Source organism: Astyanax mexicanus, chromosome 5, assembly GCF_023375975.1.
Source record: "Astyanax mexicanus isolate ESR-SI-001 chromosome 5, AstMex3_surface, whole genome shotgun sequence".
In the NCBI taxonomy this organism is placed as follows: Eukaryota; Metazoa; Chordata; class Actinopteri; order Characiformes; family Acestrorhamphidae; genus Astyanax; species Astyanax mexicanus.
The window spans coordinates 58,185,695-58,256,680 of record NC_064412.1 but is presented as its reverse complement, the minus strand read 5'-3'; the positions used below and the strand labels follow the sequence as shown (position 1 = coordinate 58,256,680).

Below are 70,986 nucleotides of genomic sequence, written 5' to 3'. Positions count from 1 at the left end.
AAATCAGGCTGATTAATCAGAGCTTCATATGTATAGCTGTGGACCAAGCAAATGAGCCTGAAGGCAGCATCAGAGAAATGCTTCTATTCAGATCAGCATGCTGAAAAAAACTGCAGTTTTAAAAAAAATATAATCCTGAGCAGAGCTGAGAAGCTGTGGAATGGATGTGACAGACACAAGTCATTTTATAAAATTACTCTAAGAGGGTCCTAGTCTGTTCGTACTACAGCTTATTTCTCGCTGAGGAGTACTCGTGTGGAGGAGAGAAATTAAAGAGAGTGGAAAATAGCCAAAGCAGAAAGAAAAACAAAAAAAAATATGACTGTGGATTGTCTGCCCTGTTTACAGAGCACAGATGGCACAAAATGGTCGGAGTTGAAGTGAAGTTTTCACTACCTTAAAAAAGTATCATGTTTTTATGTACAAAATGAACTCATTGTGAAAGGCCCTTTAAGGTGTTTGGATGTCTCACTGACATTATTGAGTTTATCTTTCCTGCACTGAATTAGAAAAGTACATCATTATGCACTCAAACTTGTTGGGTCTTGTCACCACAGTATTCAGTCCTCAGCTCTCATTCTACTTCCACACAATATCATACATGTATTCATAATAAATACAGTATCTCTATAAAAGACTACCTAATGCAGTTGCTCACATTAACCACCACTTTAAAACCAGCAGACGTGTGCTCTCAGCAGCGGGGGTATCCCATGCGGCAGTAGCAGATGGTACGCAGGAGGCGGCAGGAGCAGAAGGCACAGGGTTCACAGCAAACTGAGTTTGGGTCCTTACAGCTCCCCCACAGTGGGGTGCAGTTTGGTGGGGGCAGGGGTCGCTTCACCTGCCCATTCAGCTTCATCTGCATCTAAAAAACAATAGTATTTACAGTTATAGCTGCGTATCAGAGACAATCATTGTCTTAATAAGAGTTGGTGTTCTTCTACAAACACCCCACACAAACACTCTAATTATGTTTGACTAACAACCTTACTAACACCTGCACTAATGTCCCTACTAAAACCACACCAACATGGTATTAAGAGCGCACTAAGGATCAACTAACCACATCCAAGTAACACTAATAAACCACTAACTTCCCAATAGTGACCCAAAAGAGCTCCCATTAACACTCCAACAATAGTCCAAAAACAACCTTCTTACACCCACACACCACAATCTCTAATAATTCCTTTACTAGCAACCCAACACCAGCACTAACCCTTACCCTCAATGAGACCTTTGCTAATGTCATATTAATGCTTATAGCAACTGTGTTAACCCCTGCCATGCTGGATGAGTTTAACTGTACTTCCACTCTCTTGCTGTATTAGTGTTTGGCTTTTTTCAGTGGAACTCAAAGCTGTGCTGCATAATTCACAATAAGATAGACTGATGAGCACGATGAAGATAGTGGAACCCGGAAAATTACTTGAAGGTACTTTGTGTGTGTAACAGATATATAAAGTATTTGCCCCGAACAGATTTTTTTTGTTTTTGAACTTGTCACACTGATATTTTCCACTTATCAAACAAAGGTTAATATCAGACAAAGCTAACCTGAGTAAATATAAAAAGCAATAATTGATCATTTCATTTACAAAAAGAAAAAAAAAATCCTAACCAAACTAGTCCTGTGTAAGAAAGTGTTTGCCTCTAAACTTAATAACTATGTTGTGCCACCCTTAGTATCAACAAATCATCATTTAAAAAGTGCTTTATATATTTACTCAGTTTGTTGTGCATGGACTAAATATTTGACATTATTATGATGGAGAGCAGCAGTTTCTTCAGTGTCTCAGGCTGGTTCTGATTTCTAGGAATGTTTGAACATGTTTATGAGGTTTAACAGGTAAACTAATGAGAAACTCACTTTTTTCTGCTTCTTCTCTGATGTCTTGCTCTTCTTTGATGAGTTTGACAGCTCTTCAAAAACAAACAACACAACATTTATCTGATTATCTGTAAACATTTATTTATATACATATATTTCTCTTCCATTTTAGTTTCAGTTAAGATACTTTCACACTTATTCATAGGAGTTCTTGCAATGATATAAAGTAACCATATTTAATTCTATAAAGAAAATTTCGGTTGGTGGTTCTTTTAAGACATTAAATTAAATCAGATTTAGTTACATGGTGCTTTTTGATGTTTTCACAAAGCAGCGTTACAGAAATCTGGATGTGGGACAAAAAACAGCACAAAAAACACATAAAATCAGTTTTTATCTTCATATTCTACAGCTAATCTTTATTTAAGACAAAGAGAGTCGTACCCACGATGAGGATGGAGGGGGAGCTGGTGTGGTTCTGTGTGAGGCTGCTGGTGGATGACTGGTTGAAGCTGTTTGGGTCCTCCATCAGCAGGTGTGTGTTTACTGTTTCCCAGCAGGCTGAGCAACAAAACACCACACAGAACAGCAGCAACCAGGGGTTCATGTTCAGCTCCTTCCTCAATCTACACAAACACACCACACACACACACACACAAAACACAGATACACAAACACACAGAGCATCACACAGTTGTTGGCTGTAAATACACCGCATTCTCTTAACCTGTTTCACACATTCTGATATCATTCATTCACCACCTGGACCCGTTACTAAGGAACCCTTTTTAAAGAGTGTAGTGTATTTTATAAGGCATTCTATAGACAAAATCTCAATGGAATCTAAACGCAGCTGATTTTATTTAATAAAACTAAATATTGTAGATATAAACTCTCAGAATGCTCAAAAAACTGGAAAAGCACCACCAGAATGATTTGTTCAAATTTATCCATTAATAATAAACTAAGAGGGACTTAAAAATCCCTTCGCAGTTCAACCCTAGCAGTGATTAGTGGGTGGAGATAGAAAGGCTAAACTGACCAAAAGTAAACAACAGCAGTAAAGTTGCTACAGAACCTACAGCTGCTCTTCTCTGCAGTAAAGAAACTCTCGAGAGGTGGGTCTCGGTTGGAACGACTACACACTAATGGTGAGAGAGGGTGAGGCAGACATGTCCATATGCAAATAAATAACAAGTAATGAACTGTTTTAAACAAAAGTAACATAATACACTGGACACATTGATCACACTGATCACACTGATCACACTGATCACACTAATCACCCTAATCACACTGATCACACTAATCACACTAATCACACTGATCACACTAATCACACTAATCACACTGATCACATTGATCACAGTGGACACACTGATCACACTGATTACACTGATCACACTAATCACACTAATCACCCTAATCACATTGATCACACTAATCACACTAATCACACTAATCACACTGATCACACTAATCACACTAATCACACTGATCACACTAATCACACTAATCGCACTGATCACACTAATCACACTAATCACACTGATCACACTAATCACACTGGACACACTGATCACACTGATCACACTGTTCCATCAGATCTTCCCGAACTCATCCAGAAGAATCTTTAGTCAGCGCAGTAAAACTTCACCGTTTACATATTTAAAAATCATATTATTACAAAACAATTACAGAACCATTAAAAACAATTACAGAACCATTAAAAACATTACAGAACCATTACAGAACCATTACAGAACCATTACAAAACAATTACAGAACCATTAAAAACATTACAGAACCATTACAGAACCATTAAAAACATTACAGAACCATTAAAAACATTACAGAACCATTAAAAACATTACAGAACCATTACAGAACCATTACAGAACCATTACAAAACAATTACAGAACCATTAAAAACATTACAGAACCATTACAGAACCATTAAAAACATTACAGAACCATTACAGAACCATTACAGAACCATTAAAACAGTGATACAGTCCGCAGCTCCTCACTCGACCCACTTCAGTTTAGTTTTCAGTACAAATCCTTACTTTTCTCTCGCCAGCTCTGAACATCAGTTTCTATAACATAAGCATTTATGTTATAACATATAAGCATTTATGAAAACATTGTATATAAATATTATTCAGTAATAATCTTCCTTATGTACATTTAACTATAGTATTTCACTATTTTTTATAGTTCTATATCAACACTGATAAACTGTGAAAAAGTTTACCAGCTATAAAAAAATCAAAGAAAACTACAGTTACATTATTGAGTTTATTCCTCACAATAATTTCTCACATTTTTTTCTGAGCAAAGAAACAATTTTTTCAATGATCTGCTGAAAATGATAATTTAGAATCTCATTGTTCCACCAAAACCACCAAAACCAGTTTACTTAACGATTTAACTAGATATCAGTTATTCCAAACTGCCAAACACCCGCATAAAAAAAATATATTTACATATATTTAAAATATGGGATTTTATAAAGCAGTGAAATAAATAAATAAATATATATTAAATATAAAAATTATAAACCAATATGACTAATGTGTAATCAATGTTTGTACTAATTTAGTACTAAACAACGATAAGGTCTTACACACACACACACACACACACACACACACACACACACACACACAGACACAGACACAGACAGTGGAGTCTCAATCTTACCGCTGTGTTTTCCTCCTCTGGGCCCGGAGTCCGAGGAGCTTCTGCAGGATCTCAGACTGAAGCTCAGATTCTACTGACTGAACCCAGAATACAGCGGGGGCGGACACACACACACACACACACACACACACACTATACACACATTATACACACTATACACACACACACACACACACACACACACACTATACACACATTATACACACTATACACACACACACACACACACACACACACTATACACACTATACACACACACACACACACACACACACTACATACACACACACACACTATACACACACTATACATACACTATACACACTATACACACACACACACACACACTATACACACATTATACACACTATACACACACACACACACTACATACACACACACTATACACACACACTATACATACACTATACAAACTATACACACACACACACACACTATACACACATTATACACACTATACACACACACTATACATATACTATACACACTATACACACACACACACTATACACACTGTACACACACACTATACACACACACACTATACACACATTATACACACACAAACACACATTATACACACATTATACACACTATACACACACACACACACTATACACACTGTACACACACACTATACACACACACACTATACACACATTATACACACACACACACACTACATACACACACACTATACACACACACTATACATACACTATACACACTATACACACACACACACACACTATACACACATTATACACACTATACACACACACACACACACACTACATACACACACACTATACATACACTATACACACACTCTATATACACACACACTGTACACACATTATACACACTATACACACACACACTACATACACACACACTATACACACACACTATACATACACTATACACACTATACACACACACACACACTATACACACATTATACACACTATACACACACACACACACACACTACACACACACACACTATACATACACTATACACACACTCTATATACACACACACTGTACACACATTATACACACTATACACACACACACTACATACACACCCACACACACACTATACACACACTATACATACACTATACACACACACACACACACACACACAATACACACATTATACACACTATACACACACACACACACTATACACACACACACACACACACACACACACACACACACACACACACAATACACACATTATACACACTATACACACACACACACACTATACACACACACACACACACACACACACACACACACACACACACACACACACACACTCCACAGACTGAAACTCTCAGAGCTGCTTTAATCCTGTGTTTCTTCAGCAGGACAGACGGTGCAGGTTGGAGCTGCTGAAGGTTTGGAGGTCAGAAGGTCATCAGATATAAAAGCTGTTTGCAGGATTTGAGTTCGGCTCCTCCTGAAGTAAAGTGTAGATATGAAGCTCTTAGCCGTCGTTCATCACAGAGAAGTTCTGCTGTTCTTCACCAGCCGGCTGAAAGACTTCTGCTCTACAGAACCGAACGGAGCTTCAGTATCGATCTGCTCACAGAAGAAGCTGGGATGGGGAAATTTAGGACTAGCAATGAGGTAAAAAAGCTCATTAATAATATGATTTCAAACAGATAATTATTATCATGAACTCATACAAAAACAGAGTTTTTGAGACACAAAGATGGAAAGAGGTTCTCCAGTTTGTGACAAATGCAAAATTATTAATTAACCAAGAAGGATTATTAGGTATTTGCATATTTCTCCATCAACAGCCCCTGATATCAATTAAGCATTCAGGAAATGTGTAAAGCGCACAAGACTTAAATAATAAGCATTAAATAAAACACTGTAAAATCTTCAACCTTAATAAAGTTTGGATGGATGTTTTTTCAAACTGATAAACAAAAATTAAAAAATGCAGTTTATGTTTGTGGACCTTAATAAAAATTTTCTTTCATTAAATGAATAATATACTTTTGATGAAGAAGGGAATTAATTATACATATAGTAGCACTTTATGTTTAACAGGGTATGTGTTCAGCACTCTTCTGTTTGTAGATACCCGTATTTCATGTTTTATATTGCTGGCTGTGTTTTTTTTGTGTATGTCGGCTGTGTTTCTAAAATAGCTGGTGAAATCGGTGATAACTTGTGAGCTCAGAAGAACGCACGAGTGTTCAGCTTCTGGAGGCAGATTTTCGCCTGTTTAAGTATTTTAACAATAGAACTCATTTATCATGGTTGGTATGTTGTTTTTTCTTAGATGTTACTTGTTTGTAACTGTGTTGCTTTATTTGTGTAAGACGTGGTGAATTTCAGCACTGTTGTGTTTCTGAATAATCCTGAAGTTAGTTGTTAATGTTTGATGTTTTTATAAATTCTTGTTGCACTACTGAGTCTGTGAGCTCAATAAATCATCTTATCTCTTTTAAAGTATAATGTGTATTTTATTTCTATACACAAGATTATTAATAATACGTTTCTTATTATTGTTATTTCTCACCTCAGAAAACTTTGTTTAGTAAGGGTTAATATTTTGGTTACTTGGACTACATTTGTGATATTTGTTTAAAAAAGGTCAGTGAAACTTGATGCCTTTTCCAAGACTAGTTGTATTTATTACTTAATATTTAACTCAAATAAATAGTTTTTAGGACTGACAAAAATATAAGTTAGTATAACTATATACTAATTATTTTTTGATGCACAAGCATTTTTTACAGTGTGAGATGCACCATGCTGCAGTAGAAATGGGTTTTGTGGTCAGACGAATCTATATTCTAGAACTGTTTCATGTGGATGACAGGATCTTTGGACCAAAAATAAAAAATTCCAACAGGTACAAAAACTGTCACATTAAGGGGGGCTATCTGAACACCTGTGTGATGCAAAAAAAAAATTGAGATGTTAAAGAAACATATACTGCCTTCAAGACCATGTCTTTTATGTCCAGGATTTTTTTCAAAAAGACAATGTAAAACCACATTTGAACACATTACTAATGCATGGTTACAGAAAAATAGTTGTGACAACCCCATACCCTAACAGTAAGATGTGATGGTAGGAAATATGAGCCACAATTCATAGATTGGTTCCTCTGTGCCAAATGGTATTTTTTGTGCTGTGAGGGGAAATGGCAACATTAAAAAAAGGAACGAGGATCTCTACTTAATGAAGTGGGTTTATCAGAATCCTCACGTTGAATTGTTTAGGTAATAAAATAATCTTTTTACACTTAGATTTAGAATACTACACTTATTTCCAGTAAATTATAAAGATGATTTCTTGTAATGGTCTCTTCAGCTACTCGGACACGCTGTTCTTTCAGGAATTTTCAGCCATGTTTTTTTCCTGCCAGTCAAAAGTTCTGAACAGAATAAAATGTAAGTGTTTCCACACAGCGGAACAGAACCGCTGGAACATGAAGTGAACATAAAGCTGGACATGTGTCTTCACTTTTACCTAATAGCTGAACCATTAAGCGAATGGAATGGTCAGGGTTTGTTTCTGAAGCTGTGTTTCATCGTGTTTCAGTAGTTGTGCCTCACAGATAATCACCCGAATCACTACAGCAGCTCCGCTCTTCCAAATCCCCAAACCTGGCTTCAATTTCATCAACAATCCCAATATTCTCAGAAGTTCCTGAGGAACTCTGAAGCTGCTTAATATCAACAATAATTACTTCTGAAAATCCAGCACTGAAATCAAATGTGTGTGAATTTGGGTTAAAGTTCATGCAGATCACAGATGTCTGTTCGTCCGTCTTTTTATCCATTCACCCCATCCTATATTTAAACATATTTCAACCCATCTATTCCCACCATATACACCTGTCCATAAGTCAATTTATCTATACATCTAACCACATATTTATTCACAGTAATGTGACATAAACACGTATGTACAAATCCTCCCGGATCCCCCGGTACTGTGCAGAACACTCAGCGCTGACTGAACTAAAGAAATGCTACCAGTAATTTAACTAACACATCATCCTCAGACCCAAACACATCACATCACAACACATCACCCCCAGACCCTAACACATCACAACACATCACCACCAGACCCTAACACATTACATCACAATACATCACCCCCAGACCCTAACACATTACATCACAATACATCACCACCAGACCCTAAAACATTACATCACAATACATCACCACCAGACCCTAACACAACACATCACCACCAGACCCTAACACAACACATCACCACCAGACCCTAACACAACACATCACCACCAGACCCTAACACATCACAATACATCACCATCACTGTGCGGCTGAGAATGACCCACCTGTGCTGATCGGTCCTGACCTGATTGAAGAATGAGGGGAAGAGAATTATAAATATACAGGGTGTCCTATATGATCAGTAAAGCTGAGTAATGGTGGATAATGGGTGTAGAAACAAGGAGGTTATATCAGTGTATTTACACACATCAGGTGCACTTACACAGCAAAAAAGAAAGAAATGCCAGTTTAATAAACATAAAGAAATCAAAACAGTATGTTAAGCCAAGTCAAGAAGCTTTTATTGTCATTAAATCTGGTACACAGTGTAACCAAATTACATTACTCCGGAACCATGATGCAACATAAAACAAACAATACAACAGACAAATATGTATAAAGTAAGTGCAACATGAAACTATAACACTACAATAAATACAATAAATACAGCAGACGAGACCGTTTATCAGACAGGGCAGTGCAGTACCGATACTATATAATGAAATGTTCTAGTGAGGATAAGGTAGAGGAAGAGAGTTCAGTTCAGTTCTGAAAAAGTGTGCAGGATAAGTAGTGGTGGGGGGTTCAGTTCTGTCTCTGTGTGTTGAGGAGTCTGACTGCCTGGTGGATGAAGCTGTTGCAGAGTCTAGTAGTTGAGGCTCGGATGCTCCTGCATCTTCTGCTCGACGGCATCAGAGCGAAGAGTCTGTGTGAGGGATGGGTGGAGTCGTCCACAATGCTGTTGGTTTTGCAGATGCAGCGTTATGGAGCATAGCACAAAGATATAGCACTACGACACAATCAAGCACCTATATACAATCTGTAATGATTTTGGGAGAATCTGTCTGTTTTTCTCTATATGTAGTTGCTGCTCATATAACGTTCTGTATATGCTATGCATGCTGCCATGTCAAAATATTATTTACCTAAACAGGGCTGTCCTTGTTAAACTGGAAGCTATTCACATGTTAGTTCTTGTATAAAAAAAATATAATATAATAAAATATAATATAATATATTGCTGATTAAAAACATATATTTTTCCTTACCAGGAAATCCATTTACACAACAATTTATTCATCATATATTAAAAATAACAAAAAGAATAAAAAATAATGAGCTAAAAAGCAGCAACAATCACCAGCTACTGTCCTGCTATAGACACTGTCCTGCTCCAGGTACTGTCTTTCTTCAGCTACTGTCCTGCTATAGTCACTGTCCTGCTCCAGCTACTGTCTTTCTACAGCTACTGTCCTTCTTCAGCTACTGCCCCGCTATAGTCACTGTCCTGCTACAGCTTCTGTCCTGCTATTGTCACTGTCCTTCTACAGCTACTGTGCTCCTTCAGCTACTGTCCCGCTATAGTCACTGTCCTGCTACAGCTACTATCCTGCTATAGTCACTGTCCCACTACAGTTACTGTACTTCTTCAGCTACTGTCCTGCTATAGTGACTGTCCTTCTCCAGCTACTGTCCTTCTTCAGCTACTGTCCTGCTATAGTCACTGTCCTGCTACAGTTACTGTTCTGCTACAGTTACTGTTCTGCTACAGCAACTGTCATGCTATTGTCACTGTCCTGCTACAGCTACTGTCCTGCTACAGCTACTATTCTGCTTTAGTCGCTGTCCTGCTATAGTCACTGTCCTGCTACAGTTACTGTTCTGCTGCTGTTACTGTTCTGCTACAGTTACTGTTCTGCTACTGTTACTGTTCTGCTACTGTTACTGTTCTGCTACTGTTACTGTTCTGCTACAGTTACTGTTCTGTACCAGAGACTGTAAAAAAAGATGGACGTCGTGTCTCCGTTCCCATTCATTCAATGAAAATGAAGCCAAAATCTTCCGCCATGTTGGCGATCCTGCCACCTGATTCTGCGCAGTAGAGACCAGAGGAGGGAGAAAGACTGTGGATAGCAGCCTACTCATTTGAATAACCCCGCCCCTGAGGGCTGCCTCGCGGTCACAGACTGCAGAGCGGAGCGGAGCGGAGCTGACGTTCTGTTATTGGTCCCGCCCATAACCAGCCCTTTTACCATAACCACACCTTTTTTGAATAGAGCCGAATAAAGTTTTAAAAAACGAATTCTGTGGGGATATAAAAATTTGACAATATAAGCAGAGGTTACACTAGCTGCTGCATTTAAATAATGGAGGTAGCATTACAGTATATTAGAAAAAAACGTGATTGAATGTTGTTCTGTTTTGCCATTGAAACCTATGGGGATGGGTGGAGTTACACAGCTTTCTGCAGCCGAACAGCAGGGGGCGCCCGACCTGTGGTGGCTTCACTTTTAAGAGACGATGCTCTGTCCAGCTATATACAGTCTATGTTCTGTACGGTTGGAACATTGGCCTGCCTGCATTATGATTGGAGGGTTAAAAAACGTCGCTCCTGCAGATTACTGGCGTAGTTCTGGTTGTTGTAGTTCTCGCGTCCAAACCATGTAACTCCAAATCCCATGATGCAATGCTGTGAATGTAGAACGATAGAACGAGAGCTGACGTCAGCGCGAGAATTGCAGTCAGCGCGAGAGAGCAGGACAGGGCGGTTCGGTTCTGATCAGTTTTACAGATTAATTCTCCCGTTTCACCTCAAAACCGCCTGGAACCATGTCCGGAGACGAGGTATGTTTATAAACTCTCCATAACCTGGTTATAACCCGTTCCCACAGCCCGGAGCCCGCGGTACAGGGCCCTTTTGTTCGGCACAGCAGGGCCTGTTAGCCGGCGAGGCTAGCGCTGCTCCACATGCGCTGCTAAAGCTAATCAGCTAAAGCTAATATTCTCCTGTAACGAAGATGCTCTCAGTTTTATCGTTTTAACCCGCTTTAAATCCGGTTTCTCCCTGGATTTTGTGTGGTGGAGGTCATTACTGTGTGACCGGTTACTGCGTGGCTTTAGTGTACCGCGTGACTTTGCAGAAATTCAGTTTCTGTGTTGGATTAAATGCGTGTAATTTAAGGGTTAATTTAGTAATTTCTATATTTCAGATAAAACAGCTGGTGTTCTGTAAAACCGTGCTACCTTAGTGTAGGTTTATCTGTAAAAATACAAATCATTAGAACATGCTGGCAGTAGAAGTGTGGGTATGATATTTGAATAACCTAAATTGCTGTAACGTTATCAGGATAAAGTTAAGGCAATACACATGATTAAAAACATTTAAATATTATATACACGGTTGTAAATTTAGATTATTGTGAGTCCAGATTGTACAATGCGCCCGGGGAAAAAACTTGTCAGGAAAAAGTAGAGGTGGGTAACCCAGATCCAGAAAGAAAAAATCCATCCCAGTGTTTTATACCCGCTGGGTGAGCTGAGCTGCAGCAGAGCTGCACTGGCAGTGGGTACAAAACCCTGGGATGGATTTGTACTCTATGGACTTGGGTTCCTCACCTCTAGGGGAAAAATACATTAAAACAGTGAAAATGAGTTTTGCGCATAACAGAACACCGGGCGGTATCTCTCAGCCTGACCCGAGAACAGGAGTTTATAAAGCTGAAGAATCTTCGCTCTGTTCTCTCCGGCTAAAACTGCAGAAGCGCTTAATTAACTAGTTAATGTGCTGCTTTTTAAACCTGCTTTCTATGGGTAAATATTATCAATTTATTTAGATGGCTGTTTAAGATAGTTAACTACTTAAGTTTCTACTAAAGTTAAAACTCTGGTTACTGTTCTCTCTCAATTAGTGTTTGGCGACTATTAGAGTGATTTAATCCTTACTGTGTGAAGTATTGTACATATTTTTGTACTCTCTACAGTGTTTGGGTTAGTTAATGATAATGGTGTTCTCTGCTTTTTCCTCATTAAACAAATTCGCTTTACATATTCTAAATATATGATATTTAATCTGAAAAAGATAAACGAAGTAGACTTGAACATTTAAACCTCAGTATTCTTTAAGTGAGGCTAGGGCAGAGTCAGTATTAATTAAACACATTTTACATTTCTTACCGTTATTGTCTGTAACTTTTCATCTCATTTTTAAACATTGCACAGATGATTTTCGACCCCACGATGACCAAGAAGAAGAAAAAGAAGAAGAAGCCTTTCATGTTGGAGGAGGAAGGTGGAGAAGGTGAAGATGGAGTGCAGCCTGAAGCGAAGGAGCCTGAAGTGGATGCAGGAGAAGAGAAAGACTTTGATTTAGATGAAGATGAGGGGAGGAAGAAAGGTAAAAAGCAGAAAAGTATCCTGGGCTTGCATGGCATTAGCTAGAGCTTACACAATGAAGTGTAATTCCCATGTGTTCTGTGTGATATCGGAGTGTTGAAAATTAGTTCAAGAATAGTACTGCTGTTATTGAGATCATAATAAATATTGATACCAAAATATTGTCTATTTATCCTAAAAGAAAAAAAAATCTACATTTCTTCATGTTTCAGTGGTCAAAAAAGTCAATTTTAAGATTTAAATGTTGTGATCCTTGAGGAAATGGACGCTAAAGAAGGAAAGACAGTTTGAGCAGATAAATGGGATGAAAATGGTCTGTTTTGCCATAGAAACCTGTAAGGATGGGGAAGCTGTACTGAACACTGCAACCAACCATAGAGGCGCTACACCTGTGGTGGCTTTACTTTTCAGAGACCATGTGTTTATCTTTATACAGTAATTTTTTTTTACTGTTGTATTAAACAGTTGGTGCCAGTGTGAGGGATTTGATTGTATAGGAGCCTGATGTGAAATTTTGTGTTTGCAGATGAATTTTGTTCAGAAAATAATAAGAGTTCTTTGGAGTGAAAGTAGAAATTAGGTTTTATTATATTTTTATATGTATAATTATATTAAAAACATTGGAGAACTTAACTTTGCATTTTTTGTTTGCATGGTCCTGAAGAACCAACAGATGACCTGGATGATCTAAACTTCTTCAACCAGAAGAAAAAGAAAAAGAAGCCCAAAAAAGATAAGCTTTTTGACAATGAGCTGGATGAAGGAATGAAGGTCAGATATTTTTGTTTGCTTTATTGTTTTGTGTATGAAGTTGTAGTTTTTCAAAATTAAAAAAAATCTCATAATTGCTGTGTAGTTGTACATATAGTTACAATCAATTATTTGTCTCACACAGCAAATAAGAATCATGAGTAAAATGTACAAACTTTCAGCTATTTGGCAAACATTGCCAAAACTAATGTATTTTTCTGAACTGCCATAAAGTGCCTCTCCTAATGACTACTGCAGTCTCAGGGTTATTCCACCCCTTTTCCTGGTACCATTTTACTGGAATGTGTTTTAGCAAACGTCACTGTAGGTGGACACCACCTTTTGACAGCATTTCTGAGTTCCGATATGCAACTGCTGATCCTGATACGATTCTAAAACCTGGACTAATATAAGCTGTCCGTCCACCCCAGGGCACTTTGGCTTTACACACAGTACAAGAAACTGTTGCTTTTTAAGATTTACTTAAAGCAGCAGCTAATGCTGTTTTGTTATTCAGTAACTGAAGCTACAGGTTCATAGTAAGATGTGGAATGGAAGTTTGGATTGGTGATGTGTGTCAGTTATGGCCTACTTGTGAGTCGATAAGTGGATTGGCTTTGTCTGTCTAATATTCGATATTTGAAAGAGGTCACTGCTGGACCCGATGGGTTCAGTCCCGCCCCGAGTCTTAGCCCAATCGAGATGTGCAGTAGCCTCCAATTCTCTAATTATTATATTCTTATGTGCAGCCATATTTAAATTTAGAATTCAAGCTAGAGTTACACTGATACCGGTATCAGCGTTGGTATTCTGGACACTCTGCATCGGCCTCGGCCACGCAGAGCAGTTACTGATGCACACCAGCAACTTCAGGCGATGCCTGACTGAAGCAGCAGCAAATTCTCAGTGTGGAATCAGTTCTCACTGGAAACGCTGCAGTAAACCTGCCTGTGGAAAATTCTGTAACACCAGTATTTCGAGGGACGGTCAGACAGAAACGAGCCTTTTAAAACAAAACCGTGCCAAAGAACACGCCGTCTTTATCCAGGCTAACAATTCAGCATCAGTCCTTAGGATTTCATACGCTGAAGAGTACGCTCCTAAAACCAGGAGAAACTGGTTGAATTTGTTTCGCTGTATGACCAGCCCTGGTGAGTCCTTGGTAACATGCGTTTTTGATATTAAGATTCAACTGTTTTTTTTTTGTTTTTTTTTTCTCCTTTTCAGAGTGTGATTTTATTATTCCGTTTCTAGACAAATTGGCTGATCCATAGGCCTGAACAGTTCAGTTTTGTTTAATCACTCCACATTACAGCATCTCAACAATTATGAGGCTCTGCTTGTATGTTTTTAAGTGTATTTGATATTTTCTGGTGCTGTTGGGTCGTTATAGAGGCAGACAGCTTTAGTCTTGTTTCATGCTGTGAAATATCAGTCAGCAAACTGATGCTTTGATCAATTGAATAAGGAAGAAAATACCACCTTCTTTTTCAATATGACTTTTTTCCAACTTCATAAGGAGCTGAAGATTGAAGCGGAGCCGCCTGAGACACTAGAAGATGATGATTTAATGTTGCCAGCAAAAAAGAAGAAGTCCAAGAAGATTAAAGATTTCCAAGATGATACAGATATTCTGTGCAGAGACGACGGTAGGTACTGACGATTTGCCACCTTCAAATGAACAATAACAGTAAGTGTGCAGAGACACACAGATCAGCTTTAGGTAGGGTTCACTGATTATGTAATTGTGGCACACTGTTTATCTAGAGACTCGTGTAAGATTTGGCCATACGATTTTAATATCAGAAAATCAACATGTATCTGATATTTGTTCCTCCAGTGAGAACCATCAATTTCTGATTTGTGATTTAACATAGGAAATTGAAAAAACATTGCTGGACCCCTAATCTCCAACAGAACAGTAAAATGAAGATGTATGTAGTACTGTTTCCTAGAGGAAACATTATTAGAGTAAATTCTGAGCCTGAAGCACATACGCTTGCAGCAGCACACATTAGACTGGGGAAGAAATCATCTGTGTTCACAGGCATTAATCTCTCTGAGACTTAAGAAACAAACCAATCAAGTGCAGAATGTGTTTATTAGCATAGTGTTCCATTTGATAAGCAGATGACCCACTACACCAGAATTTATTTTAACTAAGATAAAATGAAAAATGGATTTAATACCTGAATCAGCAGAGATTAACAGGATGTTGGTCACTCTTGGCAGATTCTGAAGTGACTCGCCTGAACTCCTGAATATATTCGAGTAATTAGAGCTAAAAGGGGAAAGTTGAGAAGAATCTTTTCTGATACTTCAGCAGTTTCTGGCTGATTTAAAAATACTTTCTGTGACTGGGGTTAAAGTCCTGCAACACTGAATGTGTAAAACACTGGAAAACACCTGTCACTGCAGAAGAATTAAAAATTCCAGTTTGGACAGGTGTCTGCCACCACTAAAATGTCTCATACCTTTTATGAAATGAACATATAAAATTATAGCAACCCTGACAGTTTTGTAAATACAAGTAGTTTACTAATTATTACTGTTTTATCCAATCATCTCAACACAGGGTTTAAAACGATTAAAACAAATAATTCTAATGTATAGAATTTTGAACACGGCCTATCTATACAAGCAGAACTTTTAAAAGCCGTACATTTTCCAAATTTGAGATTGATTTACAGCATGAGACCGAGTTCAGAGCTCTCTGCTTTGTGATTCGACTTGCGGCCTCCTTACTGGCATTCAGCTCAAGTACGTTTGTAGGTTGGCTAGTTGCAAATTCTGGTTGATTTTGGTTGTTTTAAAAGTGCTGTAAAAACATTTTCAAAGTTCTGCTTTCTGTAAAAGAAAAACTTAAATATTAAAGAATAATTTTTTATTCAGATTTATACCCGCTTTAGTGTTCACACTGACGTGTATTTTGATCAGGGTGTTAAACTGAAGTGTGACGGTGTCTCTTCTCAGGTCTGGAGGATGACGACAGTAAAAACATGGATGAGATCACGTTCAGCTCACAGACGGGACCGGCCTGGGCCGGGACTGAGAGAGATTACACGTACGATGAGGTAAATGTGATCACATGATAACACACTTCTCCTTCTGCTGCCTTTTTTTGACATTTAACCACAACAAACAAAACAATCAAAATTCCCTTTTTTCTTCCTCTTTGTTCCTTAAGTATCTTTCTTCTCTCTCTTTTCTTTAGTCTCTGTGTGTTTAGAAAAATATTCTCTCTGTTTTTGTTGCAGCTTCTGAGCAGAGTCTTTAACATCATGCGAGAGAAGAATCCAGACATGGTTGCTGGTGAGAAGAGGAAGTTTGTGATGAAACCTCCTCAGGTGGTCAGAGTTGGAACAAAGAAGACCTCCTTCGTTAATTTTACAGACATCTGCAAATTGTAAGTATCGGTGAATATTATAATGCTCTCTTTATTTAAAAAAACTACAGTTAAATATTAGCTCTTTAAAAATGTTTTATTAGAACATCAATGTTTATTGTAAGATCTGAGAACTCAAAGTGCAGATAAATAAATAATTTAACCCTGAATAAAGCTCCATTCTCTCAATACCTACAGTGCCTAGAAAAACTCCACGTTACACCCACAAACCTGATACAGGGTTTTCAAAAATGTAAATAAATACAGTTCTGAAAAAAGGAGCATGCATTTGAGTTCAGCCCCCCTGACGTGACCGCTTCCCTTTCTCTAATTTCATCATTAAGTTCTTATAAAACATACTTTCTCTGCACTGTTTTATTTGTTAACTGGAACCATATTAGTCATTTTAAAATTTTCATGCCTCATATTGAATATTGATATGAAAAGATTATATTACGGTTGTCTTACTTAGCAATAGAATATTTGTAATTGATTTTGTAATCGATTTGTAATCAGCATGTGCTCTGTAACATTACCTTTATTTTTTTTTATGGATTGAGGCTGTGATGATGAGATGCTATTTTTAGGTTGTTTTAATCTCTTAATGTGATGATCACAGATTGCCTGATTTAATATGCGTCAAACCCATTCGCTCTGCAGCATCTTCAGTTCAGACTCCTGAATCCTGCTTACGACCGTTTCATTATTTTATTGTATTTTATTACTTCTGTTCAGTTTTAAGTGATTTGTGACCATTATGGGTTTCTAAATGTAAGTCTTGTTCTGATAGGTTGCATCGACAGCCGAAACATCTGTTGGCCTTTTTGTTGGCTGAATTGGGCACATGGTGAGCATTTAATTAAAGGGTTTCTAACATTTATATTAGAATATTTATCAGGGCTTGGGTTAGGATCAGTTAATGTTTACTGAATTCTGTGACACAGCTGATGAGAGCTGATCTTAGATCAGTACTTTTACTCTGAGACTGGGATAAATGAGTCCCAATGTTAGTTTTATTTTTTCCAAAAAAATAAACTGAGTCAAAAGTCTTAGTTAAGGTGTAAGAATGAAACTTATTATAATGTATGTAGTCATTAATATTCTACAGGTGTATGATAATAATAATAATAATAATAATCCTTTTTTCCTCAGTGGTTCCATAGATGGAAATAATCAGCTTGTTATTAAAGGAAGGTTCCAGCAAAAACAGATAGAGAACGTCTTACGAAGATACATCAGTGAGTATTGATTTAAATTAGATTTAATGATCTTTACTGTTGTTTTTTATCATTAAAATAAAGTAAAGAATTTAATCAAAAACGTAATTATTTTCCCGCCCCTTTTCCAGAGGAGTATGTGACGTGCCACACGTGTCGGTCCCCCGAGACCATCCTGCAGAAGGACACTCGGCTGTACTTCCTGCAGTGCGAGACGTGCCATTCCCGCTGCTCCGTGGCCAGCATCAAAACCGGCTTCCAGGCCGTCACCGGAAAACGAGCGCAGCTTCGTGCCAAAGCCAACTGATACCGACCCGCAACACGACGCCGTGTTTCATGGCCAAACTAACAGATCTGTTCACACACTGCAGTATTTTAACCACAGGTCAGATGTCTCTGTACCGTCCTGTGGACGCCATGTTCTGCATGTTATTGGGTTTTTCTTGCTTTTACACGGCAGACACATGAGGAGCTGGTTAATTGGGTAATGATCTGAACCAAGGGACTGGAATATTGAAAACATGGTGATGTGTGATGTGTTTCCAGACCTGGGATTGGGATTATTGGGAAGATTTGTGTGCATGGATTTGTGGAGTCTGGCCATGAAGCACTGGATTTACAGCTGTGCGAGATGGGATCCCAAGGCATGGACATTTTTATGAACTGTTGGATTTGTTACTGCTGCCTTGCCTACACAGAAAAAAAAAATAAAATCAGTAAAATGCATGCCAGATGTGTGATGTGTTGAATTTCAATAGAAAACTTTTTTTTTTTTTTTTAACAAAATGAACAAAAATTGAAAACATATTTTTGGCAGTTAATCTTTTTAAAAAACATAAAGAAAATATGCATATCCAGTCTGCAGTGATCTTACTGAGAAGATCTAGGTCAAATTGAATGAATATTTATTTTGTAGTATACATAATACATTATACAGTATACATACATAAATGGCATATATTTGTCATTAAGTTTTTTCTGATTCTTTTAGGCTTGCTGTTACAGTTGCATGCAAATATTTGGGAGTCGTTTGTTAACGTCTCTTATTGTAAATAAGCAAATTCTATACTTTTAGGGGAATTAAAACTGAGGGTTCGGACCGTTATTAGATTAGAAAAGACCTGGATGATTAAGATCAGAAAGCCGGAGTGTAGTTTTAGGGTAAACTAAAGCTCTGCTAGGCTAAAGTTAGTGGCACCATGTTGGTTTTGGATGAGTCGTTTCTGAAATGTTTTTTCAGAGACGATGTTCTGCTGTACCGTCCACCACACTGCTGCTCACAGTCTGATCACTGTAGAGAGATTATCTAATTTATGTTTTTTCCTCTAGTAACTTTGTTTTGCAAAATAACTAACTTACCGGAGTAATTTAGTGTTATATTATTATTGTTATATCCAGTGTTATATTGTCCTTATATCAACCACCAGCTGCTACCTGCGCCTAAAAGAACTCTAGACGTCTACGCAACATTAAATGTACGTTTTTAAATATTTTGTTCTGCATCTCGTACTCTTGGAGTCTTCAGGTAGAGCTGAAACTGGTCTGAATATTATTTGGGGTTTAAATGTTTGATCTCCACACAAACACTTCACGAGAAGAAGTGATCTAATATCCACCCTGTCTACACTGATCTTCCTGAGCTCTGACCTCTCAGCTCTCTAAAGAGCTCATTTATCAGGTGTGTGATTATCGTAATTACAACACGTTATCAGAACCTGGACTAAACTCGGGGAAACGTGAGGAATCTGTTCATAACAACACGTTCACCAATCCAGGCCCTTAAATTAGATAATCAATCATGTTAATATCCACTGTTACCATGTTTCTGTTTAAGATCAAACACTCGGCATAACTTTACACGTCCCAGTTCAAAACAGAACATAAAAAAAATGCTACTTTTTTATTTTACATTTATTTTATATATTTATATTCATTTATAAAAGCCCCTTAGCTTTAGAATTCCTACCTGTTTTTCCTTCTTCGTCTTCTAAAGGTTTGCCAACATTTATACTAAGTAATTATTTATCTATTATTTATTTATACTCTACGACTTTAAGTTGGTATTTTACATCAGTGTTATATTGGCATTTAACATTTGGAAGATGTTTTTTTTTTGGAAGATGTTAGATTTAGTTTACTTCTACATTTTAGTTGCTATTTTACTGTAGTATATAACCTGTATTCAGATCAGGAGTTCGGATTATTTTATAATTACAGACACAGTGAGAATAATATCACACTAAACTTCAAATCTATAAAGTTCAAATGATAAAGCCTGAAAATTCAGATGTGCCAGATTTCCACCACTAATCAAACACACCAGTTTATAACACTGAAATAATCCTGCAGTAAATATTCCAGGAACAGCTCCTCTAATGGATCAGGATATTTTTCTGCTTACGTCTCTCTTTCTAAAAACGGCGTTTTAATCCAATCCAGATCCTCTGAGGCCTGGAATATCTGCGTATAGTTCGGGTACTAGAGAATATCTGTGATTGGTTTGTGAGGAGATCCTACAGCCGTATTTCAAATATTTAATAAAGATTTATTTTTAGATTCAGCACAAAAACAAATAGGAAAATATGGGCTGAAAACTGCAGATATTTTCAGTTGTTGTTAATGGCCATAGTTAAATGGTTACATCATATTAGAAACAGAAAACAGAAGAAAATGAAGACTTTTCTCTCAACACCAGTTAATAAAAGAACAAATTGTTCACGTTCAGGTCATGAGACTTTATACACTAAACATCTGGAAATACTTATTCTTACGAGGGCCGTGTACTTTCTGTCAATAGTTTTTTCCATTTTGACATGAAAAAATTCAATACGCAAAACATTCTGATATCTGTTGAAGTTAAAAAAACAGCTGGATATTGGAGTGATTCAAGGTCCATGTATTTAACTGCCAAATGATTTCCGTTTATAATAAGTGACCATTTTTTTTTATTTTATTTTGCACTTTAAGCATTAGAATTAATTTTAAAGCCACCCTGCTAAGTAAAAGTTCTGTAATTAATGATTAAAAATAAAGCGAGGTGCTTCATATATCAGAACCGCACGATAAATCTACTGTTAAGGGTTGTACCTTTAATTAATATCAATATTTTATAATATCAAATGAAAATATAGAAATAGTGTTGCTTACTGTTTATTTATATAATTTATTATGGTGGTCTGTTGCTCATCAGTAAATTTCTGTCATCTTCCTCAGTCTTTCTCTTCAATTAAATGTTTATAAACACATTATAAGATACACATTTTACTGTATAAGTACAAAACATTAAGCTACAGGTTACTGTATTTCTATAGATCTACAGAAACCATATGATTCCTGTTTTTCTAAAGCCCTGAAAAACTGAGGCTCAGATTCGTCTGGATTCACTGCCAAGCTTCACTCATCGTTAGGCTGTGATTGATTGCTTGGTTTTTACGTATATGAATGAAAATATTGGCTCGTCTTTGCTTTCCTCTTCCTCGTGTCCTGCTTAGCCTCCTCTCACTCTTCCTCATCCTCTTCCTCTGAGCTGTTCTGAGCTGACAGATGACACTAAGATTAAACCACTGCTGCTCTACATCTGGCATAAAAAGGCCCTGAACATCACCATGAAAACATCATCCCAACTGTTAAGCATGGTGGAGGGAGCATCATGATTAAGGCCTGTTTACTGCATGAGGACCTGCTCAGCTTACGGTCATTAAATCACTGATCCTACAGGATAATGGTAGAGTCTCTGTACGTCAGCTGAAGTTGGGTGATGTATCAGGAAAATGACCCAAAACACCAGATCAAGTCCACAACAGAACAGCTTAAGAAAAAGATCTCGGATCTTATGGACGGAGTTAAAGAGAGACGTACACTTGAGACGTTTGAGGAATAAGGCGGAGCTTAAGCAGTTCTGCAGGAAGAGCTAAAAATTCCTCCTGAACGATGTGAAGATCTGATCCACAGCTACAGGAAGTGCCAGGTTGAGTTTAAAGCTGCTGTTGATTCCATGTGTGCAGATCCTGTAAAGTGTTCGGTTGCTGTCACTCTCCTGATTAATGCCCCCTCTAAAACACCTTTAATGTTTTAGTAAGTATTTCTCAGATTTTTGCTGATAATAACCTTGTTTTATTTTGGATATTTACAAAGCATTTGATTCCATAAAACATTACTGAAGCAGTCAGAAGAATGTGTGTATAGCAGTATATGAATAGCCCTAGATATAGTTTAAGCTTTTAAATGAAATCTAAAATCTAAAAGCAGAAAAAAATTATTCAGCTAGAAGATGACAGACCACCATTCCTATAATAACGCTTTATATATGCTCTAATCTTCATTTAAACATTTACAAATGAAATTCAACCTATAAACTAGTGTTAGGTACAAGAAATAGCTGACATTCCTATCAAATAAAAATAAACATATTTAAGAAAAGTTATTTCTAAGAACCAAGAATAACAAAGTTCAGTAGAATCTGAGCAGCTGGTTGTAAACATTTGTGCCCTAGTCTTTAAAATATGGACAAATTAATATACAGGAGAAAATCTTTACATGTAAAATACATATGAATCTACTTTCTTTAATCTAATTGGAAACTTCATACCTGCACATATTTATTAGATTTTTTTTAAAAGTATGGGGCTTAAAAAGTTGTTACTACTGATTAATAGATATCTGTTGATTTTATGGCCTATCTAATAAAAACATACCATTTTATAATGTGTTTAATTTCAGTCATTAAAAATTCAATTGATCATTTAAAAAACAAGCGAAAGTGCAGACTCTATTCTCCTTCTACATAAAAGGTCTAAAAGTGAGGAACTGATTAGAAGTTCTCATGGGTCTCAAAGAGACAGATGGATTTAAAACACATCTGATGTACATCAGTCGCTTCCTTATTTGACCAGATGGAAATCTTGCTGGATATCTATATTTCTTAGGAGTGAGACAGTCCTGCAGATTCTGAGAGTTTTGTTTCAGGGAAAATATCACCTGACACATAATCAAAAGTCATGTGGGTATGTCACTAAAACCTCAAAAGAGGCCAAACAGAACCCAATATAAATAGTTTGGAATCCCCACAAATTCTCTCACCTCATTTTTTAATGTTTTTACGTGATAAACGTTGAGACGTAGTATGCAGTGAATTAACTGAGAAAAATATACGGTTATGGCCGAAAGTGTTGGCACCCGTAATTTTTTTTCATAAAATGAAGCATTTTCCCAGAACACTATTGCAATTAGACGTGTTTATTCTCTTTGTGTGTTTTGGAACAACACAAAAAAAAAATTAATTTCACACAAAACTGGACAAAGTTCTTGGCACCTTTTTAAAATTGTGGGTAAATAACTTTTTTCAAGCATGTGATTCTAGTTTAATCTCACCTGTGTAAATTAACAGGTGTAGGCGATATAAAAATCACAGCTAAAATCAGAGAAAAAGAGGAGAAATTGACTCTTTGCATTGTGTCTCTGTGTTCCACACTAAACATAGAGAACAGGAACAGGAGAAAAAAACATCTGAAGACTTCAGAACCAAAACTGTGGACAAATATAAAATCTCCTATAACATCTCCTAAGATCTTGATGTTCCTTTGTTCCTTAGTCAAGAAGTTTACACCCCTCGGCACTGTAGCTAATCCTACTGGAACAACATCTTTTGAGAGATGAGATTAAGATGTTCAGAGATGTTTTGCTGGATGCCCTGACTGTGTGCAAGGCATCATGAAAAAATAGTTCACGCGTCTTCCAGCAGGACAATGACCCCAAACATACTTCAAAAAAAAAAACCCACAGATGGATTGAAACAAAAAGCTGGAAAGTTTGAAGTGATCAGCACTGAGTCCAGATCTAAATCCCACCTAACTCCTGTGGAGAGATGTTAAAATTGCTGTTGGGAGAAGAAACGCTTCAGATATTAGAGACCTGGAGCAGATTACAGAAGAAAAGTGGTCCAGAATTCCAGCTGAGAGGTGGAAGAAGCTTGTTTATGGTTATAGGAAACGACCGATTTGTTGTTTTTTTTTTTTAGAAAGGATGTGTGCAACCAAATATTATGTTGAGGGGCAAGTAACGTTGTCTTGTCCATTTTTGTTTTGCATGAAATTATATCAGTTATATAAAAAATTCTATAGCTTCTTAGTCTTTTTGTGTTTTTCCAAAACTAACTAAATAAACATGTGTCTAACAAAACATGTTTAACTGCAATCATTTTCTGGAAAAATGTCAAGGGTGCCAGCACTTTCAGCCGTGACTTTTCTCTTTTTCAAAGAAGGAAATGTCTGCCATCGAGACGAAAACCAGATCGCCCAGCTGCCTTCCTCCACCTCCGCTCTGTTCCCCGTGGTCCTTTCTGACCGGTCAATCTGTTTCAAGATGGCTTGGAAGTGCTGAAATGATTCGGTATCTGAGCTGTAAATTACGGACCGGAGTTGTGGCTCCGCTTCTCCAGCTGTAAGTCAAAGATCGGAGATCACAGGAGAGAGATCAATAAACACGTCTGCCAGTCATCTGGATTCGATTTTCACAACATCTGCAAACATGGACGTCCAGCTGAGCCTCACAGCGAGGTTTCTACAGCCACTGAAGTTGGGCCACGGCCAGCTGAACATCAGCGGAGCCAGAGTTTCTTTAAGAGGTCATGAGAGGAACCGAGAGGAGCCGAGAGAGGGGCCGAGAGAGGGGCGAGAGGAGCCGAGAGAGGATCCGAGAGAGGAGCCGAGAGGAGCCGAGAGAGGGGCCGAGAGAGGGGCCGAGAGAGGGGCCGAGAGAGGAGCCGAGACAGGAGCCGAGAGAGGAGCCGAGAGAGGAGCCGAGAGAGGAGCCGAGAAAAGCCGAGAGAAGCCGAGAGAGGAGCCGAGAGAGGAGCCGAGAGAGGGGCCGAGAGAGGGGCCGAGAGAGGAGCCGAGAGAGGAGCCGAGAGGAGCAGAGAGAGGGGCCGAGAGAGGAGCCGAGAGAGGAGCCGAGAGAGGAGCCGAGAGGAGCCGAGAGAGGGGCCGAGAGAGGAGCCGAGAGGGGCCGAGAGAGGGGCCGAGAGAGGAGCCGAGAGGGGCCGAGAGAGGGGCCGAGAGAGGAGCCGAGAGAGAAGCCGAGAGAGGAGCCGAGAGAGGAGCCGAGAGGAGGCGAGAGAGAAGCCGAGAGAGGAGCCGAGAGGAGCCGAGAGGAGCCGAGAGAGGGGCCGAGAGAGGGGCCGAGAGAGGGGCCGAGAGAGGAGCCGAGAGGGGCCGAGAGAGGGGCCGAGAGAGGGGCCGAGAGAGGGGCCGAGAGAGGAGCCGAGAGGAGCCGAGAGAGGAGCCGAGAGGGGCCGAGAGAGGAGCCGAGACAGGAGCCGAGAGAGGAGGCGAGAGAGGAGCCGAGAGAGGAGCCGAGAGAGGAGGCGAGAGAGGAGCCGAGAGAGGAGCCGAGAAAAGCCGAGAGAAGCCGAGAGAGGGGCCGAGAGAGGGGCCGAGAGAGGGGCCGAGAGAGGAGCCGAGAGGAGCCGAGAGAGGAGCCGAGAGGGGCCGAGAGAGGAGCCGAGAGAGGAGCCGAGAGAGGGGCCGAGAGAGGAGCCGAGAGAGGGGCCGAGAGAGGAGCCGAGAGAGGGGCCGAGAGAGGAGCCGAGAGAGGGGCTAAGAAGAGCTGAAAGGAGCCGAGAGGAGCCAAGAAACTTGAAATTCAAATAAATCCAAACAAATAAGTGATTAATTGGACTTGATCTGATTTATTAGAGTTTTCTCAGCAGATCCACAGTAAGAGCTTTACTTTCTCAAAGTTTCTGTAACCAAACCCTGAAGAAAAGAATGAGAAACCCTGCAGAATCACAGCTTAATCAGAATCCTACCGTAGATGTGATGTTTAATGATGTTTAGTGTAGTTAAGATGATGATGTTCTGTGATGTAAATCAGTAAAAGAGTTTAACTGCAGCTTCTCTTCACTGATCACTTTAATTTAGACAGAGTTTTAAAGTGTTAAGGAGGTAAAGCTGATCTGCTGCATAATGCTACTGCTTTATTCAGATAGAAATACAAATTATCTCATAATGCATAAAAAGACTGATGTAAGGAATCGGAGGAAGAAGGTTTAACAGGTTCCAGAACTGTGTTTGGGTGGAAGGATCTTCTTCTCTGTTGAAATGTCCTTCAGCTGAACTGTTATATTTCTGGGCAGACCTTTTCCCACCAGTCCGTCTTTAAACTGAAACAAAATCAAAAGCTGTAATAAACAGTAATAAACAAGTAATAAATATAAATCAAGTATTTCTTATAGCAGTAACTCAGACCTAATAACAGATTATCTATAAAATAACGTTATTAATATGACTGTAACTCACCTGACTCACAAATATATCTCTGTTGGGCAATTGCGTAACATCATTAGCAGAGGAAAGTCTCATCCTGAGTCCAGCAAGATGCTCTTTAGAAAAACATTGTTATACATTATTTGTATGCATTTCATAAACTACCATGATAAATAAAAAAGTAAGGCTGAAAAATCAGAACAAAAGTTAAACTTACTAATAGGAGCTGGAAAGTTTACTGCTGGTTTTGCTGTAGAAATATCTTTCAATCAAAACAATGAAAAAACATATGAAATAAATGATTATTTAGTATTTTACTGTTTTAAGAATAAAAGTGTGTGTCTGCTGGAGAGATACCCTCTTACCCGTGTAATAATCTATAATCTATTGTTTAAATACAAAGATTTATAAAACTAATTTATTCAGTTGTCAAAAATATTTTCAGTGGAACAAAAGTAATATTTTGTATAATTTTATAACTTTATTTAATTTTTTTGTATCTGAAAGATACAGAATAATGTTACTTGAAAGAGTAATATTACTATTATATTTTTGTCTTATTCAGCGCTACATTGATGAAGTGTCACTGATATTCCAAACGTCTGGATTGGGAATAACAGGACCTTTCTCCCAGTTCCAATCACTTTAGCCTCAGAGTGATTCTAAATAACGTGTTAATTTACGGCCTATTGATTTAAAGTTAAAACAATCCGGTTTCTCACTGAGCCTGAAGCTGTAGTTCAGAACTGGGCCTGAAATCTGCTGGAGTCGTTACTTAAAGATTCTGTAAAACGATCTTTCTATAAATCTGTTTACAGAGTCTGAAATCATTACCTGCGCAGTACGTTAAATAGCAGGACGACGGACTGACGAACTCATAGACGTAATAAACACCGGGACACGCTTTCACTCGGATCGGGGTGGATTTGAAGTGGCAGCAGTCGGAGTTCCAGTTTCCACAGACCTCGCGAGTGACGATTCCATCCAGCAGCTCCGGGTGAATCCCGCTGAGCCACAGTGGAGCATCAGTACCGCATAAATTAATACCGACACACGACTCCGGCATCCGGACGTCCTGACCCAGAAGCATGAGGCGGTACCACCCGGACCACTTCACTGACTGATCACACATTCGGGTCAAAGAACTGGAGACGTTGGTGGATCTCCACGGATCATCCAGCACAGTGTAGTTATAACACGGGTCAGAAATCACAAAACCTAACGAGTAAAACAGAATTACATTACAAACAAACAATAAATATAATTAATTATAATGAATAAACATCCCCTGTGATCAATATTCCCGATTTGGAATTTGGACTCTTGGGCTGCGCTAATCTTGACTGAGACTCAAATACAGTAGAGAGTGACTCTGGTAAAGATGTGGTTTTGAAGGAAGGATCTCAGTAAACTTTTCTGCATTAATGAAGTTTACTGACTGACTGATGGTTGTAGATGGTGGAACATTTGAGGAAATGTTGGGCTTCTGATTCCTAGTTTTGCACTGTAAATGATGGGATATTAGGACTAAGTGATCCTTAGCTATTTTCCAGTGCAGCTGTTTTTATTATTTACTTTTTCTTCCAGCCTTTTGTTGCCCCATACCAACTTTTTAAAAATGTGGTGCTAACATCAAATTCTAAAGATAATGCTTTCATGAAATGGTAAAGTGTCTCACTTATAACATATGATGTGTTTTCTATGATCTATTGTAAATAAAACATTTGACACAGTGTGCTGGACTGAAAACAAAAACTTACTCAGTGAAATCATTGAGATGATGGTTATTAGCAGAGCAGGGGAGAGAAGTGATGTCATACTGTCTGACTGGACAAGAAATCTACAAAAGATTAAAAAGGTCAGCTAACAGATATTAGATTCACATTTAAACCTTCATTATCCACCATTACACTATGGAAACGTATTATTCAGAATAGTTGAGTTGTTAATCTGTATCTGTTTCATTTGATGGTGAAAACCTTGGAGAAAAAATCCAGAACCATAGAGACAAAAACCAACCAAGACAAAAAACGTTCCTGTAATCCCGAGCTCAAACACAAAATAGCAATAACAGGAAGCAACGACACAGCTATAAAACAGATCTGATTAGAGATAGGTGAATGTGATCAGTATTCTGGCGATGATCTTGTAGTTACTGGACGTGTTGGTTGTGGTCATGTAGTGGTAGATTATAGTCGTTGTTGCTGAAGTGTGACATCCCTAATCCCTGACCAAACCTCATATCTTCTCCTGAAGTCCTAAAGCCTATAGAACTGAAGCTGGAGAGAAAGGGCGTGTTGTGTTGGGTTAAGTGTGGTTGGGTCAGGTTAAGTTTGGGTTGGGTTAGGTTAGGTGGGGTTGGATTGAGGTAAGGTTGAGGTTGGGTTGGGTTAGGTCGGGTTGGGTTGGGTTAGTTTGGTTTGTGTTGGGTTAGGTCGGGTTGTGTTGGGTTAAGTGGGGTTGGGTCAGGTTGAGTTGGGTTGGGTTAGGTTAGGTGGTGTTGGATTGAGGTAAGGTTGAGGTTAGGTTAGGTCAGGTTGTGTTGGGTTAGGTGGGGGTGAGTTGAGGTTGGGTTAAGGTTGGGTCGGGTTGGGTTGGGTTGAATTGGGGTTGGGTTGGGTTGAGGTTGGATTAGGTTAGGTCGGGTTGGGTTAGGTTAGAAGGGGTTGGGTTAGGTCAGGTTGGGTTAGGTGGGGTTGGGTCAGGTTGGGTTGGGTTAGGTTAGGACGGGTTAGGTCAGGTCGGGTTGGGTCAGGTTGGGTTGGGTTAGGTTGGGTCAGGTTGGGTTAGGTTGGTTGGGTTGGGTTAGGTTGGGTGGGGTTGGGTCAGGTTGGGTTGGGTTGGGTCAGGTTGGGTTACGTTGGGTGGGGTTGGGTCAGGTTGGGTTGGGTTGGTTGGGTTGGGTTAGGTTGGGTGGGGTTGGGTCAGGTTGGTTTGATTTGGGTTGGGTCAGGTTGGGTGAGGTTGGGTGGGGTTGGGTTAGGTTGGGTTAGGTTGGGTGGGGTTGGGTCAGGTTGGGTGGGGTTAGGTTGGGTTGGGTTGGGTTAGGTGGGGTTGGGTTGGGTTAGGTGGGGTTGGGTTGGGTTAGGTGGGGTTGGGTTGGGTCAGGTTGGTTTGGTTTGGGTTGGGTCAGGTTGGGTGGGGTTGGGTCAGGTTGGGTTAGGTTGGGTGGGGTTGGGTCAGGTTGGGTTAGGTTGGGTTAGGTGGGGTTGGGTCAGGTTGGTTTGGTTTGGGTTGGGTCAGGTTGGGTTAGGTGGGGTTGGGTCAGGTTGGTTTGGTTTGGGTTGGGTCAGGTTGGGTTAGGTTGGGTCGGGTTGGGTTAGGTTGGGTTGGGTTGGGTTAGGTTAAATTATTGCTGGACATTAAGGACAAATAAGGAAAAAATTTTAAACATTTTTAAATAGATTTTTAATATAAACAACTATTGAGAAAAAATTATGAATTAAATGTAAAATTTGATGAGATTGAAGTTGATTTATTTGCTCTGCAGTAAGACAACATTTGAATCTGTCAGGATTTGCTTAAGTCTGAAATTTGACTGGGAAATTTTTTTACGCTTCTGTAATTCCAGTCAAGCATTTTGGTTTAAGAACCCATGAAACCAATAAGAAGCCATTACTGGAGGACAGTAATCCAGAGTTAATCAGTCTAAAAATCTATAGGACCCACTTTTTATTGTGTTATAAATACACAGTTTTACATGATGTAAAACATATAATACATATTTTCTCCCAGACCCACCCTGGAGCATCTAAACCCATCCAGCTCTCATGAGCTCCAGAACAACCTTCTGCCTCACAAAAACCTCCAGCATCTCAAACTCAACTTTTTAATTAGTAAAATAAAGATTAAATATTTTGTATTTTGTGCAGAAATGCTGATGAAAACCCAGTAAAGCTCTTTTACAGAAAGTGGAAGAAGAAAGATAAGTCTTACGGTTCTGTAGAGATGAGTTACAGCTCTGTCGTCAGTCTGAGACTCTGAGATTCTGAAGTTCAGACACTTTCAGACTGTGGGATTGGTCTCCTCTGAGCTGTTTGTGTTTTTCTGTCCAATAGAGCAGCTTTATGCAAACAGCAGCTGCTCATTATTCAAAGGTGTGCTTTTAGGATTGATATAATTTACTGCAGTTTATTTTAAAATATTTTTTTCCCAAATTGCAGGTTATGAAGCTCAATGTTTTGAAGTTCTCTATTCCTAGAAGCACATTGTATTAAATCTTATTAAATCGTATTAAAGGTTCAGATCTTCCTGGTTCTTATACAGACTTGTGTAGAGATTTTGCTGATTTATATCAGGTGTAGCTCCTTTACTGATAAAGCTCTAATTGTTTGAGATTTTCATATTATAATTAATAAGTATTCTTATTCTTAGTAAAGTATTCTTAATATGCTTAGTAATAATAACAGCTATAATTATTTTCAGATACGGGGGACTGTAGAGAGATTTAGATATAGGTAACATACTCAGGTGAATAGTGTTTGTTAAACGTTACACACGTCTTCTCTCGCTCTGTTATCAGACAGAATTCCACTGCAGTTTAAGGTGAAATTTTCGATTAAGGATTATTATTATGCACTGAATATTAACTGGATTTGTCCAAGAGCAAGTAATCAGATTCACACAGTGATTTAGATTTCCTAATACAGCTGTGAATTAATTTCTAATGCAGTGAGAATTTTCCCATCTGTCTAAGATTCCAGTCTTTATTTCTGCCTTAAGAAAGGAGATTTTGTATGTAATGCTAAAAACACACCTTCTGATTTACAACATATAAACTCCTGTACTGGTTTACAGATCTTACAAGCTTTATACCAGTTACTCAAACCAGTAACACCAATAAGGCTGAACAGCAGAGTGGAGACTACTAGTAATAGTGAGCTACTTTAACAACAACTCATCACATCAAAACCTAATCAACAGATACTAAAAGTCATAACTCAACATATCAACAGATCACTATACCATGATCACTACACCATGATCCCTAGCACATGTCCCCAGAGGCAGAGTGAATCACAGGTGTGATTTATGTAAATGCTCGGTACACTTGTTTGTGCGGATTTGTGTAGATGTATATGTGAATTTGAATAAACAAAAACTCTCAGCAGCTGCTCGCATCACTCAGGTACCGAGAGAGTAGAACAGAGACGCTGGATCTTACGGTGGCCCTGAAGTGCAAAACAAATTAACATGTCAGAAAACAAAATTACAAAAACTAAAACACATTTACAAAACTTAAAACAAATTTACAAGACGCAAAACACTTTTACAAATACTGAAACACTTTTACAAACACTGAAACACTTTTACCAGCACTAAAACACTTTTACAAACGCTGAAACACTTTTACAAATACTGAAACACTTTTACAAATGCTAAAACACTTTTACAAATACTGAAACACTTTTACAAACGCTGAAACACTTTTACAAATACTGAAACACTTTTACAAACGCTGAAACACTTTTACAAACGCTGAAACACTTTTACAAACGCTGAAACACTTTTACAAACTGCGATTTCTGACGGAAAGGGAGGGTCTAACACACAGGAAGTGCTTGATGCGGACCCTCCTTGTCAGTCAAGCTGCGTTACGATGAGAGAGTTGAGTTATGAACACCAAACTATGTTTTGTGGCACGTATTTTAGCAGCAGCAGTAAATACTTAAACTATCCCTGTCCTGTTGCTACCCCCGCCGCGGGGTTCACCTAATACCCCGGGGGTTCAGCTAATGCCACGCGGCCATCAGCCACTACCCCCGCCGCGGGGTTCACCTAATGCCCGGCGGCCATCAGCCACTGCCCCGCGGTTATCAGCCACTGCCCCCGCCGCGGGGTTCACCTAATACCCCGGGGGTTCAGCCACTGCCCCTCGGTTATCAGTCACTGCCCCCGCCGCGGGGTTCAGCTAATGCCCGGCGGCCATCAGCCACTGCGCCGCGGTTATCAGCCACTGCCCCCGCCGCGGGGTTCTCCTAATACCCCGGGGGTTCAGCCACTGCCCCGCGGTTATCAGCCACTGCCCCCGCCGCGGGGTTCAGCTAATGCCCGGCGGCCATCAGCCACTGCCCCGCGGGGTTCAGGTAATACAGTACAGGAGTGGCTGAACCCCGCGGGGCAGTGGCTGAACTCCGTGGGGCATTAGCTGAACCCCGCGGCGGGGGCAGTGGCTGATGGCCGCGTGGCATTAGCTGAACCCCCGGGGTATTAGGTGAACCCCGCGGCGGGGGCAGTGGCTGATGGCCGCGTGGCATTAGCTGAACCCCCGGGGTATTAGGTGAACCCCGCGGCGGGGGCAGTGGCTGATGGCCGCGTGGCATTAGCTGAACCCCCGGGGTATTAGGTGAACCCCGCGGCGGGGGTAGCAACAGGACAGGGATAGTTTAAGTATTTACTGCTGCTGCTAAAATACGTGCCACAAAACATAGTTTAGTGTCCATAACTCCACTCTCTCATCGTAACGCAGCTTGACTGACAAGGAGGGTCCGCATCAAGCACTTCCTGTGTGTTAGACCCTCCCTTTCCGTCAGAAATCGCAGTTTGTAAAAGTGTTTCAGCGTTTGTAAAAGTGTTTCAGCGTTTGTAAAAGTGTTTCAGCGTTTGTAAAAGTGTTTTAGCGTTTGTAAAAGTGTTTCAGCGTTTGTAAAAGTGTTTCAGCGTTTGTAAAAGTGTTTCAGCGTTTGTAAAAGTGTTTCAGCGTTTGTAAAAGTGTTTTAGCGTTTGTAAAAGTGTTTCAGTGTTTGTAAAAGTGTTTCAGTGTTTGTAAAAGTGTTTCAGTATTTGTAAAAGTGTTTTGCGTCTTGTAAATTTGTTTTAAGTTTTGTAAATGTGTTTTAGTTTTTGTAATTTTGTTTTCTGACATGTTAATTTGTTTTGCACTTCAGGGCCACCGTAGGATCTGCATTACTGAGCCTGAAATATAGAAAATTATTAACAGTGTAAATATCATTCAACCTGTTTTATCCAGCTACATAACATACACAATCTGCCATAACCTTAAACAGTAATTGATCTACAGATCTACAGTAACTGATCTACAGATCTACAGTAACTGATCTACAGTAACTGATCTACAGATTTACAGTAACTGATCTACAGATCTACAGTAACTGATCTACAGTAACTGATCTACAGTAACTGATCTACAGATTTACAGTAACTGATCTACAGTAACTGATCTACAGTAACTGATCTACAGATCTACAGTAACTGATCTACAGTAACTGATCTACAGTAACTGATCTACAGATCTACAGTAACTGATCTACAGTAACTGATCTACAGATTTACAGTAACGGATCTACAGTAAATGCTCTACAGATCTACAGTAACTGATCTACAGTAACTGATCTACAGATCTACAGTAACTGATCTACAGTAACAGATCTACAGTAACTGATCTACATATCTACAGTAACTAATCTACAGTAACTGATCTACAGTAACTGATCTACATATCTACAGTAACAGATCTACAGTAACTGATCTACAGATCTACAGTAACTGATCTACAGTAACTGATCTACAGTAACTGATCTACAGTAACTGATCTACATATCTACAGTAACAGATCTACAGTAACTGATCTACAGATCTACAGTAACTGATCTACAGTAAATGCTCTACAGATCTACAGTAACTGATCTACAGTAACTGATCTACAGTAACTGATCTACAGATCTACAGTAACTAATCTACAGATCTACAGTAACTGATCTACAGTAAATGCTCTACAGATCTACAGTAACTGATCTACAGCTCTACAGTAACTGATCTACAGTAACTGATCTACAGTAACAGATCTACAGTAACTGATCTACAGATCTACAGTAACTGATCCACAATAACTGATCTACAGCAGATCCTCAGACAGTAAATCCCGTGTTGTGTAGATCTATAGTAACCGACGCGGTGTGATCTGATTGGCAGAGAGAGTGCGGTGTATCCGGTGCGGAGCGGAAGTGAACCGGATCGCAGAGGGAAAGATGGAGGCGCTGAATAAACTGAAGCAGTTTGACGCTTATCCCAAAACTCTGGAGGACTTCAGGATCAAAACCTGCGGCGGAGCGACCGGTGAGTTCCTGCCCCGCCCAGACCGAACCGAACCCCGGCGGGAAGCGGCGGGTCACCGCGCTACACTCACCCTGCTGTAGGAACTATCCTGTCCACCTTAAATCTCCCCGCTGCTACAGCAGTGTCGCCTGATGCGCTGGAATAGAACAGCCGCGACATTTAAGGTGGAACTCACAGTTCCTACAAACACTGAACTCAACACTGCATTTTACTGAAGATTTAAATGAAGCTTTAAAGTGAAACAGCATTTTAACCCTGTGTGGCTGTTTTCTTATGTTTAATATATATGTAATTATAAGATTATTATATGTACCTTCATTATTTTGTTATTATTGTACTGTTTCGTTATTTTGTATGTGGCTATTTTGTTTACTTTCACTTATTAAAACACTGTTATGAATTGTTGCCTCTACTAAACATTATGCAGCTACAAAACGAAGCGAGCATGATAAATCAGTGGTTCTTATTTTATTCATGTAAAAACTGGATCTAAATAGTAGGCTAAAATATATATTTTCTAAACAAATACAAAGATCATGCTATAGGGGGTTAAACTGAGCTCAGGTGCTGCTGTCCAGCGATCAATTTAATAATGAAGTTAATAATAGAACAGAATAGTATTCTGCTGTGCTAAACTAAGAGAATTCGTATTAAACCCTGAAGACTAACTTTTTCCCTGTTTTCAGTTACGATCATCAGCGGACTGATCATGCTGATCCTGTTTTTCTCAGAGTTACAGTATTATCTTACCAAGGAGGTGAGTGTGCTTTAAATTAACATAAAATAAATAATCACTGTAATTTAAATACTAATCTTATTATTAATATTAATTTTAAGAAACACAATACAGGAAGATGATAAATGCTGCACTGAACAACTAGATTTATACACAGAGCCCCTTTCCTCCCCTATACTCTCACCACACTTAACCCCCCGACCCCACTCCTTCTTATCCGTAATCATAGTAAAAACATTTATCAGTTCTAGTACTACTACCAATACCACTAATACTACTCTTAATAATAATAATTATGCTAATATTAGTACTATATCAATTTTACATTACAATTACTTTTGTTATCACTACTTCTACTACTAATTACAGTAATAGCAGTTTTAGTACCAGATTCTGCAACTACTGATAATCATTTTGTAGCACAATTAAAACATACATACAGTTTAATATAAAAACAATCTGATAAAACATAACAGTTCGAGTAGAAATGTTATACATTGTTTTCCTGTAATAGAACTAATTAATCAGTGTTGCTGATTTGTTTATACAGGCTGATGTTCTCCTGCTGTGCTCGAGGCCTGCAGAACCTTCATTGTGTCATTCTGTTTTAATGACAATTCATTAAAAATTAGGACATTTATTGTCTCTGGTTTCAGGTCCACCCTGAACTGTTTGTGGACACTTCGAGAGGAGACAAGCTGAAGATCAACATTGATGTTGTGTTTCCTCACATGCCGTGTGCCTGTGAGTAACTCTCCTGATCCCCATGTTCTGTACAAAACTGCGAGGGATTATTATTGTTTTTCATCATGTTAAAGATTAAATGTTACTGATAAATGATAAACCATGTTTAAATCATGACTGTGATTACCCAGTTTATAAAACCCAGTTCAGTAAAAATCCAAAGCTTTTACCATCACTTACTAAAATTAATATTTCCATCATAGTCTGGAGTTCTGCACCGGATCACAATATGCTCAAATATCTCAATATTACCTCATATATAACCGTAATACACTCTAATTAACAAAACCTGCAGTACAACACAGTGAAGTAACGTTACGACTAGATTATATGACATATAAAATGTAATATAGTATAAATATAATATAAATAATATATATTTTTTTTAACCAGTCCATCAATAAGCTCTTCAGCTCGGACTTTTTATTTACTCTTTATTCTCCGGAAGAATTCTCTTTTGAAGCTGCAATTCTATTTCTTGAAAAATTATGAATAATTGATTAAGTCCTGCCTATAGTCCCTTTAAATCTTGTAAACTGATTTTTGATAAAGCGTGCTTATGTTTTCAAATTAATAAATTTTTACCATTTAATACATTTTTACTTTTTTTAACTTTTAAAATTGACGTGTTGAAAATCCTTATATCTCATACTCATATCCCGGTACAGTATTAGGTTTTATCAGCATCACCCAGCATTACATATCAGAGTTTATTTATTGTTATTTCTGACTCTCAGATCTGAGTATTGATGCGATGGACGTGGCGGGAGAGCAGCAGCTGGACGTGGAGCACAACCTGTTTAAACAGAGGCTGGATAAAGACGGAAAACCCGTCAGTTCTGAGGCAGAAAAACACGGTTAGTATCTGTTTAACGTTCCTGATCTTGAATTTAACGTCTGTTAGTCCAGTTCTCTAAACTCTCCTTCTAAACTTTTCCTGCCTGTAGTTTTTACTTACTATATAAAATCAGCTTTTTACTAAAATGTTTTTGTGGTGTGTAAATCTCACCCTGCGTCTGAATCCTCAGTAGAAACTCGATCTGATTGCTGTTTATTTCAGACTGGAGTTCAGTTCTGCTGCAGTGTGAGAAACGGGACTGAACAATCAATAAAGAAGAAAAATATATGTATTTAGGGGTGATTTTTTTCAGGAAGAATGAAACTGTAATATTTATACTAGAGCTGATCGGTGATGGTTGGCAGCAGTACCGTACTCTAAATAAAGTACGTTCGTTTAAGGAGGAATGTTTTATTAAGTTTGTATAATTAATAAATATAAATAAACTGAATGTTCAGTTTTGTGTTTTGTGAATAGATCTGGGTCAGGAGGAGGGAGAGATATTCGACCCCAGTAAACTGGATCCTGAGCGCTGCGAGAGCTGCTACGGAGCCGAGACTGAAGATCTGAAGTGAGTCTTTAGTTTTAATCTTCTGCTTCAGTAAAACTGGACAACCGGTTCAACCTGATTTATTCTGCATCTTAAACACAGAGAGATGGAATGTAGAAAAACTGAGTTTTAGTTTGGAGAAGAAGAAGAAGAAGAAGAACCGGTTCTCTGCTTAAAAAACTGGAGTGAAATTCAGATCTGATCAGCAGAAAAAGGAGCTTCTGTTAGTCACTAAGAGAAGATCAAATAATATATCTGATTAAATTCTGAAAATTCTCCACACAGTTCAGTCCCACAGCACCCAGTAAACACTAAATACTAAATACAGTAAAAGCTGCTGACAGTGTTTCTGTAGGAAAACAAGAAGAAAACCAAGAGCACGTTCTGCTTCAACAGTTTCACACAGATAAAACTTTAATTTTATATTTTATCCTGCGTTATCCTGTGGCCAGCCCTCCTGTACACATTTAAATGATAATATTATATATGAATTTAAGTGTCAGATTTTAAGGCCCATCACAATAACTGTTTGTTTGAACAGTTTATTGTCATTTAAAAACTATTTTGTGCCACTGGTTTACTTAATGATAATGTAGCATAACAATGTGATTACACACTTTTTAAAGAGCAGTTGACTTTTTATAATAATGATTAAGCTACATCAGAGATCAGTTTTGTACTTTAGAACTGATTCTGAGACTCTGATGTTTAGATGCTGTAATACGTGTGACGACGTGCGAGAGGCGTATCGGAGGCGAGGCTGGGCCTTTAAAACCCCCGACACCATCGAGCAGTGCAAGAGAGAGGGCTTCAGCCAGAAGATGCAGGAGCAGAAGAACGAAGGATGCCAGGTCTACGGCTTCCTCGAAGTCAATAAGGTGCTTTAGAAATTTACACTGTATTTCTATACTGATCTGTACTTTTATATAAATATGGTGTAAAAAGATGTAAAGCTGTTTTTCATAATGTGTGTTCTACGTGGATTTATTTAAATAAGTTAATTACAGGTGGGTTTATTTTAATTTATTTGGGGAAAGATTTCCAGACAGGGATTAATCTTGTTAAATCTCCAGACGGAGACTCGGCTTAGTCCCTATCGCTGAGGCTCCACCGGTTTTGTGTTTAATAGTATTTAGAGATGTTCTGTTCTCAGGTGTTTTTCTCTTTCGGCTGCAGGTGGCAGGTAATTTCCACTTTGCCCCTGGAAAGAGTTTTCAGCAGTCTCATGTTCACGGTGGGTACTGAAGCTTTTGTCTTTTGAAGAATTTCAGTATGAATTCTAACCTCTGGTCTGTGGCAGGAAGCTAAAATACTGAGGACTAAAATATGATATATTTTCAGCTTCTCTCTGAAACGAAACTAAACTGTTGGTTTACAGAACCAGATATTTAATATTTAATACCACCGTAAATTAAACTGATCAGTAGATAAAGAGGGTCAGTATATTTCTCCTGACCAGAAACGCGACGTGTGTGAGTCAGAGTGAGGGAAATAGAAAACGGTAAGTTGCACAATGGGTTAATTAGGGCATCTTTCAGTCTGTGGTCATCATTTCATACATGTGAAGAATGCATGCTTCTCTCTCTCTCTCTTTATTTCTCTCTGCTGTAGATCTTAAAGGATCAGTTTAATGAAAGTGTTGATTACTGAGCTCTGAATCAGTGAGTGATTTTAGTTTTAGTTTATTCTGAGAGATGATGGGATAATGTTGCTGGAACTGTTCCCAGTTTTATCTTTGTAAATCTTTATTTTCTATAGAATCTTTATTTGCTTTAAAAATATTTTTTCTTAATTTTGTTACTAAAACCAAAATTAACTGAAAATATTTAAACATTTAATCTAAAACTGGATCATCATCCCAGATCACACAAAGCTTTACAGTTCACTTCAGACCAATTTCTTCTCAAAGTTGAAAAATCATCATTATCTCTGAATAAAAGCGCTGATAATGGAAGAGGATAGGTGGCGCTCTTTCCCCGGTGATGTGGATCAGCCAGAGCATCTGTGAGCTGATGTATCAGAACCGAGTTGCTGCATCAGCAGAGAAAAATGGGGGGAAAAAATAGAAATGATTAAATCAACTCTGTTTAATCAGGGAAAGTGCCAGACTGTATCTGGGCTCAGTAATTATTTATTTCAGTTTGATGTTTTACAAACTGTTTTTAAGATCTGTAGGCTAATTGTAATCAGCACAGTCATAAATTCCACAATATGAGATTTTGGAAGTTTTAATGATTTTGTGTTTTAATGAAAAATCAATTTCTCTTTATTTTTGGAATATGTGATATCTGATATTTAAGTTAGTATTAATAAAATTAATAAGCCAATTACTATTATTTCATAAACCAGATATCATTATTTATCTGATTCTTGTAGTGAAAACATGATGAGTTTTTAGCACTGAAGTCGACACCCCTTTAATTAATAAGCTGGTAATGAAACTACTGATCAGAATCTATTATAATGTAAAGTTTAGAGAATGTATTTTGTGTCTCAAACAAAACAAAACAAAACATTGGGCTAAAGGCCGAAGACGAAACAATTTTTTACAAGTTTTCATAAATCCTGCAATTTTGTACCTTTTGTATAAATTGAATTCACTGAATTAATTTGGCTTTTCAAACAGAATGTAAACAAAAACTAAAATGTAACATTTTTATTGAACACTGAACATCTAAACTCCTTTACTAAACACAGCCGGTACTGAGCAAACACTGGATATCTGCTATAGGATTAAAAATACAACTTAATTTAATTGTAAACAAGTGGATTTAAGCCATATTTTCCAAACATTTAGACACAGTTTCTATTCTTAAAATATTTACTTCATGTAGTGTTACCTTTTACCATTTTGCATCTGTATCTGAAATAATTCAGAATTAATACAGTGTGTATTTTATAGTCCTCAGCAGTAAATAAGACTTTCTGATAGAGCGAGTTTTAATCTGTATTAAATTAATAATCTACAGAAAAAAGAGATAAGCTCCTTCATTATAATAATATAAAATAATTCGGCCGGTTTCGTTATCAGTGCAACGACACCAAAGATTAGGCCTGTCCTGATAATCAGAACACTAATCCCCCACACACTGATCATCACTCAGCCCAGTATAATATCAGAACACTAATCCCCCACACACTGATCATCACTCAGGACTGAAGAGGTTTTTGAATGGAGATTTTTCAGTGATTAATAAGGTAAATATTAAGGACTAAACCCTGTGTGTAGTTTCTGTGTAATTGTGTTTTTTTGTTTTTAATGGAAAATCTCTTTCAGAAATCTGTTCAGAGTAACTCCAGGGTTAATATTTGCCTCCATGTTCTGATTTAATTTGAGAAATTAATTGTTTATGCTTTTGTCATTAAATAAGTAACGTAAAATTTCCTTAAAAATCAAATATATTTTTTCACAATTCTTTCTGGGACGATGTATCGTTCACAAATTATCGTGACAGGCCTGTCAGGGATGTCCTATTAGAAAATTTATACATTTTTTAAACAAACAATGAAAAACAAAAGCCATTTGATCTTTTTTCTCTTCTTTCTGCAGTGCATGCTGTGGAAAGTAAGTCAATCTTTCACTTTTATAAGTTTATATTAATATAAATACTTATTTCCATTAAGAGATTTGGATTTCAGCACCGTAGTCAGTATCTCTACATATTCCTATTGATTCAGTCATAATCCAGTAATTTCATTATTTACTTTCTCTGCTTCTTAATTCACTTTATTGTGTTTTTGACCCTGTAGACTCATTATAATCAGTAACCAAATTAATCTTCTGAATTCTTTCCCCCTCAGTTCACGACTTGCAGAGCTTTGGACTGGACAATGTGAGTGTGATTACTCTGTTTATTGATTATTGATTGGCAGGGTTATCTGTTTAGCATCTCGCCTGATTTTATTTATATATCTTGTTTACTTTAGATAAACATGACCCATCTGATTAAACACCTCTCGTTTGGGAAAGACTATCCCGGAATCGTGAATCCTCTGGACGGCACCAACGTTGCAGCTCCTCAAGGTAGGCCACACCCACAAACAAGCTTTTCTCTGGGGATAACGAAATGGCATCTATAAATCTTTCAGACGGCGTTGGTGTGTAAATAGTCAGGGTTAGGAAGATTCTGATAAAAATGGAAATCTGTTATTTATTTTCTGTTATAAGTAATGAAATCCATAAACGCCTGGAGTCACATGACTTCACTGCCCAGTGAAGTGTTAAGTTTTACACATTCTACAAATATGAATTTCAATCAGAAAAAAACAGCAGACTAATGAAGCAGAGTTTCACACTGGATTTATGAGTGTCTGCAGCTTTTCAGCTCATCAAACAGCTGTAGAACAAGAACTGCAGGGTCCTGTGGGGGAGGAGCCTCACACAGAGCTGCTGAAATCTTATTATCTGAGTTATAGAAATAATGTCTGATCACCGATGGCATATTTTGGCTGAAAATTGTTTGAAACTAATAAACAGCTGAAATCCTTCGTTAAGTCATATGAAATCTTGCGGGGTCCACAGGACTAGATTTAAAATCACTGATTTAAATCAGCAAAACCAATCAAATCTTTGCACATCACTGCGATTGGTTGGTCCATTCCTACTTTTCTTTCCCTCAGCCAGTCACACGTTGTGAAGACCTGTTCTATATTTACCTCTCATTTATTCACAAACATCAATTTATGAATTAAAGTGTTGCTTCTGGAATGATCCCACAGCCCTGTTCCAGATTTTACACCAGGTTCTTCCAGATCATTTTTAATTGACACACATAACAACTGTTATGAAGGTAAAATTTATATATATATAATAAATCTGGAGTCTGAAAAAGTGATTGGTGCAGTCTGACGAAGCTTCAGCAGCGAATGCCCATCCCAATGGCCATGAAGGTTCCGAATGTGCCGCCGCTTTGCATCATGGTCTTTCCAACTCCTCCCATCAGCTCTCGACCCCTCATCCCAATTCTGTAATGAAAAGAAAACACAATTATCAGTACAAATGTGCAAAATCAGTACAAACACGCACACAGTCAGTAACTAGCACAGGGGTGTGTGTGTGTGTGTGTGTGTGTGTGTGAGAGAGACACTGAATGTAACTGAAATATACTGCTGAGCACAGATCAGCTGATACAGCACACACACACATGTGGAGGACACCCCCAGTAGCTGTGCTCGTTTAGAAGTCTTAGTGAGGAAACAATACCAACACTTAATCCAAACGTCTGTGACGTGACAAACATTAAATATCTTTCTTTTAGGCTGTCTGCAGTGAGTTAAAATTAATTTGACAAATGTTTTCCTGATTTGGGGTTAAAATATTTTAACATGATTAAAATGGAGCTTAAATACCTGAGACAGGAGAATGTTCCAAACATTGCTCCTGCAGCCATCCCCACCGCGAAGCCCATCATAAAGCCCATTTTAACTCGGTCAAAGCAGCTCGGCTGAGCCTGCCCGTACGGTCCGACAGCCACCGGCATCTGCACACAGTGATTAAACAGTGATCAGGGTTATCACAGCACACAATCATATACTATAATTAATAGAGGTCGGAAATATGTTGAGAATTTTTCAGATTGTGATTAATTATTAAAATCAACAATATACTGAACAATATTTTAGGGACAGAACACTGACCCAGTCTGCTGATTTCATTGGAAACCTGCGGTATATTTATATATAAAATCAGTTTTCAGAATAGAAAAGTATTTAAAGTGTTTTTAAGGATTAATCACTACTGAAACTACAGCCTTTAAGATCTGGTGCTACAAGTCTAATCTGTTCACCAATAGCAGCAGTTTTTATAGAAGCTCTTTCAGATTCTACTGGATTCAGATCTGGTGACGGAAGATTTCATGAAATCTCTTTAAGATGACCTTTCCCCTCCTCATCCCACCATCATTCCCCTCCTCATCCCACCATCATTCCCCTCCTCATCCCACCATCATTCCCCTCCTCATCCCACCATCATTCCCCTCCTCATCCCACCATCATTCCCCTCCTCATCCCACCATCATTCCCCTCCTCATCCCACCATCATTCCCCTCCTCATCTGCTCCAGGTGTGTTCAGTCTGAACAGAAACTCTGGAACTAAACGGGTTTATCTGAATTTAATAGAACAAAACCAAATTATACCAATTTATCATATTATTGACCTGATGTTCAGTAAATAACAGTTAATGACTTTAAAACATGACGAGTGTTAACACTAAACTACAGCTTTAAAATAAATGTGTTAAAGTTTCGGGTCAGAATGTAAAGGTCAACTCTGCTGTATTTAAGGTGGAACTGATAATCCCAACAGCTAAACTACTAACACTTCCTCCTTAATAACCTTAATATCCTTAATAAAAAAACTCTCTCTCTCTCTCTCTCTCTCTCTCACTCTCTCTCAGGTTTACAGAGAAGGGTAGAATCAGTGTTTAATCAGGTTTCAGTTCTTCGGATAAATAATCGAGTTTAGACAGCAGAGCTTTAGCATTAGCTTTAGCATTAGCGTGTCCTTTCTCCCTGATCCAGCTCCGCTCAGTATAAAAGCTCAGATATTTACCTTCCAGAGACTCCGAGATTCCCCGCTGAGAGAATCACCGCGCTGTAACTCAGATAATAATCTATAATCAATAATCTCTAACTATAGACTATAACACAGCTCTTCACCTACTGATCTTACTGACCACAGCGCGAGCTCTGAGAGAGGAGCGGCTTTATGAGCTGCTGCCCCCTGCAGGTACACTCCCGCACTGCACCCCCCCCCCCAATACTACTACTACTACTAATAATAATAATAATAATACTAGTAGTACAGTAATACAAATAATATAATGATTCACAGGTTGTGATTAGTGCTTTACATATATAATAAGTTTATTTAAGGCTGGCAATCGATTAAAATTGTTCATTAATTAATTGTAAAATAAAAAAAAATGGTGAACTATGTTTTAGTATCAGTTGAATTTGAAAAGGTCACATGACTGAAAAAAAGAAAGGAGTTATCTTAAATAAAGAAGTAGATTAAATAAAAAGTGAACCCTCTGAACCTCTGAGCCATGGTGAACTCAGGTTTGCATATATAAAAATAATATAATAATAATAATATATTAAAAGTAGTTAGTGTGTTAGAGGTGTTAGGAGAGTAAGTGAAGAGCTCGTCAGGTCTTCAGGAGTTTCTTGAAGATATGCAAACCTGGGTTCACTACGGCTCAGAGGTTCAGATAGATTGTGTAATATATATATATATATATATATATATATATATCGTGTGTTACATTTGCACTAGATTAATTATCACAATAAAAAAAAAAACATATTTCTGTAACTTTGTCCAACGTCAAAAGTATCTAACTGAGAATTACAGATTTCTCCAGGTGGGACGCAGTTTTGTGTTGTTTAGTGATGTGGGTACTAATTTTTTTATAACGCGTAGATCTTATACTGTGTTGTGTAACTGTGTAACATGATTTACCTGGAAGGATAAGTGGAAAATAAGTGTTAATATGAGTTAATATGTTAATAAGTGTATAAGACTGAAATGTGGTGTAAAGTTCACTAAACCTGCTGTTCTGTTTGTGTTTCAGCGTCTATGATGTATCAGTACTTTGTGAAAATTGTTCCGACGGTTTATGTGAAAGGAGACGGTGAGGTACGTTTATATGATGTGTTTAATAAAATACAGAACGACTAAACCAGAAACATTTAATTAATTAATTAAAGAGTGCGTTTCCCTTTTTATTCCTGTGGGCGGGTCTGAGGCCTGCAGGGGGTTCTGGTGGGTCAGTACTGTAAATATTTCAGCTCATTAGAATACTCCAGTCGTGTGCAGAACTGAACCCGGAGGTTTTATTTTGATTATTATAATCGTGCGGGACGAGTCACTGCTGATAAATGATGTAAATGAACAGGTTTAATCTGTGTAATTATTTATATTATTTATATTCAGGTTGGTCGTGTGTTTAAAGTGTGTGTTTGATCCTCAGGTGGTGAAAACGAACCAGTTCTCTGTAACCCGACATGAGAAAGTGGCGAATGGGCTGATTGGAGATCAGGGGCTGCCAGGCGTGTTCGTGCTGTACGAGTTATCTCCTATGATGGTAAAATTCACAGAGAAGCAGCGGTACGTATTCCGACTTTTACACAGAGAACAGCGCCGCCTATTCCTGATTAAAACTCGCGTTACTGAGGATCTTTTCTCCTGATCATCGTCTGATTTTTCTATAAAGAAAAGCTTTTTCTGCTTAATTAATTACTTTTAGTTCTTCAGTTTAATTGCCAGTGCGCTGTGAACGAGTGTGCGCTGTGAACGAGTGTGCGCTGTGAACGAGTGTGCGCTGTGAACGAGTGTGCGCTGTGAACGAGTGTGCGCTGTGACCGAGTGTGCGCTGTGACCGAGTGACCGAGTGTGCGCTGTGAACGAGTGTGCGCTGTGAACGAGTGTGCGCTGTGACCGAGTGTGCGCTGTGACCGAGTGTGCGCTGTGACCGAGTGTGCGCTGTGACCGAGTGACCGAGTGTGCGCTGTGAACGAGTGTGCGCTGTGACCGAGTGTGCGCTGTGACCGAGTGTGCGCTGTGACCGAGTGTGCGCTGTGACCGAGTGTGCGCTGTGAACGAGTGTGCGCTGTGACCGAGTGTGCGCTGTGACCGAGTGTGCGCTGTGAACGAGTGTGCGCTGTGAACGAGTGTGCGCTGTGAACGAGTGTGCGCTGTGAACGAGTGACCGAGTGTGCGCTGTGAACGAGTGTGCGCTGTGAACGAGTGTGCGCTGTGACCGAGTGTGCGCTGTGACCGAGTGTGCGCTGTGACCGAGTGTGCGCTGTGAACGAGTGTGCGCTGTGAACGAGTGTGCGCTGTGAACGAGTGTGCGCTGTGAACGAGTGTGCGCTGTGAACGAGTGTGCGCTGTGACCGAGTGTGCGCTGTGACCGAGTGTGCGCTGTGAACGAGTGTGCGCTGTGACCGAGTGACCGAGTGTGCGCTGTGAACGAGTGTGCGCTGTGAACGAGTGTGCGCTGTGAACGAGTGTGCGCTGTGACCGAGTGTGCGCTGTGAACGAGTGTGCGCTGTGAACGAGTGTGCGCTGTGACCGAGTGACCGAGTGTGCGCTGTGAACGAGTGTGCGCTGTGAACGAGTGTGCGCTGTGACCGAGTGTGCGCTGTGAACGAGTGTGCGCTGTGACCGAGTGTGCGCTGTGAACGAGTGTGCGCTGTGAACGAGTGTGCGCTGTGAACGAGTGTGCGCTGTGAACGAGTGTGCGCTGTGACCGAGTGACCGAGTGTGCGCTGTGAACGAGTGTGCGCTGTGAACGAGTGTGCGCTGTGACCGAGTGTGCGCTGTGACCGAGTGTGCGCTGTGAACGAGTGTGCGCTGTGAACGAGTGACCGAGTGTGCGCTGTGACCGAGTGTGCGCTGTGACCGAGTGTGCGCTGTGACCGAGTGTGCGCTGTGAACGAGTGTGCGCTGTGAACGAGTGTGCGCTGTGACCGAGTGTGCGCTGTGAACGAGTGTGCGCTGTGACCGAGTGTGCGCTGTGAACGAGTGTGCGCTGTGACCGAGTGTGCGCTGTGAACGAGTGACCGAGTGTGCGCTGTGACCGAGTGTGCGCTGTGACCGAGTGTGCGCTGTGACCGAGTGTGCGCTGTGACCGAGTGTGCGCTGTGACCGAGTGTGCGCTGTGAACGAGTGTGCGGAGTGTTTGAGAGCTGCTTGTGAAAACGTGGAGTGCTGCCAGCAGGTGGTGTAGTTCTGCACTTGTTAATTACTAATTTGCTCCCCTTTTTTCTTAAGTTTAATTGAATATAATTAGTATTAATAAAGTAATGAATAATGAAAGCATGCTGCGAGTGGTGAGTTATTGTGATGGTGTTTATTGATTTTGTTTCTGCAGGTCATTCACTCACTTTCTGACGGGAGTTTGTGCGATTATAGGTGGAGTTTTCACAGGTGAGTCGTCTGCAGTATTTGTATCCTCCACAGTGGGAGTTTATCTCTGTGTTAACTGTGTTTATCTCTGTGTTAACTGTGTTTATCTCTGTGTTTACTGTGTTTATCTCTGTGTTTACTGTGTTTATCTCTGTGTTTACTGTGTTTATCTCTGTGTTTACTGTGTTTATCTCTGTTTACTGTGTTTATCTCCGTGTTTACTGTGTTTATCTCTGTGTTTACTGAGTTTATCTCTGTGTTTACTGAGTTTATCTCTGTGTTTACTGTGTTTATCTCTGTGTTTACTGTGTTTATCTCTGTGTTTACTGTGTTTATCTCTGTGTTTACTGTGTTTATCTCGGTGTTTACTGTGTTTATCTCTGTGTTTTTCTCTGTGTTGCAGTTGCTGGATTGATCGATTCGTTAATATATCACTCTGCGAGGGCGATACAGAAGAAGATCGAGTTGGGAAAAGCTTCCTAGCGAATCTTTAACCACCATGAACACTTTACTCACTACAGTCTGCAGGAAACTGTATCTGTTCAAGGGAAGATGCCAATGTGTGTGTGTGTGTGTGTGTGTTTGCATATTGTGTGTGTGAGAGTGTGTGAGAGTGTGTGAGAGTGTGTGAGAGTGTGTGAGAGTGTGTGAGAGTGTGTGAGTGTGAGAGTGTGTGTGTGTGTGTGTTTGGGGAGAGATGTATTTATATTTTGATTGTTCTGGTTGTTTTTAAATGGATGAATAAATGAAACACTGTACTCCTCTGCCCAAACCTCGCATCTCCTTTCTCACTCACTCCATCTATTACTCTATCATCCCTCCATCACTCAATTTATTGCTCTATCATTGCTCCATCTGAAGGCGAGTTCTTCTCCTGATGATTCGCTCGCTCTGTACCAATAACTCCTTCAGATCTTCATCACTCTGGGTTGTTTCTTGACCTTGTAGATGAGTGTCCCTTGTGCTCTTGGGGTAATTTTGATTGGGTGCCACTTCTTGGCAGAGTAACCACAGTCCCACATTCTCTCCGGGTGTGAACTGTATATTGATTGTAGATCCTCTGATGGCTCACTTTAAAAAAGTTTTTTTTTATTATTAGCTCATGTTCACACCTTTAAACTATACTCCAAGTGTACTAACACTTCACTCTAATTAGCTTTCTTTAGGTCATTAACACAAGGGTTTACTACTTTTTTCACCAGCACTGTGAGGTTTTTAATATTTGTTTTATGTGGTTCACATACTTTTCCTTGACAGTGTGAATCACCTTTAATCTATAGTTCAAATAACATCAGCTAATAATGCATACTGTTATATTTAGTATCTACTTTATTAATTAATGCATTTAATGTAATAATTTTTAAAAATCCAAAAAACATAATACATGAAGAGTTTAATCTAAAACATATACTGTATCAATGCTTAATTTAACGTAACACATTTATAAATGTTAATAAATGTTAAAAAAATATATTGTACTTTAGATCAACTTCATTTTTAATACATTGCAGATCACAGTAATTTATGTGGATTTATTCATCAGTGATGATCAAACAGGCAGATTTTATTATGAAACATTTTTACCCAGAGATGAGCAGATACTTCAGATTCTTACTGAGACCAGTGTCTCTAAAGCACAGAGGTCATTAGAGGTCAGCAGGTGTGGGCGTGTCCTCGGGACGGAGGTGTTCAGAGCTGAGTGAACATAATCAGTCCTGCAGTTCACCACCAGGGGGAGCCATGAGTACATCATATCCCACAGCATCAGCACCAACTTCAAACAGTTACACCGCCTTAGGTCAAAACTCTTATTTACATACTATAGATTACACTAGTTCTATAGAGTGTAATGTTTCCCCCGCAGTGAGGGCGTGGCCTAATATTCAGAGAGTGTTGTGAAGGTGGTGATGTAATAATGTAAATTCTGTAGCAGGAGGTGAATCTGTGTTGAAAGAGTGACGCTGTTTTTCTGAGATCACCACTCTGCTGTTAGTCTGCTGGGTATCGATAGTGTAAAAGTGTAATTAGCGTAAAGGAGTGCAGTGACGTCGCTTGTGTTTATTTTCCTGGAAAATCAGAGAATCTCCTGTATTTTAACAGAGGCTCCCTGATGCCCAGAAATTGAGCTGGGGGGAGGTGGGCAGGGGGAGCGTGGCATCAGGTGCCAGTCTGTGTATCGCCTGAACAGAGCCAGCTTCCTACCGTACATGGTAATGAGAAGTACCAGCCACTCGCCACCCACCTCACGCCACCCACCTCCTGCCACCCGCCACCCGACCCCTGGCATCTGGATCATTTAACACCATCATAACTGCACTGTCCCCCAACCCCCCCCTCCTTCTCTCTCTCTTTCTCTCTAGTAGGACAGTGTAGAGTAGTGCAGGACAGTGTAGAGCAGTGCAGGACAGTGTGTTGTAGTGGTGTGTAGTTAATGTTATTAAACAGTTATTACTTGATGTATAAAGGGACTGGAGGTCTGGTTGGTGGGTGGACGCTGTGGGGTGTGAGAGGCTCTCGAGGGGAGAACTTTTACTGTTAATGTGGTCGAATCAGCAGCTCGTCTAAAGCAGAAGTGAAACTGTAGGCTGGGGTTCGAGAGAGGGGCTGGAGAAGAACTTCTCCTTCAGTAGAACAGAGAGATCTGATCTCTGCAGTTCATCTAATCACCATTCAGCAGAAACAGACGCTGCTCTGAGCTTCCCTCAACAATTCATGAGAGTTTTACAGCCAAAATCAAATATCCAGAAGATCGACTCATCATAACGCCTTCAGTGATCTCTGATCTGAAATAAGAAAACAGGAGACATTAAATCACCGTTCAGATGGAATATGGCCAAATTTACACTACAGATAATTCTGGAGATCTTTACCTGTGTTGGCTTATTCCAGTTATTTGCTTTAACTGTGGTATTTGAGTTAGAGCACAGTGGAGGATTCTGGGTTTGTATCTGCAGGAGGTTCTGTAACAGAGGAAAAGCCGCAGAGCTGGATAAAGATTCTGCTCGTTTGGGTAATCAAGTGTTTCAACACCAGCCGCAATGTTCTGCAGGAGAAAGGAAGCACATTTACCGTCTGTATGTGGGTGATAGGGCGGGTTATAGGGGGTTGATGGGGGGTGGGGGGGGGGTGATTTGCTGGATTTATGTTATCTCTGAGGCAGCAGAGCACAACTGATTCCAGGGAGAGCGCCAGAGCATAAAATCTCCAGCTCTTCTCAAGGAGAGAAATATATCCATTACTTTACTTTCAGGTGGCAATTAATATATTTATAAAAACAGCTCTACACTTTACCTTCAGCTCTACACTTTACCTTCAGCTCTACACTTTAACTCCAGCTCTACACTTTACCTCCAGCTCTACACTTTACCTCCAGCTCTACACTTTAACTCCAGCTCTACACTTTACCTCCAGCTCTACACTTTAACTCCAGCTCTACACTTTAACTCCAGCTCTACACTTTACCTCCAGCTCTACACTTTACCTCCAGCTCTACACTTTACATCTAGCTCTACACTTTACCTCCAGCTCTACACTTTACCTTCAGCTCTACACTTTACCTCCAGCTCTACACTTTACCTCCAGCTCTACACTTTACCTTCAGCTCTACACTTTACCTTCAGCTCTACACTTTACCTCCAGCTCTACACTGTACCTTCAGCTCTACACTTTACCTCCAGCTCTACACTTTACCTCTAGCTCTACACTTTACCTCCAGCTCTACACTATACCTCCAGCTCTACACTTTACCTCCAGCTCTACACTTTACCTCCAGCTCTACACTTTACCTCCAGCTCTACACTTTACCTCCAGCTCTACACTTTACCTTCAGCTCTACACTTTACCTTCAGCTCTACACTTTACCTCCAGCTCTACACTTTACCTCCAGCTCTACACTTTACCTCCAGCTCTACACTTTACCTTCAGCTCTACACTTTACCTTCAGCTCTACACTTTACCTCCAGCTCTACACTTTACCTTCAGCTCTACACTTTACCTCCAGCTCTACACTTTACCTCTAGCTCTACACTTTACCTCCAGCTCTACACTATACCTCCAGCTCTACACTTTACCTCCAGCTCTACACTTTACCTCCAGCTCTACACTTTACCTCCAGCTCTACACTTTACCTTCAGCTCTACACTTTACCTCCAGCTCTACACTATACCTCCAGCTCTACACTTTACCTCCAGCTCTACACTTTACATCTAGCTCTACACTTTACCTCTAGCTCTACACTTTACCTCCAGCTCTACACTTTACATCTAGCCCTACACTTTACCTCCAGCTCTACACTTTACCTCTAGCTCTACACTATACCTCCAGCTCTACACTTTACATCTAGCTCTACACTTTACCTCCAGCTCTACTTTCCCGTTTATGCTGGTCTTTATCTGAAGTGTGCAGCTTCACCTTCTCCCCAGGCCTCTGCAGGACAGTGCAGATAAGGGAGATGAACAGGCTCTGTGTGAGATATGGGGGAGATTTCTGTTAGTAATGCTGACAGAGCGGCTCTGTAGACAATGCTGTGCTTTGTTAGCTTGGGGTTCGCATCAAGCTGACAGTTATAGACAGCATATGGGCATTATTGTGGCGTTTTTGTGGAGTTAATGTTGAGTTATTGTGTAATATCAGTATTATATAACATAAAAAATACAGTGTTACATTTACCTTTATTTTATTATTTAATTTAACTGCAGACAGGGATCCCAATCCAAGCCTCCAACAGTTCTTTGAGTAATCTGATAATATAAAATAAAAGTCCCTCAGATCAGTAGGAAAAAACATTTAGAGGAACCAAGACTTATAAGAGGAAATCAGTCATCATCTGATTAATGTAACACAACACAACACAACACATACAGAACAACATAAATAACTGGAGACAAAGACAGAGATACATTTACAATTTAAATGTTTTAATATTACAAAAAAAACACAAACAAGTAATATCAGATCTAATAGTAATTTCTGAGTTATGTGAACTTTTTGCAGCATTTCTCTGAAAACAATCCATTTCTTATAACAGTCAATTAATAGATATAAGCCTTAACCTTTTTATTTTTAAGTTTTGAGTGTAAAACAATGCTGCTGTATGCATATTTTTTGCAACTTTTCAATTCTATTATAGAAGCTCAGCCCTTTTACACAAAACACTGCTAAAATAACAATATAGCTATATTCCTGATAAATTAAACATTTAGTAGTTTTAAATACGTTTTAAACCCTTATCTATACATGATTTACGTAGGAAATCCTGAGAGTGAATAAGAATGAGCTGCACTCACTCCAGTTACCTGTAGAGTTACCTGTAGAGTTACCTGTAGAGGGCGCCCGATCCGCCCTCACCTTTAAAGAAGGGGAGACATGTGTTTAAATAAAAGCAAATAACTTAAACTCCCCAAACTCCTACAAACTCCCACAATCCCCCACAAACTCCCAAACCATCCTAACCCTCCAAAAAACCCAAACCCCACAAACTCCCCAAACACCCACAAAACCACTGGCTTACACTGTAAACTGTAAACATTCTGAGGGTTTAAACACTGTTATTACTGCAGCCGGTCTGTTAGAGTATATCAGTCCTGCAGTGTGAGGAGTGTGAGGAGGTGCGGGGGGGGATACCCCACCACTGTGTGTGTGGATCTGAGTGCAGTCTTTGTTATATAATGGAGGAAGGGGCTCTGCTGATCCGCGATCTCTCTGCAGTTTTCAGTATAAAACCTTTAATCAGCCTGACCACATTTATTAGCTTTTGATCGCGGGAGTAAGGTGGATTGGGAATGGTCAGTTCCACCTTAAGCAGCGGTTTTATATGATTAAAGGTAGAGTCTATGCGGACACGTGTCTGCCGGCTCGCGCCCTCCATTTCTTGGAATTTGTTGTGCCTGCTACGCCGCTCTGTATCCCTCCGCGCGGGCACTATCCGCTCACTACAGCTCGCTCTCCCGCAGAAACAGCGCGTTTAATACCCGCTGCGACAACAACGCCCCCATATAATCACCCTCTGCGGTTACTTTGGCGATTAGAATAAATCGATTTTAATTCAATATTACCTAGAACACGTTTTGGCGCGAATTCCTCCGTGGAAGGACACGCGGCGGCGCTTCGGCTGTATAAAATTAAATCCCGGCTCCGCCACACCCACTGCCCCTCCGCGTGCTCCCGACCTCAGACATTTCAGCGGATTTACAGCTTTATTAAAACTTTCTCCACACCTAACATCGCTGATTCTCTTCTGTTTCCGCTGTTTATTGATCACGGTTTATCTCCAGCGGTCTGTTCAGCCGGTAAGTGCCCGTTTTTATCGTTTGCCGGTCGCCGGTTGCCGGTTGCATGCTGCCGGGACTTTTACTGTGAGAGCATGTGATCTGTACAGCCCTGCTCTCAGAGCCTCATTATACCTTAAACAGCACATTTTAACTAACGTTACCTAAACTAAACACATATATCTAACTTTTTATTTTTCTTGTTTTATGGAGGTTAAATGTTTTAAATTTATTTTATTTATTTATTTATTTTTGTAAAGACAAATGGCTAATGCAGTAATAAATGATCAATTATTTAGTAGCTAATCCCTATTGGAGTTAGTCATTTTTCAGTGTACAGTAAAATTAAAAACTATTTAAAGTAACTAGAAAAGCAGAAAAAAAGTATTTTTCTTATTTGACGAGAGCAAACTGCAGTGAGATTAAAACCGCATATAAATATACATATAAAACATTAATCAATAAATAAATAGAATAAAATAATCTAAAGGACCTGTAAAGTTCTGAATTGAGATTAAACGTGGCGTGTTGGGCTTTCCAGCTGGTGCATGATGTCACTAAACTACTGAGCTGGAAACGCCCCGCCCACAAATGGGCGGCGCCAGAATTGTAAACACTGATAAAACCCGCGTTTGCCGGGAAGCGTAGAGTGAACCGCGTGCTCTCGGGTGAGATTAGGAGCTGATATATAAACAGGCGGATCACTGTGTGGTTCTGTAGGTTCTGTAGGTTCGGTTCTGACCGGGTTTTGCTCCGCAGGTTCTGCAGGATGTTACCGAGCTGTTCTCCGCCGCACGACTGGCTGAGCGAGTCGGAGCCGCTGCTGTTTGATGATGAATTCTGTCAGAGTCTCATCAAGGACCTGCAGAACCACGCGCTGCCCACCCCGCCGCACTCCCCGCCGCTGAAGCCGGGCCCGGGCCGGCCGCTCTCCAGCGTGGAGCAGCTGGAGCTGGTGTCGGAGCTCCTGCTGGAGGACAGCGACTTTCTGCAGCTCAGCTGGAGCAGCGACTTCAGCGCGGAGTCCGGCGGATCGGGGTCCGGGTCCAGCCCGGGGGCGAGCTCCGATCCGAGCCCCATAGACCCGGTGTCGGCGGCGTGCCTGTGGCCGGGTCCCGGGGAGAAGTCCGCGGAGGAGAAGCTGGGCGCGGTGCTGTCCTCCAGCCCGCTGCTCTCGGATATAGACGCGCACATCTTCGCGGAGATCGCCGGATCCACGCTGGACTGCCACAGCGCGGCGCTCGCCTGCCAGCTGCTGGAGAGCGAGGATCTGCTGCTGGACAGCCCGGAGCTCAGCGAGGAGTCCTCGGACTACGGCTCTCTGTCCGCCGGGGGCGAGTCCTCCTCCAGCGATTCCGGTGAGTGTTTACTGAGTGTTGTTTCGGGGAAGCTTGTCCGCTCCGGGATTTGGTTCCTGCCGCAGCTGCAGGCGCGGCTCCGGTTAGAGCGCGGCGAAACAGACCGGCGGTCGGAGCCAAAACTCGGACTGGATTACTTTACTTACAGTAGCTGTAGACACAGATTATGATAATCAATACAAACTTTATCGATTCATGTTGATTAGTGTATCATAGAGAATATTGCTTTGCAGATAAATTCTTAGGGTTTATTTAGACTGTTATTATAGTGAGAATTTGTTTATTTGCATTTTGTTTAAATATTTTTAAATAATTGGTGTGCTAAACTTATACAAAATAGATTTATAAATGTTTTTAAACTAGCTAAAAAGTGATCATTTGTTCTTTAAAGTTTAAAAAGGCCAGTTGGTATTAGATTTATATTGTGAAATAAAAGCTTTTAGTTATTTTACAGCAGTGCCACTCCTTGGTATGTTCTAGTAAAATGTGTATTTTATCCTAAAACTTATTTGTTTTTTTCTCCAGAGGAGGAGATAGACGTGGTGACGGTGCGCCGCTGTAAAACCCTCACACGCTCTCAGTATCAGCAGCAGCAGGAGGACAGCCGGCGGGAGCAGCAGAGAGCTCTGAAACGCTGCCACCTCGAGATCCAGCAGCAGCACAACTACGCCGCCCCCTGCCCCGCCTCCCCGCCCCGTCCCGCCACGTGCCTGAAACGCTCCAGAGCCTCCGGAGACTCTCACAAGCTCTCCGGCCGCTCCCGCAACCTCACCACGCGCCACAGCGCCGACACAGAGGACGAGGAGGAGCGGCGGAGGACCCACAACGTGATGGAGCGACAGCGACGCAACGAGCTGAAGAACTGCTTCTTACGCCTCCGAGATAACGTCCCCGAAGTGTCCAACAACGACAAAGCTTCCAAGGTGGTGATCCTCAAACGCGCCAAGGAGAGCATCTGGAACTTGGAGACAGAGGAGCAGAGACTCAGTCACAAGAAGGACAAACTGAGACAGAGGCAGGAGCAGCTCCGGGTCCGGCTGGAGCAGCTCAGGAGACTCTGAGGAGCAGCAGGACTTTCCTGACTGGACTTTTCTTCAGCTCTAACTGAGGAACTCGGTTTCGGACTGTGCCGGCGCATGTGACCCGGTGACTGAAACGTCCATTAACCAGGCACCACCTCGACTGACGTGATCTCCAAGGAGAAAGCTGATGTTCTCGTTTGTAAATTTCCTTTTTTGGAAACCATGTGTAATGCAACACTGCTCAGAGTTTAGTCCCTTTAGAGCGAAAAGCCTAAAATACGAGTCTTAATCAGTTCTGTGTTTCGGACTCTGTTCGTTTACTGTTTAACCTTAAATAGTCTTCATAAATGATCGTATTCTGCTGGGCTGGATCCAAAGCTAATATCTGGGGATGAACGTGTGCCGTTAAAGCTCGCGTTCGCTGATGGGAAAATAACACGTTGCCACTTGTTCACTGTTTGATTTAAACTGGAAAGACAAGACCCTGTTGGTTGAAATTTGACATTTGTTTATAGCTAATCATGTTGAGTTTTGGAGTGTCTTCATAGAAAAGGAGTGTTCATACTTGAAATTCACTCTCACTCACTTTCTTTCTGCTAAAGTTTTGTTTGTTTGTTTGTTTGTTTGTTTTCCTTTCTCTTTATCTACCTCTGCCAAGAATCCTGGGAAACATTATTGCCTTCATAACGGCAGCCTGTATAGAATCCCCTCCTCTTTATTTTTGTGTATATGTCAGTTTCTTAATTATGTATTATAAATTATTTAGCTGTTTGTTCTTGGTTTGAGAATTTTAAAGAGTTATTTTTTAGCAGCACTTTGTTTTATACGATTATTAAAAAGTGGACAACACATCACAGCTTACTGTCTGTTCTATTTTTCAGAGTCATAAAATGTGTGTAAAGATGAGCTTTAACACATTCAGATTCCCTGCTTATTTAATTAATACATTTAAGATAATCAGGTTGTTCTACGTGGCTCTAAAAATGGAGTTAATTTAATCATTTTGTGCTAACAAGTGATTTAAGCATGTAAAGCTCTCTGAATTCTCATGATTCCATAAAATTTCATATTTTATACAGTGTAATGGAACCTGTTCCTATATAGAATCATTACCTACTAGTTACAGAATTATAAACAGCAGTTTAACTGTGGATAATCACTCATTTAAGTATAAATAATCTTCACATATTCTGATCAAGGGCAGAATTAAAGCCTTTACAGGTAAAGTGAGTATACTCACATAAAAACACTGTGGAACTCTGAGCAACAGATGCATGAGCTCATAAACTTACGATGAAAATGATTTTTACAGCTCTTAACTTTTTATTAAACACATTTTAGGATATTTTGCGCCACTTTTCACCTAACCTATGTCAGTTAGAAAGTTTTTATTCAATGTAAAACCTGTCGCTCATCAGTGAAAGGATGAAAACATGGGATAATTTATTCTTTAGAAGAAACACAAAGTCAGTGTGCGATTCTTAGATCACCTGGTCTTTTATAATCCTCTATACCAGCTGAACCTGCTGTGGACCTGAATTCCACATTTTCTGAATTCTCTGTAGGACTCAGTGTTTGAGAGAAGCTCATTCAGATTGAGGTTTAACAAAATTTGGGTGAATTCTAGAAAACTCAGTGGTGGTGAATAAAGTACAAATAACACAAATGAACCATTTATTTATTATGAAGATCCAGCAGTTAACCTGCGCGTATTTTATCCGTTTGGTATGTAACGTTAATGATGGTAAAATGGTAAAAAAAATTTAATATGTAATTATAAATAGGTTTTGGACCATTTGGAATAATTTTTAGCACCTTTAATAGTGCAGAACATGATATTTAGGTTATAAATAATTAAATACTTGTTTATTACCGTTACTAAAATGAGACACTACTGCAGTAAAGGTAAATAGTGAAAGTGTGTTTTTATTACTGAGGGATTGAGGTGTTTAAGCTGCTCTGTGGGTCTCAGGATTCACTCTCATCACTTTATACTGTAGAATAAACATGTCCGGACATGTTCACTAACGTTCACTATTCACCAACCCTGAATATTTCACTGCCCACAGCTCTTATCAGAGACAGAGTGATTATAAAAATAACAATCAATAAAACTCTGTATCAGAGGATCCAGTTCAGCAGAGGTGAGGCAGAGAAATCTAAATATATCTCTCTCAGAACCTCCAGCAGCTCTGAGCTTCATCAGTCTGGAGGAGTTCTGGATCTGGATCTGGATCTGGTTCTGGATCTCCTCCTTCAGCTTCTGGTTCTGCAGATTCTCAGGCAGTACCTGCGGGTCTCAGGTGATCTCTGGAGGAGCGGCTCATGGTTTATTATGGAAATGAGCCGCTGATTTTTACACCTGAGATCTCAAGAGCTTCAGACTCAGAGGTGCTGAAGAGGAGACGGCCCAGACCCGGAATAATTAACATAATGTTTATTTACAATATACTGATACAGGACCAGAAACAGCTGATAAAAATATAAATTAAAATATATATCCAAGTTTATTTATATACTGCTTAAATAAAGATAAATAAATACTGTTTAAATAAAGAATTAGAGTAAAATCATACAGTTGGAGTAAATACACAGTGAAACATAAAGTAAAATTAAGGTTAAAATAAGGTTTTCATGCACTTCTGCATTAAAGCCGGGACTTCCTCCTGCTGGAGTTATAAAGTCAGTATTGAGTTTAAATAGATCAGCAGTGAATCTGCTTTAAGATGTTTATCTGTTTCTACAGACGCTGGTTTTATCAGCAGGGAGCTGGAAGAGCTGCAGTGAGTGAGGTGTTTTTAGGGTTTTAGGTTTTTAGGATTGTGGATTTATTGGCCTTTTGGTGAGATTCAGCAGCAAATGTTCTCCTGGATGAAGGTGTGATATTTGCATTTCTCTCCTAAATTACTGTAAAACTCAGCAGGACATCCAGCGTTTCACACGTCTAACAAAAACATCAACAAAAACACCAAATACAAAACAATCAAATACTGTCATAATAAATATTCTATTTGCTGTATATTATAATTTTTTAGTAAAATATTTTAGAAACACTGTTTAGTCTAATTCAGTGTTCAGTGGTGGTTAGTGGTGGTTAGTGGTGGTTAGTGGTGGTTAGTGGTGGTCAGTGGTGGTTAGTGGTGGTCAGTGGTGGTCAGTGGTGGTCAGTGGTGGTTAGTGGTGGTTAGTGGTGGTCAGTGGTGGTCAGTGGTGGTCAGTGGTGGTTCATTGGTGGTTAGTGGTGGTTAGTGGTGGTCAGTGGTGGTTAGTGGTGGTCAGTGGTGGTCAGTGGTGGTTAGTGGTGGTTAGTGGTGGTCAGTGGTGGTTAGTGGTGGTCAGTGGTGGTCAGTGGTGGTCAGTGCACGCTGAGAGTAAAGGGTGGTCAGTATTATATTAAAGGGACAGTGATGGGTCTGCAGGCTGAGATGTTGAGTCGGGTCTGAGGGCTGAAACAGATCAGAGAATCTGAGAGAACCTCGTTCAGAACCAGAAATCAGAGAAAAGCTCAGCGTGATTCTTACAGGAGATCATCTCCAGCCTGAGGAAAATATCCCACAACTTCCAGCATCCACTTCACCTTCCGGCTCCGGAGAAACACAGACTTCCTCACGTTTCCTCACATTAGACATAAAGGAAACTCTCATCTTCCGGACGCTGGTTTGCATCTGTTCTAATGCTTCACTCGTCTGAAGGGGAATTCCAAAGTTCAGGGTGCACAAACTTTTTATTCTTCAAAAAATAGAACCAACTGAACCAGTTCAAAGTCATTTAATTCTATTGACAGATCTTTTTTATCTTTAAATATAAAATATGTTTATGGATAAAAAGAGAAACCTTTTAAGCAAAGTTACTAGAAACAGAAAAATACTTAAAAATCTGTCTGTCTGTCTAACTTTCTGTACAGACTGTGAGGACTTTATCTTCTTTAGGAAAGGTATATCTAGTTTATACTAATTGAACAGAATGTACTGAAAATCACAATTTACTGCAACTTAATAGACATTTTTGTATTGTGAAAATTACAGACCATTCTGTGCAGCAGTTTAACCCCTTAAAATCCTGGCCTGTTCATCACACAGCATTTATTAAACGTTTAATATGAAGTTTTTATAACAGACTTAGAACAGTTTAAGAACAGAGAGACGCTGCAGTTAAAGGTAAACTCCTCAGTAATCCGAGGGGGTTAGCGGGGCGGGAGGGGGGATTGATATGGGGGTGGGGAACCGCAGGGGTCCAGGCTGGGGGTCCATAGGTCCTCCTCTAATGATCCCTAATTCCTAAAGTTCACAGGTCACCCTGTAGCTCTTCTGCTCTTCCTCTCCGGAGTTTAATCTGCTTCAAATCTTACAGGATTTAAACTCTAATCACAGATCAGAGAAACACACAGTTCAGTACTACTAACTTCTGATTAACTGATGATACAAAGTATCCTTTTCTAAAGAAGATCTAAATAAATTCACAAATCCAAGATTTTTGAGTAACATTTATAAATATGTGAACTTTTACATTTACTAGCAGTTTGTGCGTGAATCCTACTTCAGATTTCTTGTTTGGGTAAATGTAGGAAGTTTTTAGATGTTCTGTGGATAAAAGCTGGAATCTCCAGAGTTCTGCTGTAAAAGTACTCCAGTGATCCTCTCTGCTCTTCTCCTCCAATCAGGAGATCTTTCAGTCTCCAGTTTTCCTGCGGTTGGAGAAGCTCTGTGTGGATTACCTTCTCTCAGACCTTCTAATGATATAAACGTTCAGCAGTAAGAGAGTTTATAACAGAAGAACTGTTTTCTAGACCCGCACACAGACTGTGTGATGATCTCAGAGTGAAATAAAAGACCTGAGGAGATCCCTGTTAGGATGGAGGTGTGAGTTGGGTAGAAATGTTGGAGCTACATGATCCTTCAAACAAAGATTTTCCAAACAGAGGCAAGATGAGACAAAAATGACCAAAGAAACCCACAAATATCCAAAAGCAGTGTGTAAGACTGGTGGAGGAGAACATGCCAATATGCATGAAAAACACTGTGATTAAAAAAAGCTCTGCATCTTTTTTTATTTCATTTCTCATTTTCCGTTCTAATTAAAGAGTTTCGCTCCAAAACAAAGAGTAAAGCTACAGTCGAGAAATGAGATTGGGACGATTTATCTTCTGGGAGGATTAGAGGATGATGATGAGGAGGCTGGATTTTTATCTCACTCTGATTTATAGTGAGATTTTTCTCTTTCATTCCCTCCAACCTCTCTCTCTCTCTCTCTCTCTCTCTCTCTCTCTATCTTTCTTTCTATGTGTCTTCCCTTCCGGCACAATGAATTCTCACACCTTGACCCCTACAGTGCTGAAAGAGGGGATTAGGGGCTGATGAGGGGGGAGGGGGCGGTGCTTAAGAGATAGAGGGTCAGAGGAGCAACACACTGAGTAACAACCACCCCCCCAGGTAACACTGTCACAAACTGTTATTCATCAGATCTGCTCACACACACACACACACACACACACACACACACACACACACACACACACACACACACACACACACACACACAAAACTCAATAAACTGTAAATATTGGAAGTTTCTCTTTTTATCTGTAGTTTAAAATAACTTTATTTGCTAAAAGTCTGACATTTAAAGTGTTAAAGTGATGAATATTAATAAAAGCTGAAGGATGAAGGAATGTGAGGGATGGTTGAGTCCTGCTGTCTGAACTCTGTGGGCGTAATGAAGGCCTGCGTCTCGACTGTAAACCAGTAAATTATAGATTCTTCTGTTTTGCAGTTTAGTATTTAGTAAACTCAGCCTCCTGAGCGGCACACAGTCCTCTTCTTCTCTCAGGCAGGATCTTTCTGTTCCTGTGTTCATAAAAGTCCTCCTGACTCTACATGAATTTAGACAAATAAGAAGCTGAAATAATTTAGATCTGCTCTGAGATTAAAGAGGCGGATAAAAGCTGTCTGAATACGAGAGACTCTGTAAATCTTTAGGGAGGTGAAGGTGGAGACAGTGTAAGTCTAGTGTTTATTAGCGTCATTAGCCTAGCGTCAGTAGCCTAGCGTCATTAGCCTAGCATCTAATACTGTAACTACAGGCGCTGGTTCTGATCCGCTGAGTGTTTAAGTTCTGTGAGCTGAATCCTGTATGAACTCCTGTCCTGCTGTCGACTGCAGTGCTGATCATTGTTTGGTGCTGATATAAATAGAGCTGTGTGAGGAGCTGTATGAGGAGAGGAGCTGTGTGAGGAGCTGTGCTCGGTGGAGGAGCTGTGTGAGGAGCTGTGCTAGGTGGAGGAGCTGTGTGAGGAGCTGTGCTAGGTGGAGGAGCTGTGTGAGGACCTGTATGAGGAGAGGAGCTGTGTGAAGAGCTGTGCTCGGTGGAGGAGCTGTGTGAGGAGCTGTGTGAGGAGCTGTGCTCGGTGGAGGAGCTGTGTGAGGACCTGTATAAGGAGAGGAGCTGTGTGAAGAGCTGTGCTCGGTGGAGGAGCTGTGTGAGGAGCTGTGTGAGGAGCTGTGCTCGGTGGAGGAGCTGTGTGAGGAGCTGTGCTAGGTGGAGGAGCTGTGTGAGGACCTGTATGAGGAGAGGAGCTGTGTGAAGAGCTGTGCTCGGTGGAGGAGCTGTGTGAGGAGCTGTGTGAGGAGCTGTGTGAGGAGCTGTGCTCGGTGGAGGAGCTGTGTGAGGAGCTGTATGAGGAGAGGAGCTGTGTGAAGAGCTGTGCTCGGTGGAGGAGCTGTGTGAGGAGCTGTATGAGGAGAGAAGCTGTGTGAGGAGCTGTGCTCAGTGGAGGAGCTGTGTGAGGAGCTGTGTGAGGAGCTGTGCTCGGTGGAGGAGCTGTGTGAGGAGCTGTGTGAGGAGCTGTGTGAGGAGCTGTGTGAGGAGCTGTGCTCGGTGGAGGAGCTGTGTGAGGAGCTGTGCTCGGTGGAGGAGCTGTGCTGGCCGGTCCGGGGTGTCTGGGTTCAGTGGGCGGTGCTGTGCTCAGGATTGGGTAAGACACCTGTGAAACACAGCTCACATAGAGAAACCCGCCGTCCAGCAATTCCTAGAAATCCTCCTCCAGTTAGACTCAGAACATTCTCACAGTGGGCGGAGCCTCCAGCATTCCTACCAGCCTACTGCACTGCAGGGAGGGCCTCACACACACACACACACACACACACACATATACATATACATGTGTATTAATATCTTTATGAAGACTTTCATGCACAAATACACTATTGTTACAGATTCTGGCTCTAAAACACGAAATTATGAATTTATAGTTTTAACTGATTTTGTAAAGTTAGAAGTCCTCCTGAAGACAGTAAAACCCATCCACATACACACGTCCTTTCAAATGTACAAATATCTTTATATTATTTTAAATCAGAATGAGACTAAAGACAAACAGCCACACACACACACACACACACACACACACACACACACACACACACACACACACACACACTTTGGACTGGAATCAGAGTGACCTAGTTCTGCTGCCTCACGTGGCGTTCAGCTGAGCACACAGATAGCAGGAGAAATATGATCCTTAATGGAAAAACTTTACAGACTGCAGTTCACATCTACACACTGTACACACTTTACACACTTTACACACTGTACACACTGTACACACTTTACACACTGTACACACTTTACACACTGTACACACTGTACACACTGTACACACTTTACACACTGTACACACTGTACACACTTTACACACTGTACACACTGTTAACACTGTACACACTTTACACACTGTTCACATCTACACACTGTACACACTTTACACACTGTACACACTGTACACACTGTACACACTTTACACACTGTACACACTTTACACACTGTACACACTTTACACACTGTACACACTGTACACACTGTACACACTGTACACACTGTACACACTGTACACACTTTACACACTGTTCACACTTTACACACTGTACACACTGTACACACTTTACACACTGTACACACTTTACACACTGTACACACTGTACACACTGTACACACTTTACACACTGTACACACTTTACACACTGTACACACTTTACACACTGTACACACTGTACACACTGTACACACTGTACACACTGTACACACTGTACACACTTTACACACTGTTCACACTTTACACACTGTACACACTGTACACACTTTACACACTGTACACACTTTACACACTGTACACACTTTACACACTGTACACACTGTACACACTTTACACACATCTACACACTGTACACACTTTACACACTGTTCACACTTTACACACTGTACACACTTTACACACTGTACACACTTTACACACTGTTCACACTTTACACACTGTACACACTGTACACACTTTACACACATCTACACACTGTACACACTTTACACACTTTACACACTGTACACACTTTACACACTGTACACACTTTACACACTGTTCACACTTTACACACTGTACACACTGTACACACTTTACACACATCTACACACTGTACACACTTTACACACATCTACACACTGTACACACTTTACACACTGTTCACACTTTACACACTGTACACACTGTACACACTGTACACACTTTACACACTGTACACACTGTACACACTGTACACACTGTACACACTGTACACACTTTACACACTTTACACACTGTACACACTTTACACACTGTACACACTGTACACACTTTACACACTGTACACACTGTACACACTTTACACACTGTACACACTGTACACACTGTACACACTGTACACACTTTACACACTTTACACACTGTACACACTTTACACACTGTACACACTGTACACACTGTACACACTGTACACACTGTACACACTTTACACACTTTACACACTGTACACACTTTACACACTGTACACACTGTACACACTGTACACACTGTACACACTTTACACACTTTACACACTGTACACACTGTACACACTTTACACACTGTACACACTGTACACACTTTACACACTGTACACACTTTACACACTTTACACACTGTACACACTTTACACACTGTACACACTTTACACACTGTACACACTTTACACACTTTACACACTGTACACACTTTACACACTGTACACACTGTACACACTTTACACACTGTACACACTTTACACACTGTACACACTGTACACACTTTACACACTGTACACACTGTACACACTGTACACACTTTACACACTGTACACACTGTACACACTTTACACACTGTACACACTGTACACACTGTACACACTTTACACACTGTACACACTGTACACACTTTACACACTGTACACACTGTACACACTGTACACACTTTACACACTTTACACATTATATACTATATACTAATATACCATATCTCCATTTTAAAAATTGCTTTTTGCTTTTTTCATGATGTGAACCTGGCAGTTATCTCTGAATTTAATAATGAATGGATATAAAATATGAACAAATTGCTTGGAATTCAATACTTTTACACTGACTTTCATTTAAAAGTGAGATTTAAACTTTTTTCTGGACCCACTTTATAATTAGTTTCTGTAATAAGTGTGTAATTACACATTAACAATAAGACAAAAACTGCTGTACCTGATCCAGCTCAACACACACTAACACCTCATACACCACCACCATGCTAATCACTGCTAATCAGTGCACCACCCAAATAATAATAATGATAATAATAATAATAATAATAATAATAATAATAATAATAATAATAATAATAATAATAATAATAATAATAATAATAATAATAATAAATATAGCCGCAAGCGGCGATTTACGGGGTTCGAGCGTTACAGGCAAAGAGACCCCTGGAGGCCAGTTAGGCTTAAAACATGTTGCCGGTTGACCGGCATCGCCAAACTGGATGAGGATGACCAGCATGACCGTGAAGACCAAGCTAGATTACCAGCATGACTAATCTGGATGACAAACTTGTTGACCATATTGACCAAGCTGGAAGACCATAATGACCAAACTGGATGACCAGCATGGCAAAGGTGGTTGGCCAGTATGACCAAGCTGGAAGACCACCATTACTATGAGGACAAAGCTGAATGACCAGCAGGACCATAATGACCAATGTGAATGGCCAGCATGACCAAGCTGGATGGCCAGCATAACCAAGCTGGGTGACCAGCGTGACCATAAAGACCATAATGGCAATGGTAGATGAGTGGTGTGAGTAAACTAGTTGAAAAGCATTGATAAATTGAGCTGTAGTGTTCATCAGGTTTTATGTGGTGTCTTACTGCACTCTAGTGCGCATTTGGTGAAACAAATTCAGTTCTTAAATTGAAAAAACACAAGGCATAAAAAGGGCATATAAATAACCCGTATATAGTATATAAGTTTTGACCTGATTAACATTCCGCCTGTTAAAAGCTTGCTGGAATGTGATTGGCTAATAGTGACCACAAAAGTGTCCATATCAAATTTTCATTTGGTGTACCATTAGTGCATGGGCCATAGATGATAATTGGCAAGGACGACCTTGATAGCTTGTATGGTTCTAGAGAAACAGCTATCGAGCATTGGCTCCGCCCCCTGGGGGGGTGTATGTCTACTTAAACTGACAGGGTATCTGAGAATCATGTAATGATCAAAGGACTGAAGTGGTATTAGTGTCAGGTTAAGCATTCAAAAGTTATAAGTGTTAAAGACATTTTTACTGCACCATGGTAGAACTCATTTGCATATGGCGGCCATATTGTTTATAAATGTAAAGATTTTTTTTATAATTATTGAGGAGTAAGCTCTGCCGAACTGTTTGACACCAAACATGTCATGATTGGTCAAGGATCCAAGGACAAGATCTCAAAAGTAGGTTTTGCATATTATGCAAATTTTTTAAAAAAATTAAGTGGGTGGAGCCTAAACAAGAATGACCCAGGTGGCTGACTAGCATGACTAAGAAGGATAAAGATCTTCAATTAAGCAAGACAAGCAAGATTAAATAAGTTCAGCAGAGCTTTAATTTAGAATAATTCACCTGTAGCTGTTTCACCAAATGACCACCAGAGCGCAGCAAAAGACCACATATAACCTGCTGGAAATATATCACTCTATCAGAAAGACAGAACATTCCCTATCAGTGTGTTTCTATTTATTAAAAAGAGAAGAAAAGTCCGATTGGGCTCCAAATTGGTAGTCATGATCAAGTAGTCTGTATATACATGTATGTAAATTTGTGTGTTGATAGGGTCAAAGGTTCCTGACTTCTGTCCATTTAGGCTTGAAAAAAGCGATAATACAGGCTTATGGCCTACAAAATGGCTGTTGCTCTTTGGCCATATTAGAGGCAAAAAATATCTGATTTGGCTCAAAATTTGCAATCAAGATCACAATATCAGTCTATATATGTATGTCAATTTCTGTGTCAATAGGGTCAAAGGTTCCTGACTTCTGTCAATTTAGATTTGAAAAAAGCGATAATACAGGCTTGAGGCCTACAAAATCGCTGTAGTTTTCCAGCCGTTGTAGAGGCAAAACATGTCCGATTTGGCTGAAAATTTGCAATCAAGATCAGATTATCAGTCTATATATGTGTATAAATTTGTGTGTTGATAGGGTGAAAGGTTCCTGTCTTCTGTCCATTTAGGTTGGAAAATAGCGGTAAATAAAATAAATTGAAAATAGTTATTTTTTCACTGTAGAGCCTACTGAAGACTTATTTGGCTCATACTTGGCACATGTACTTCAAATGTCATTGTTAATTAGTAGCTTCAACAGTTTTGGCATGTTTTAAACTTTGACAGAGTTTTGGCCAAATAACTCTGAAAAGGCTTTCACGTACATGTTTGATCAAGGTTTATGGGCCTCAAATAGTTAAAATATCAAGATTTTTTTGATAATTATTTACCTACAGGGTCTCAAGATTGCATCAAGACCAAATTTGTTTTGATTGATTAAGGACTTAAAGACAAGTTCGAAAAGAGCATTTTTTACTCTTTTGGCCACTGATGAAAATCTTTGCATTTTTGGTAAACATATGTAATTACAAAGTTGTAAAGGCTACAGCAAAGTATACAACTAAAAAAGAATAACAAGCCTATGCCACTTGTACCTTTAGATATAACTGATTTTCTGCTATAGCGCCCCCTTGAGGCCAATCAACGTCATATTTTAATGGATGATAGAAGGCCCTGAGATACATGTAGGGTATAAGTATCGTCCTGATTGGTCATTGTTTAGCCTGTCAAAAGCTTGCTGGAATCTGATTGGCTAATAACGATTGCAAAAATTTGCATATCAAATTTTCCTTCTGTAAAACATTAGGACATAGGCCATAGATGATACATGCCAAAGGAGAGCTTCATAGCTTGTACGGTTCCTGAGAAACAGATTTTTAGCTTTGGCCCCGCCCCCTGGGGGCGTATGTCTACACAGATTGACGGGCTACCTCAGAATCATGTTGGCATCAAAGTTGTAAAGTGGCATTAGTGTAGGTTTAAGCATTCAAAAGTTACAGCTGTTAGAGTAAATTTGGGTGTGCCACGGTAAGATTAATTTGCATATGGCGGCCATATTGTTTAAAAATTTCTCAATTTTTTTGATAATTATTGAGGTTGGGACTCTGCTGAGTTGTTTGACACCAAATATGACAGGATTGGTCAATGACCCTAGGACAAGTTCTCAAAAGTAGGTTTTGCATATTATGCTAAATAGCAAAAAATCTAAGTGGGCGGAGCTTAGTGGTTCTATTGACCTTTTTGATTTGCCATTAACCAAGGAATCATATAATGCAAGAATTTTAGCTCTAGCTATCAGGGCGTAGGAGTTACGAGGCCAAACGCGTTGACCTTCGCCATAGCGCCCCCTTGAGGCCGATCGGGCTCATCTTTTGAATCTGAGTAGCGGTGAGAAGTACTACCATATGACCAAGTCTCAGCCCTGTAGGCCTTACGGTTTCTTCTGCCCAATCACTTCTATGGCAGAAAAAGAATAAGAACTATAATAATAATAATAATAATAATAATAATAATAATAATCAGAACAATTACAATAGGGTTTCTAGCACTACGTGCTCGAACCCCTAATAATGATAATCGTTGTGGTGGTTTTCTATTCTGTGGGTTCTGAGTAATGAAGAACAGGGTGAAAGGAAGGAGGAGAATCAGTGGAGCTGATATAACAGATAAAGGGTGTATAAACAATGTTATTCTTGATCAGTTTTGATATTTAATGCATATTTAACATACATTAATTTAGATTCGTGCATTTATGTTAAAATCATAAAGAGTGATCGGATTAATCAAAGAAAAACAGTCAGAAAAACCCACACAGCTGCTATTAATTAAAATAATGTTATAGTATTGATCACTCTGATTCACTCTGAGAGTCGAATCAGACGAGAGCAGGATGGAGAGACTCTGTGGATGAATGAGTCGTGAGTTTCTGGTTGAGGATGACTGACGGAGGTGTAGAGAGCATTGTGAGTGTCGGTAGTGGGGGGTGTTGGTGGGGGGGGGGGGGTGCAGAGCATCAGATGATGGGTTTAGTTTAGTTGAGGAGGAGACGGACCTGTGCTCCACACAGCTCTAATACTGAGAGTTTAAATAAACCTGATTCTGACTCATTTCAGCCTCTGAGTCACTTTAACTGTAGAGTTTATCCCGACAGGCCTGAACCTCACAACCTCACATCCTCACAACCTCACATCCTCACAACCTCACATCCTCACAACCTCACATCCTCACAACCTCACATCCTCACAACCTCACATCCTCACAACCTCACAACCTCACAACCTCACAACCTCACAACCTCACATCCTCACATCCTCACAACCTCACATCCTCACATCCTCACAACCTCACATCCTCACATCCTCACATCCTCACAACCTCACAACCTCACATCCTCACAACCTCACATCCTCACAACCTCACATCCTCACAACCTCACATCCTCACAACCTCACATCCTCACAACCTCACATCCTCACAACCTCACATCCTCACAACCTCACATCCTCACAACCTCACAACCTCACAACCTCACATCCTCACAACCTCACATCCTCACAACCTCACAACCTCACAACCTCACAACCTCACATCCTCACATCCTCACAACCTCACATCCTCACATCCTCACAACCTCACATCCTCACAACCTCACATCCTCACAACCTCACAAAACAAGACGAGTGTAAACACTCCCCGAGTTCATTGATTTATTCTTCTCCATAATCTATAACATAACTCACCTACAGCTGGAAAAAATAACGTTCCACACACACACACACACACACACACACACACACACACACACACACACACACACACAAAAGAACAGAGCCAGTGTCTTTGATCTGTTCTTGTAAAGGAGGGCAGGTTTAAGGTGTGGTATTACTCACTCAGGTTTCATTTCACACTCAGGGTTCACATCCTCATTCTGTTCTCATAAACCTTCATCCCCCTGCAGATCACACTCCTCAGCACCAAGCTTCTAACAGATACAGATTAATACACATCATTTTATTACATCCTCTAAACATTTGTACACACTTTAATCCATCAGACTAAGATTATCTTCAGAATCTCATTACTGTGCTTTAAGACTGATTTACAAATAACTTCTGTTCTGTTGTTTATTGTGAATTCTGCTGCTGAGAATCCGCCCACTGGAGCACAGTGATGTCATCCAAACCAAAAACTATGATATGTGTAGTTAATGTAGTTATATTTAGATTAAAGATTATAAGAACCTGCCTTTAATATGAGGCATTACATATTTTACCAAATTATTTTATTATATATATATATATATAGCATTTTAGACACCTCTTTTCATTCAGTGTTTTTATTTATTTATTTTTATTTTATAGATTTTTTATGTCCTCCACATTAATCTCC

At 39.9% G+C, this 70,986-nt stretch overlaps 7 protein-coding genes across 9 annotated transcripts in view; 4 read left to right on the top strand and 3 right to left on the bottom strand.

Moving 5' to 3' along the window:
* Positions 1 to 4,676, bottom strand: part of asip1 (agouti signaling protein 1) — a 4,866-nt gene extending 190 nt beyond the window's left edge. The window contains exons 1-4 of the mRNA XM_007258505.4: positions 4,541 to 4,676; positions 2,279 to 2,460; positions 1,874 to 1,926; positions 1 to 868 (exon numbers count right to left, since the gene is read on the bottom strand). The exon at positions 1 to 868 is cut by the window's left edge and continues 190 nt beyond it. Coding sequence (XP_007258567.1) covers positions 695 to 868; positions 1,874 to 1,926; positions 2,279 to 2,441 — 390 coding nt within the window. The 5' untranslated portion in view covers positions 2,442 to 2,460; positions 4,541 to 4,676 and the 3' untranslated portion in view covers positions 1 to 694. The remainder of the gene's footprint in view (positions 869 to 1,873; positions 1,927 to 2,278; positions 2,461 to 4,540) is intronic.
* A 6,655-nt stretch (positions 4,677 to 11,331) lies between these two features.
* On the top strand, positions 11,332 to 19,104 carry eif2s2 (eukaryotic translation initiation factor 2, subunit 2 beta). The gene is made up of 9 exons (XM_007258503.4): positions 11,332 to 11,478; positions 12,853 to 13,027; positions 13,691 to 13,797; positions 15,296 to 15,425; positions 16,750 to 16,850; positions 17,034 to 17,182; positions 17,952 to 18,008; positions 18,314 to 18,399; positions 18,510 to 19,104. Exons 1-9 carry the CDS (start codon positions 11,464 to 11,466, stop codon positions 18,683 to 18,685), a joined length of 996 nt encoding a protein of 331 aa, XP_007258565.2. The 5' UTR covers positions 11,332 to 11,463; the 3' UTR covers positions 18,686 to 19,104.
* Positions 19,105 to 24,102: 4,998 nt separating this feature from the next.
* Positions 24,103 to 26,042, top strand: LOC125802276 (octapeptide-repeat protein T2-like). Its single transcript, XM_049479794.1, has one exon. The coding sequence runs from the start codon at positions 25,004 to 25,006 to the stop codon at positions 25,982 to 25,984; it is 981 nt and encodes a 326-aa protein (XP_049335751.1). The 5' UTR covers positions 24,103 to 25,003; the 3' UTR covers positions 25,985 to 26,042.
* LOC103029974 (pancreatic secretory granule membrane major glycoprotein GP2-like) lies at positions 26,043 to 31,794 on the bottom strand. 2 transcript variants are annotated; one of them, XM_022675285.2, is made up of 6 exons: positions 30,576 to 31,794; positions 28,400 to 28,479; positions 27,474 to 27,857; positions 26,857 to 26,901; positions 26,673 to 26,755; positions 26,043 to 26,536 (listed from the first exon to the last, which is right to left on the bottom strand). In XM_022675285.2, exons 2-6 carry the CDS (start codon positions 28,455 to 28,457, stop codon positions 26,423 to 26,425), a joined length of 684 nt encoding a protein of 227 aa, XP_022531006.2. In that variant the 5' UTR covers positions 28,458 to 28,479; positions 30,576 to 31,794; the 3' UTR covers positions 26,043 to 26,422. The 2 variants fall into 2 exon arrangements, with proteins under 2 accessions (XP_022531006.2, XP_049335752.1); XM_049479795.1 differs by lacking the exon at positions 30,576 to 31,794 and having other exon boundaries at positions 28,400 to 29,320.
* Positions 31,795 to 34,564: 2,770 nt separating this feature from the next.
* ergic3 (ERGIC and golgi 3) lies at positions 34,565 to 48,255 on the top strand. 2 transcript variants are annotated; one of them, XM_007258499.4, is made up of 14 exons: positions 34,565 to 34,715; positions 35,402 to 35,472; positions 36,108 to 36,195; positions 36,933 to 37,052; positions 37,511 to 37,604; positions 38,296 to 38,461; positions 38,760 to 38,817; positions 41,134 to 41,148; positions 41,385 to 41,416; positions 41,511 to 41,607; positions 45,159 to 45,223; positions 45,558 to 45,694; positions 47,463 to 47,518; positions 47,901 to 48,255. In XM_007258499.4, exons 1-14 carry the CDS (start codon positions 34,628 to 34,630, stop codon positions 47,978 to 47,980), a joined length of 1,167 nt encoding a protein of 388 aa, XP_007258561.1. In that variant the 5' UTR covers positions 34,565 to 34,627; the 3' UTR covers positions 47,981 to 48,255. The 2 variants fall into 2 exon arrangements, with proteins under 2 accessions (XP_007258561.1, XP_007258562.1); XM_007258500.4 differs by lacking the exon at positions 41,134 to 41,148.
* romo1 (reactive oxygen species modulator 1) lies at positions 41,867 to 44,296 on the bottom strand. Its single transcript, XM_007258496.4, has 3 exons — positions 44,135 to 44,296; positions 42,933 to 43,063; positions 41,867 to 42,548 (listed from the first exon to the last, which is right to left on the bottom strand). The coding sequence occupies exons 2-3, from the start codon at positions 43,061 to 43,063 to the stop codon at positions 42,440 to 42,442; spliced, it is 240 nt and encodes a 79-aa protein (XP_007258558.1). The 5' UTR covers positions 44,135 to 44,296; the 3' UTR covers positions 41,867 to 42,439.
* A 5,118-nt stretch (positions 48,256 to 53,373) lies between the features above and the next one.
* On the top strand, positions 53,374 to 56,994 carry mych (myelocytomatosis oncogene homolog). The gene is made up of 3 exons (XM_007258497.4): positions 53,374 to 53,784; positions 54,523 to 55,121; positions 55,647 to 56,994. The coding sequence occupies exons 2-3, from the start codon at positions 54,533 to 54,535 to the stop codon at positions 56,180 to 56,182; spliced, it is 1,125 nt and encodes a 374-aa protein (XP_007258559.2). The 5' UTR covers positions 53,374 to 53,784; positions 54,523 to 54,532; the 3' UTR covers positions 56,183 to 56,994.
* The last annotated feature ends 13,992 nt before the right edge of the window (positions 56,995 to 70,986 follow it).

What these genes read in the sequence shown, in the direction of transcription:
- eif2s2 (XM_007258503.4), top strand. An exon ending in TATTCTGTGCAGAGACGACG is followed by an intron (nt 15,426 to 16,749) that starts GTAGGTACTGAC and finishes GTCTCTTCTCAG; the next exon opens with GTCTGGAGGATGACGACAGT. An exon ending in TTTACAGACATCTGCAAATT is followed by an intron (nt 17,183 to 17,951) that starts GTAAGTATCGGT and finishes TTGTTCTGATAG; the next exon opens with GTTGCATCGACAGCCGAAAC.
- ergic3 (XM_007258499.4), top strand. Translation starts at nt 34,628, where the DNA reads ATGGAGGCGCTGAATAAACTGAAGCAGTTTGACGCTTATCCCAAAACT. An exon ending in TTCTGAGGCAGAAAAACACG is followed by an intron (nt 37,053 to 37,510) that starts GTTAGTATCTGT and finishes TTTTGTGAATAG; the next exon opens with ATCTGGGTCAGGAGGAGGGA. An exon ending in GCCGAGACTGAAGATCTGAA is followed by an intron (nt 37,605 to 38,295) that starts GTGAGTCTTTAG and finishes TCTGATGTTTAG; the next exon opens with ATGCTGTAATACGTGTGACG.
- LOC125802276 (XM_049479794.1), top strand. Translation starts at nt 25,004, where the DNA reads ATGAGAGGAACCGAGAGGAGCCGAGAGAGGGGCCGAGAGAGGGGCGAG.
- LOC103029974 (XM_022675285.2), bottom strand. Translation starts at nt 28,457, where the DNA reads ATGACATCACTTCTCTCCCCTGCTCTGCTAATAACCATCATCTCAATG. An exon ending in CATCTCAATGATTTCACTGA is followed by an intron (nt 27,858 to 28,399) that starts GTAAGTTTTTGT and finishes TTTACTCGTTAG; the next exon opens with GTTTTGTGATTTCTGACCCG. An exon ending in AAACTTTCCAGCTCCTATTA is followed by an intron (nt 26,756 to 26,856) that starts GTAAGTTTAACT and finishes GTTTTTCTAAAG; the next exon opens with AGCATCTTGCTGGACTCAGG.
- romo1 (XM_007258496.4), bottom strand. Translation starts at nt 43,063, where the DNA reads ATGCCGGTGGCTGTCGGACCGTACGGGCAGGCTCAGCCGAGCTGCTTT. An exon ending in GGAACATTCTCCTGTCTCAG is followed by an intron (nt 42,549 to 42,932) that starts GTATTTAAGCTC and finishes TTTTCATTACAG; the next exon opens with AATTGGGATGAGGGGTCGAG.
- mych (XM_007258497.4), top strand. Translation starts at nt 54,533, where the DNA reads ATGTTACCGAGCTGTTCTCCGCCGCACGACTGGCTGAGCGAGTCGGAG. An exon ending in GTCCTCCTCCAGCGATTCCG is followed by an intron (nt 55,122 to 55,646) that starts GTGAGTGTTTAC and finishes TTTTTTCTCCAG; the next exon opens with AGGAGGAGATAGACGTGGTG.